The following is a 72,089-nucleotide window of genomic DNA, read 5'->3' on the forward strand; positions in this document are numbered from 1 at the left end:
TGAAATCATGCAGATACAGGCCAAATGCTTCTAGTATTGTTCATAATCTCCCATCAGTATGCAGAAATATGTGATCTCAGTAATTTTGACTCTAGCATGATTCACAATGTTGACAGACTCAGCTTAATTGAGAACGCCTATTTCTACATCTTTACATTTTTTTATCTAAGTGGATAAAGATATAACTGGTCAGCAAGCCTCCAATCAGGGTAGAGCATGCTCTGTTTTAAACTTGTTTTGATTGCTGCTTGGCAGTGGCGGATCTAGTCAGAGGTAACATGGGCAGCGACCCAGGGCAGAATCTTGCCAGGGGGGCGGTACGGGGCTTCCAGGCAAAAATAAACAATCGTGTCAATTATTATATCATGTCACGGTGAATGAAGCTGGTAGGACTCCCTCACTCATACACTCAGAAAGGAGAGACGGGGTTTGGGTGGCGTCACCTAGACCTTCAGGGTTTCCAGTGGGAGAACTGATGAGACCTGGAGTGACGTTACGTCAGTAAGAAGAGCTGAATCCAAATTCAAATTAAGTAAGACAAAAATTCTGATAAAAGAGTAAAAAAAAAGGGGGGAAACATTCAATAGATAAAAGTATGTATGCAGCTCTATTACTCATCTCATTATGAGAATAGTAAATAGGTTTCTTCTTCTTCTTTTGGCTGCTCCCATTAGGGGTCTCCACAGTGCATCATCTGTCTCCATACCCCCCCTTTACATCTGCATCTTTCAAACCAACTACCTGCATGTCTTCCCTCACCACATCTATTAACCTCCTCTTTGGCCTTCCTCTTTTCCTCCTTCCTGGTGGCTTTATCCTTAGCATTCCCCTACCAATATACCCCATGTCACTTCTCTGCACATGTCCAAACCATCTCAATCTGGCCTCCCTTACCTTATCTCCAAAATGTCCTACATGCGCAGTCCATCTAATAAACTCGTTTCTAATCCTGTCCATCCTCATCACTCCAAACGAAAATCTCAACATCTTCAGCTCTGCAACCTCCAGCTCCGCCTCCTGTCTTTTACTCAATGCCACTGTCTCTAAACCATACAACATCTCAGGTCTCACCACAGTCCTATAAACTTTCCCTTTCACTCTTGCAGATACCCTACCATCACAAATCACTCTTCTTCACTCACTCCACCCTGCCTGCACTCTTTTCTTCACTTCTCTAACACACTCTCCATTACTTTGCACTGTTGACCCCAGGTACCTGAACTCCTCCACCTTCTCCACCGCTTCTCCCTGCAACCACACCACTCCACTGTCCTCTCTCATTCACACACATGTACTATGTCTTACTCCTACTGACCAGGTACCCTTCTCTCCAGCGTGTACCTCCACCTCTCCAGGCTCTTCTCCTTCTCCATAACAGGCAAACAACTATATATCACTAACGCTGTGTTGTCTGCTATGTTTTTACGCATTTATTTGTTTTAGCTTGCATATCATTATAATTTATCGTATGTAGTTTACATAATGTGCAGGACCTAAACAATTACAACCTAACTAGTCTAAATGAATTGTAGTTAAAATAGCACTTATTGATTTGGTTATAAGGTGATAGATGTATGTATCTTATGGCTACATTTAGCCAAGGAATTGTATGGTTCTTGGTTCTGAGAGTTTGATAAATTGTGCCCAACTTCTTCTTCTTCTTCTTCTTCTTCTTCTTCTTCTTCTTCTTCTTCTTCTTCGTCTTCTCCTTCTTCTTCTTTCAGATTCTCCCATTAGGGGTTGCCACAACAGATCATCTGTCTCCATACCCCCCTGTTCTTTACTTTTTACTTTCTGCACACTTTGGACCTTTTAATACTAATAAATCAATATTTGACTGCCATAGCCAACATGAATACTGTTTATGATAATGATTACACACATCCCTTCATAGCCACAATTAACTATTGCAACATGTCACAAAGCAAAAGTCATCAACTCTTGTGAGCATGACTATAAAGTCAGGCTTCTTTAGTGGCCTTCCCAGTCACCAGATCCAAATTCAACGGAACAGCATAAAAGTGCAACATAAAAATCTACAGAAATTATTTGACACAACCAGGTAAACATGGACCAGAATTTCAAATGAATGTTCCCAACATTTTATGGAGTCCATGCCATTAAAAAAAGGTTTGATTGTTTTGAAAGCAGAGAGAGACCCTAACCAGTCTTAGTATAGTGTTCCCAATAAGGTGCTTATCAAATCTTCTCTCAACTTGATGGAGCTTGAGAGGTTCTGCAAAGAAGAATGGGAGAAACAATTGAGCAAAGGCTGTGAATACTTATTTACATATGACTTTTTAAGAATACAATATTACAGCAAAAACAATATATTATGATAGACATATTAGAGGTTTTAAAGCTTTTTAAGAAATTAATATCATAAATTAAAAAGCACAATTTTGGATTAATTAATGTCTGTTCAGTTTGCTGGCAGTGTTCCTGGAACTTGACCTGCTGTAGAACCTGTATGAGCATTTGGAAAGTAAAACAACCAAAAGAGCCTGCACCGACCTGTATATAAAAAACTACAATACACATCCAGTGCATGGGTTCAAACAATTAATTCATGGCATTTGGCCAAAGTAAATCTCGGATTTATTACAAAATACTGCTACAGACATGTAAACTCCCGAATCATTTACATTTATGGCATTTGGCAAACGCCCTTACTTACGCAGAGTAGCTACTTACAACTAAATAGGGGAGGGTTAAGGGACTTGCATAAAATGCCCAGCAGTGGCAGCTCAGTGGTGGCGGGATTTGAACCTGTGACCTTCCAAACTAAAAGTCCAATGCCTTAAACACTGAGCGACAACCTCCCAGCAGAATCTTCTCACCACAGTATATGAGAGATCATTTGTTCCAGAATGATCCATTACACCTACTTCGATCAAAATGTGCAGCTTTGTTGGTAGCTCAAATAAAGACTACAGCAAGGGGCAGATTTTTTTTTACAAAGCCCTACAGTTATGGAACAGCTTTCCAATTAGCGTTCAGAACTCAGACACAGTCCCAGTGTTCAAGTCTGGGCTGTAAACATATTTATGTATTCTAATATTTTGTCAGTAGGTTTTTTGTAAGGAATGGAGCAGATCTGGAGGTATCGTGGATATAGAGTGTTTTTTGTGAACTGGGATATTTGGACGATGTTCCTCCACTCACGGATTCACTCATGTTTGTTGTTGGTGGTGCAGGCCATCTCTTATCCCAGAGATTCCTCATGTCTGTGTTACCTTCTGGCTCTCCTATATATGACTTGTTATGCTGCCATAATGCACCCTAATCACACTGTATAGTGTCTTAAAACATCACAAAGCACTCAGAATGCTCAACAATTCTTATTTCTCTCTCACTGTCACCCCTCTTCTCTATCTCTTTTTCTCTCTCGTTCTCTCTGTTGCGTTAAACTTGCTCCTGAGTTACCAGTGGCCTGCATTTCTTTGGACATTCGGTGCAACCCAGATTTTGATGGGTTCCCTCTTGAGTCTGGTTTCTCTCAAGGTTTCTTCCTTATGCCATCTCGGGGAGCTTTTCCTTGCCATAGTCGGCACCGGCTTGCTCATCAGGGACAAACGTATGTAGGAACCTTTAAAGGTGTGCTTTGTTTCCAATGTTTTATGGCAATTTATTTATTTTATTTCTATTTTAAAATTTTATATTACATGACATTGTTTGTTTTTTTGTTCAGATATGGGTTTGTTTTATATCCAGAAAATTAATTTGTTAAATGTAAATGTTTTATTGTTGTCCAATGAATGTTGACCAAAAGGTTAAAGGTCATCAGAGTTACAACGCGGGAGAGAGGAGCAACGCACAGGGCGTGAAGATACTCCGTGCAGGCTGTGTGTGCTACAGTAGACAGAGGGTAAAATCTTTTGGAGACCGAGTATATTCCTGAAAATATTACGGCCCAAATTGAACCGGAACTGTATTCGGGTTTTCTTCTTTGATTTTCTCAAAGGTTGCGATTATTCTATGCCACCGCCTGTTTATAAGACACCATCTCCGCCATCACGTGTAATCAAGGCCTAGCGGCTATTGCATTGGCAACGTGTGTGAACAGTGACTGCAGAAGGGATCTAGCTGGACCTGGGACTTTGCGACTGGACGTGTTGCGTTGTTGCTGCTGTAAAGATCGCAGGGTTACACTGTGCTCGGATCACCCTGACTCTCCATGCTGAGGGACTTATTCACTACGCTAACAGTGAGTTGATGCTGTTCGCTGTTCATCTTGGTTTCCTTGGATGGATGTAAGTGATTGTTTTCCAAGTTTCAGCTTAAGAGTATTTCTTTAACTCTTCACACTGAATGTTCACCAACTGGGCCCCAACGAAACCACTGGTAGTGTATGTGACTGAGTTGATGGTTCATATATATTGCATACAGGACTGAGTTTTTTCTGATAGACTGTAATATTGTGCACTTGGGTTTTTATATTATTATTATTTTTTTTTTATATCTCTATGTTTTGAGGTCTTTAATTTTACTTTTGATACCAATATTTCATTTTCTAAATATTTCACACTTCTACAGTTGTTTACTGGTTTCATACATTTTTGTTTAAACTACAGCAAAACTAAAATAACAGTAAAACTTTAGAATAAGAAATAAATATGGTTTGTTAATTTACTAATTTGTATTTGTACTCTGATGTTTCATTCATTGGGGTTTCTGTATTTTAATAAGAGACTGGTGTAAGTAGAATACTACTACCGGCCAATTCACCATTCAACTGCCGGGATTCCAGGTTTTCTGACTTACTTTAAAAAAATAAAATTGTAACCTTTTGGGTTTTAAAAATAGGGTTACACTTACTTATAAAGAACATATTCAGTTTTAATCACCACAATATCTGTGTAAAGCTGCTTTGAGACAATGTTCATTGTTAAAAGCGCTATACAAATAAAAAGAATTGAATTGAATTGATTTTCTGTCTTTTTTTTTTTTCTTTGCATCTGCCTGATTCAGCCAGACGCCCTACCACTCAATGGAGTTCTCTTCAATTGGAGAAAACTCTGTGCAGCTGTGGTTCATAATGAACAGCAATAAGAGCCATTTAGTTAATTAACAACAAATAAAAAACTTTAAGGATGGATTTGGACTGTAATTACCATCAACAGTCTACTACAATGGCTTAGGACCACAGTTTCATAAACCGTTCTGCATTTAAGCACCTATCACTGAACAGTACACCTCAACAATGATAGAACTTTAATAAATGGATATTCCTTGCCACCCAAATTAGGATGGATTCCCTTTTCTGTCTTGTTCCTCTCATGGTTTCTTCCTCAGTCCATCTCAGGGAGTTTTTTTGCCACAATTCCTATTGTTGGCAAGACTGATAAGGGCCTTGCTCAAGGGCCCAACAGTGTTCACAGGGTTGCACTGTGATTTTAACGCACAAACTTTAGATCAGAAGCATGTTTTGCACATATCATTAAAATCACACCAATCATTGCTTATTAAAATTACAAAGGCATAACACATTAATTCATGAATCATTGAAAATCTTAGTTATTAACTGAGAACAGTAATAGTCTATAGGGCAAATTCTGAAGATTAAAATACAGAGACAATTGCTTCAGAAATCTACATCGATTAAAGTAAAAAGAAAAGACACCCAGGTTTATTACAATAGGAAACACAACCAAAACTTGACTATAAGCAACTAACAAATGACTGGCATAAATCTTGACACACTTGCTTCAAAGGTTTGTTCAGGTAATAGCAGGTTTTACAAAACAATTCTTAAAAAAAATAATACTAATAAAATAAAAAAGAACGGATTCTACACAATTTGCAAGGAACACAATGTGAAGTAAGTATGTAATAATTTACACATGTAATTTGAACAGTTCTAAAGAATCTCTCACTTCTAAGCTACATTGGCCCCAGTGCAAAAAAAAAATAAAACAGGCTTTAGATACCAAATAAAGATGTGCTGAGAAACAACATACCAAAGGAGCAAATAAAACAATTCAATCAGATGTTGTAAAAAAAAAAAAAAAAACAGAATAAAGTATTGCAAATACATTCTTTAATTCTAATCTGTTTGCATAATGTTTCCCTCTGTTTGGAGGAAATCTCTGAGGAAATACAAGCTATTGGTACTTCCTTTATATCTGCTAGTCATTTTAAACTAAAGTATATTTATCTAGTTTCTGACATTGCATTTCCAAAGGTCAAAGTTTATCAATCACACTCCATGTGTTTTTAGCATGTGCTTCAGGGTGTACATCCACATCAGCTTTAAACTACAGGTTTATTCATGACAATTAAAAATGACTCATTACATTATAACTTTATAACATTTGATTGCAAGGTGAGAAAATGGCACAAAGCAATTAAAATACTGCAATACCAGAAAAAGGTTTTCTAAATTAAATAAAATTAAATTAAATGTTACTTATAAAATTTCGACTGTGAGCATAGTAGATTTGCATTTTAATGTACAATCATTTTCATAAGTTAAAGACAGTGACACAATTTGGGTAAGTTTGCCCCTATTTACCACCAGAACAAATTTAAAATAAAGGAAACTGGATGCGATTAAATTGTAGACTCTCAGCTTTAATTCAATGGTGTCATGTTAAAGGAATAAAGAGGGCTGGGATAGATGCAAAAGCAGAACAAGGCATTTTATTGTATATACATATGGTATACATGTACAGGTATACAACGAGTTAAACAAACATGATATCAAAGGTTAAATCAGGAATTGAGAAATGAGAGCAAAACAGGTCAAACACATTGAAGCATAAACAGGAAGAAAGATTTTCAGCAACATGTTTAGGTCCTTTAGGAAAAACATCAGAAACACAAGGGTATAACTACACAGAATAATCAAGGACAAACAAAATTTAGTTGCAGTTAATATGGACATGAGTCAATGCAAGGCCATCATCAGGCTAAAAAAAAAGCACAGAAAAAACTCAACAGTGAATTACATTTTTAAGTGGCCAAATCAACAGTTTGGTGCATTAATAAAAACAAAGAATGCAGTGACAAGTAACCAAGGACTATAAGATCACAAACAACTCTAAAGTAGATAATTACATGGTTCAATTCTTGGTGAAGAAAAACACCTTTCCAAACATCTAACCAATTCAAGAACACTGTTGCATGAAAGCCAGCTCAACTCTGCAACAATATCTTTTAACAAGTTGAAACTAGATTATTTCTGTTTACCAAAGTTAAGGAAATATTATAGAGAAGGGAAAAAAAGGCTCAAAATCCAAATTATTTACATTTCCAGGATTTAGCAGATGCCATTATACAGAGCAACATACAAAAGTGCATTACTGTATACAGAACCGTCTGTCAAACATGGATGCAGTGTTATGGCACTTTTGTACGTCGCTCTGGATAAGGGCGTCTGCTAAATCCTGGAAATGTAAATGCAAATGTAAATGTATGGCATAGGTATACATGGCTGCCAGTGGAACTGGGTCTTTGGATTTGTTCATGATGGGGCTGCTGACAGACATAGCAGAATACATTCTAAAGTTTACAGAGCTCTACTTTATTCTCAGATTCAACTTATAGGATGGTGCTTCACAGTGCACCTGGCTACCAACCCAAACCATATAAAAAAAAGCAACCCAAGAGCTTCTTAAGGAAAATAAATAAAATATTCATGAATGAAGTCAGTCACTGGACTTCAACTAAAATAAGCATTCTACTAAATTATTTTGCATCGTAATTAATTACTACATGTTCATTACTTACTGCATGCTTATTACTTACTGAAGACAAAACTGGAGGCAGAAAGACATACAATCAAGCAACAACTAAAGGCAGCTGCGTGTGTAACTGTAATAATTGTGTAGCTGTCCTAATACTTATGGACAGATTCAACTTTAGAGACAGAACCAATGTACGTACAGTATTATCTCACACTACTTTCTTAAATGACTATGAGGCATATAAAATGACACAGTATGTATCATCAGTGGATTTTTTTATTTATTTATAGTACTGATAAAAGAGTAGAAAAATAGTATGATGCCCTTTCTTTTAGCAGTCATTAAAAAAGGCTACAGAGCACCTTTTATTTTCAGCCAACAACCATGAAATTCTTTTTAAGAATGCCATGCACATGCACAGCACATTATGCTGGAGGATAATGGGATATTGAATCTTCACTCTGTCATTTCTGGAGTAGCACAACTGCATCACTTAGAGAGACACCATTAAAAGCAAAGTTATTTTTTATCATCAAAAGACAAGCCTTGCTTGCTAATAATCTGTCACATTTTACCTCATTGAAGCATGATAGTTGTAACCCCTCAAGAGAGTCCATGTAATATGCCAAACAGATAAACGAAGAAAAGGAATTATCAAAATCCCATGCAAGACTTCTCATTAAGTGTCAATTCATTCAATCTCATTCAAGATCAGTTGTTCTACCAATCTTGTTCATGCACAGAAAGTGGCCTATTCGATCAGAACGTACATCCAATCAAAATCAATCAAACAGCCTGCACTCCATTTTTTGCTGTATATCATTCTGAAGAGAAATGCACAATAGAGTAACTTGCTTTCAAATTTGAACTGTTTTTCATGGCAAGATCACATTGATTTATTAATGTTAAATTACAAATGTTATGAAAGCTGTAAAAATATATATTTTATTATTTCATGTTTCATACAATTAGAAACGTTTGAAGTGGGTTTCCCAGTAAGCAACATTTGACCACCTTGTGTCTGCAAAACAGCATCAATTCTTCTAGGTCTAGATCCTACAAGATTCCTGTCTTTGTGTAAGTGTACAAAGTGTGCAAAAGAAATGGAAGCCAAAGACTGGTCATATTTCTTTCCTGTTTATTTACTTAACATTTTGTTAATTGCAAAACAATTTATAATTAATCCTTTCATTTTTGAAAGCATACTTATTTTGGAGCATTTTGTCACAACTGCCCAATAATGCTACAGTTCTTTACACACACACTCACTCACAGACTAATTAGCGAATTTGTAGATCGGCAGAGAAGTGGACTATGATGCCGTTATTAAAACTATTTCAATCTTGGTAAGAGGCATATGTGAAGGACATGGTAGTATGGAGGCAGATGATCCACTGTGGTAACCCCTAATGAAAAGAAGACGAAGATAACTATTTCAGTCTTAGGAGGATCTATTAGTAAAGGAGTTGCAGGAAGTGGTGGAGAAAGTAGAAAAAGAAATAGAGGGATTTAAGAGGAAGGTGGAAGTGCTGGAATAAGGCACACATACTGTACAGAAAATCAACAAGCTTCAGTATTCCTTGACATGCCAAAAGCCTCTTCTCTTCACTTGGATATCAAGCCTACTTTGAAATGATTTGAGAAAGAACAAAAGATTGCAGCTGAGGCTAAAAAAAGGATGATGACAACTGCATGGCATATGCTGACTAGACTTCAGCACTGAAAATACATTACCTGGAAAAAAGAGTAGATAAAGCAGAAAATGGGGAAGAGGCATAGCATACAGCTCCAGAACATCATAAAGCTCCAGAATACCACAAAACATCAGAATAAAGAGAGGAATAATTAATTTAAGATAATTTGATAAGAAACCAAGAGCAAACTGGAGATGCTAATATAATAATATAATGATAATTATATTTTAAAAGGCAGATATTTTTTTGTATGTTGTTACAACAACAAATAATTATTGTATATATGTTGAAATTTTTCCAACCATTTAGCATTTATGTTTGTTTCAAAATTAAAATGTAAACAACTAATATTATTCAACCAATTTTCAATCGAATGTCAGTCATGTGCCAGCAGAGTTAAAACCAGTTATGCTCAATGTAAAATTTACATTCCTGCATAAGATAAGATAAGATAAGATAAGATAAGATAAGATAAGCTTATTCATTCCAGAGTGGGGAAATTTGTGTTACAGCATCAAAAAAAAAAGAAATGTGCAAATATATATTTCGGACCATTCTCTGTAAACCCTAGAGATGGTTGTGCGTGAAAATCCCAGTAGATCAGCAGTTTCTGAAATACTCAGACCAGCCCGTCTGGCACTAACAAACATGTCACGTTCAAAGTTACCTAAATCACCTTTCTTCCCCATTCTAACGCTCGGTTTAAACTGCAGCAGATCGTCTTGACCATGTCTACATGCCTAAATGCATTGAGTTGCTGCCATGTGATTGGCTGATTAGAAATTTGCGTTAACGAGCAGTTGGACAGGTGTACCTAATAAAGTGGCCGGTGAGTGTACATTACAGTGTATAAATACAAAAGAAAAATACCTCCAATAAGTAGTTACGCTTTTAGACATATTGCAAATAGGTAATATTGGACATACATAGGTGAAATTGCATGGCACAATAACAGTGTATATTTAATGTATATTTAATTATAAAAGTCTGTGTTTGAATTTTAAACTATGAGTTCTGCTTTATCTACTTTTTTCAGCAGTGGAGGTGATTAAAAAAAAAATATATTCTAAGAAGAAGCTATCCTGACACAGGTTTGTTACTGAAATAATGTAAAAATCTTGATTTATAGCACTGGTATAAGAACATTATTTTACCATCATGATAATGAAGTCATCATCTAAATAGAGTAAAAAGACACTGACAGGTTATGTGTTGCATTGTGGAGTTCATAGAAATAAACAAATATCAAATTTATTGGCACTGTTTGCAGATATATATTTTGTACTAATGCAGCTTTTTAAATATATAATTTTAGGTTCACAGTGTGCCTGCACTCACTGTTTCTGCTATAACCTTTGTTACAGATCTTAAATGTGCCATTTCGCTGTGTGACTGCCAATTTCACAGAGGTAAAGAGTCTTAAAAAAGTATATAGTGAAAGGGCAACCTACGGCATGTCCAGTAAAAGGTTGTAGAAATACATTTACTGTAATCATTTGCTCATATGTCAGAAATCATAGAGAATATTTGGTGGATAGTATAAGTGACATTTACATTACACTTTTTTTTATAGTCTTTTACTGTTATTGTGAAGATGCTTCCCAGAGCTTAAATGATGCAACAACAAATACCTAAAATTCCAAGGGCAGCTATATCTTCCAGCTTCAACAATACAGTTGACTGTTGAAGAGATGCAACATGTACACTGGCGATCAAAATTAAATAACAATTAATAAACAATTGAACAATTCTGAAATAATATAATCTTCACTGCTCAACAGTTAAAGGAGTTTTTGTCCTGTCTATACCATGCTACCAGAACAACCTTTTCCACAAAATAACTAAGGCATTTAAAAAAAAAAAAATACATTATTTTGCTGAAAACACACTGATCAAAATTAGAGAACAACCATGACTGTAGCATGGAAAAAGATTATAACAAAATTTTCTGAAGGTTACAACAGTCAGCAATTATTTGGAAGTGTACAGGCCTCTGCTCTGAATGACTTCAGCACATCTGCGGCCACAGGACAGCACTAGTCCCTCACACTGCTCTGGTGTGATTTTGGTCCACTCTTCTTCCAGTCTCCTCCACAGTTCGGTGACTGTAGTAGGTTTCTTGGCCATAACTTTGACGCCAAGGATTTTCCAGAGGTTCTTTATTGGGTTGAGATCAGGACTCTGGGCAGGCCATGTCATTATTTCAATGTTTTCAGTTTTAAGGATATGCTTTACCCGTTTTGCTGTGTGGCATGGAGCGTTGTCCTGCATGAACACTGCGGGCTGATTGGGTGATGAACGCAGGGAAGGAACCATATGCTGTTAAAGAAGGTTCTGATAAACATTTGCATTCACTCTGCCATGTAGCTGTATACGAGGCCCAACTCCTGCTGTAGAAAACATGCCCCAAACCATGACACTTCCTCCTCCACTTTTCACTGACTTCTTTACACACTTTGGGTTCAGTCTTTCTCCAGTTTGTCGCCAAACATAATGTTTCCCATCAGACCCAAATAAATTAAGCTTTCATCACTGAAGTGAACTTTGGACCAGTTCTCCTCGTCCACACAACATGCTCCTCAGCAAAGCTTATTCTAGCCTTTTGATTCTTTCTGCTAATGAGAGGTTTGGTCACTGGCAGTGGGCTTTCAGTCCAAATGCTCTTAAACGTCGAGACACTGTATGACGAGACAGATCCTTACCCTGTTCAGCGATGAACTGGTGAGCAATTCCAGCTGCAGTGTGGAAACGATTGCCCATTGAGATCCTTCACAGTATCCTGTCCTCTCTTGTATTTGTCTTCGTGGACGACCAGCCTTCTTGGCCGACTGGAATGAGTTTGTGATGTTGTAAAGATTCAATATTCTTGAAATCACAGATTTGGAACGACCAACTTGTCTTGCTATGGCAGATAGGGTCATCCTTTGGCCTTCATCTGGACAACCTGCTGCCAGAGGCTTTCAGTCACTTTAGAACGGCCCACCATCTTGCAGAGTCAGTGAAACTGAAAGTTAGGCTGCCAGTTAAATAGGGGTTGACAGATAATCAAGGAAATTAGCACCAGGTACCAGATTAACACCAATAACTGGGAGGTATCTGAAAGTGTTCTCTAATTTTAATCAGTTTGTTTTCTGGAAAATAATGTTTTTTTAAAAAAGCCTTAGTTATTTTGTGGAAAAGGGGTTCTGGTAGCATGGTATAGACAGGACAAAAACTCCTTCAACTGTTAAGTATTGAGGATGACTATTTCAGAATTGTTTAATTGTTTATAAATTTTTCTCTAATTTTGATCACCAGTGTATATGAGCTGGGACAGTATTATAGTTTTAAAAAACTGCATTAACTTTTAGAAAGTGACATGTGTATAACAGATGATGTAAGTAAAGTCTGTGATTGTGTCAAGAATTAATATCTGCTATCTATCTGTTTAAACAAATGTTTCAATACATAGAGATTAAGAAAATAACATTAGAAATGTATGAAAATATGAGACATTAGATTGTTAACTACATATCTAAAACAATTGTTAAGTAGCTTATTAGAAGCAGAATTATGGAGGGATTCATTTTCACAGCCATCTTGTTATGATTTTGATGGCATAAGTTTTCGAATAAAACATGGTGTTAATTTCGGTTTGGAAAGCATGGCCAAACAAGTGAAATTTTAATTGTTCTCAGTACTATTGCAAATATTGTGAAATCATGCAAGTGAGTTACAGCATCTTGTTCTTTCGTCTTTTCCCATTAGGGGTCACCACAGTGGATCATCCGTCTCCATACCACCCTGTCCTCTACATCTGCCTCTTAACAACCCAACTACCTGCATTTCTTCCCTCACCACATCCATAAACTTCCTCCTTGGCCTTCCTCTATTCCTCCTTCCTGGAGGCTCCATCCTCAGAATTCTCCTACCGATATACTCCATGTCCGTCCTCTGCACATGTCCAAACCATCTCAATCTCGCCTCCCTCACCTTGTCCCCAAAACGTCCTACATGCGCAGCCCCTCTAATAAACTCGTTTCTAATCCTGTCCATCCTCGTCACTCCCACTGAAAATCTAAACATCTCCAGCTCTGCTTCCTTCATCTCCGCCTCCTGTCTTTTACTTAATGCCACTGTCTCTAAACCTTACAACATCGCAGGTCTCACCACAGTCCTATAAACTTTCCCTTTCACTCTTGCAGATACCCTTCTATCACAAATTACTCCTGCCATTCTTCTCTACCCACTTCACCCTGCCTGCACTCTTTTCCTCAATTCTTCTCCCTCTGCCTGGCCAATATTTTTGTCATCCTTAGTGTCACTTTTCATACAGCTCCTCATATGCCTTTTCCTTGGCTTTCGCCACATCCCTCTTTACCTGCTGGCTTATCTCCTTGTACTCCTGCCTACTTTTCTTATCTCTTTGTCGATCCCAATTCTGTTTCGCCAACCTCTTTTTCCTTATGCTTTTCCGTACTTCCTAATACCACCATGTCTCTTTGTCTTTCTTTCTATTTCTAGATATAACACCAAGTACCTTTCTGGCTGCTCCCTAATCACTTCTGCAGTAGTTGCCCAATAATCCAGCACCTCTTCACCACCGTAGAGCCCCTGTCTGACCTCTTCCCTGAATCTCACACTACAGTCTTCCTCCTTCAGTTTCCATCATCTTTTTCTTCTTTCAGTCCTCATTCTCCTTCTTCTTCTTTACCTCCAAAGCCATCCTACAGACCACCATCTGATGCTGTCTAGCTACACTGTCCACTGCCAACACCTTACAGTCTCCAATCTCCTTCAGGTTGCATCTACTACATAGAACATAGTCCACCTGTGTGGACCTTCCTCCACTCTTATATGTCACCCAATGCGCCTCCTTTTTCTTAAAATAAGTATTGTTGCAAAAGTGAGTTACAGCATGATAACCCATATAATTATAATCCACAGAATACCCATGACAAAGTTTTTGTGCCCTAAAAAATTATATGGAATTCAATACACAATGAGTTTCACTTATATTGATCATCTTAGTAAAATAATTAGTTTTATTGGATAAAAAAAGAAAATGGATGTTGTGTTTATTTTTTTTTATTGTGCTTTTTTGAAAATTACAGCAGCTTTTTGCAAAGATGTACAGTTTTAAACTGTATAGTTGGTTATGTTTTATTGTATTTTTTTTTAGATAATTATTTTGCAACTACAGCTAAAACCTCACTGTTTTTAGAGTAAATCATGGTAAATTTTATTGGATTTCTTTACAGTGACTGTATTTTTTTGCACAATTATTCTAGCAAACACAGTTGGCAGATTTTCATTTTATCTGCTATGTAAAACCAATACTTGTAAACACATAAATGTTTTTTTTTATAGCCTGAGAGCATAAATATCACTATGAACTCATACATGCTGGCTTTGTATTGATTTTAAGGCAAAGCTATAATAATTTAGTGTCTAGATATTAAGATCTTGAGTGAGATATCAATGTAGTGAGATACAAGATGTTGTCTGCATCTAAAGCTCACCTCATATACAGTACAGAACATTTTCCACCATATGGTAGCACAAATAATGTAAACTTTTGTATGAGTAGTACCCCCTGTTTTTCTCCTAAACTTGCTGCCTTGTGATGTTTAGTTTCAGATCAAAAGGTTAAATGTAGTGTAGTAAAATGCTAATGTAGTAAAATGGCTTGCTAGGTTTCAAAATCTAATGTGCAGTTCTAAGCTTTCATTTTTCTGTTTCAGGCAGAAATAGTTCTGTCTTCTCCAACAAGCAGATGAACACCAGCCCCTCAGGGAGCAAAGAGTAGCTGTTACAGAATTTGTTGTCTCATGAGAGAGAGAGCCACCTTTCTCTGACTGACTGTTGCCTTTGTTCTCAGGAAAGGAAGATCACTAATGTTTCTGAGCACTGAGAAAAACTACATTAGATTTTGGGCTGTGTGCCTAGCCTCTGATGAACTGTTTTTCTCTCTATTAATATCTCTCTCTCTCTCTCTCTCTCTCTCTCTCTCTCTCTCTCTCTCTCTCTCTCTCTCTTTCTCTCTCTCTCTCTCTCTCTCTCTCTCTCTCTCTCTCACACACACACACACACACACACACACACACACACACACACACACACACACACACACACACAGGTCCATGTGTTTAATATTCATGACTTCAACTGAAGACAGTTACAGTAAATCACTGTTTCACTTAAATAGAGCTTTAAGTCTATGAAACTCACCATTCAGCTGACACCAATCTTTTTGGCAATCAAGTTATGCATGAAAATTAAAAAGGAAACATTTTTATATTATCAAGAGATAATGTTTCTAAAATAATATAATACACAAATGTAGTGCCCATTTGTCAGTATTTGTCTACAGATTTCCTGCACATTCATTTTTTACCCATACCTCTATGAGTTGGTAACTGGTTTATATAAGGAGAAAATTAATTAATATAATATTATAGCCAGTATGAATGACTCTATTTCTGATATTAGAACCTGAACACAAAGAGCTTTGTCTCCTGACAAATAACTATAATCAGAATTATCTAGAGGCTGGTGTATCCTGCTAACATTATCTTATTACCTATAAAATAATTTCTTGCAGAATATCTCCTCATCCATTTGGGAAAACTGCTACTTAACATAAATTATAGAGGAAGAAGAGAAGTAATAATCTCTCCCTTAAACTTAAATCCTCCAAAGTACATTTTGTAAAAAGTAATTGAATTTATGTGCCATTATCCTCTCATAATAAAATGAAACAAATTAAAAAATAATTAATTAAATAATATATATAACTTAATTTACAACATACAGTTCATAGCTGTAGCACTATTTATTCTTTTTAAAATTACATTTCAAAAACTTATCATGACTTTTTTGTGCCTATCCAAAAAGGTTAGAGGCTGAGAGGTCTGTGAATGTTATTTTAGATATTTTAGATATTTTTTCAACTTGTCTTTTAAAAATCATATCAACCATATTACAAAAACAGCCTTTTTCCACCTTAGAAATATTGCTAAACTAAAAAAACATGTTGTCTATATCTGATGCAGAGAAGCTCGTACAGTTTGTCCAGAATGCAGCAGCCAGAGTTCTCACAATTTCGAAACAATATGATCATATAATATCAGCCATATCAGCCAAGCTGTCATCTGTACTTATCTTCCTGGACCCTTCAGCAGCATCTGACACAATCAATCACAAGACTCTCTTGTCTACCCTCAAGAGCCTCGGTATCCGTGGAACAGCACGGAAATGGTTTGCTTCCTACCTGGAAGGTCGATCATACCAGGTAACATGGAGGGGATCTACATCTGCCCCTTGCAGACTCACCACTGGTGTCCCACAAGGCTCGGTACTTGGTCCCCTCCTTTTCTCCCTCTATACCCACTCCATTGGTGAAGTCATATCCTCACATTTCTTACCACTGCTATGCAGATGACCCTCAACTCATCTTTTCTTTCCCACCATCAGATACCACAGCTTCCGCTTGGATTCCAGCATGCTTGACATACATATCTTCATGGATGAGTGCTTATCAACTAAAACTCAACCCCAGCAAAGCAGAACTGTTGGTCATCCCAGGTGATTCATCTCCAGGTCAAGATCTTAGAATAACTGTTCATGACTCTCTGCTCTCCCCTTCAGCCACTGTTTAAAACCTTAGGGTAACTATGGACAATCAACTGTCCTTTTTCTCACATGTCGCTAATGTTGCTCGTTCCTGTCAATTTCTTTTCCACAATATCCGAAAGGATTCGACCAATTCTGTCCACACAGGCTGCCCAGGTGCGTGTTCAGTCTTTTGTCATTTCAAGACTGGCACATCCTCCTCTGAACGTAATTCATCCACTGCAAATTATCCAAAATGCAGCTGCATGACTTGTGTTCAATCTGCCCAAGTTCTCCCACACCACCCCGCTGCTGCGCTCCCTTCACTGGCTTCCAATAGCTGCACATATCAGATTCAAAACACTGATGTTTGCCTACAAGGCCGAAAATGGACCAGCACCATCTTACCTCATAGACCTCATCACACCTTGAACTGCACAATGCTGCCTGAGATCCTCCAGCACTGCTCTACTGGTACCACCTCCTCTCAGAATGAGAGGTAAGTACACTTCAAGGCTCTTCTTGGTTCTGGCACCGAGGTGGTGGAATGAACTTCCCCTAGATGTCCGTACAGTCCCTGGCTATCTTTAAGCGACGGCTAAAGACCTAACTCTTCCTGAAACACTTAAATTAGCACTTTCCAAGTTTGCCTTCTAGAATTCAAGAGTTATATTTATGTTAAGTTTGTAATCTAGCATACCAGTGTAGATTTATTCATTGCTAGAGACTCGCCGACTAGCACTTTTGTACGTGGCTCTGGACAAGGGCGTCTGCTGAATGCCGCAAATGTAAATGTAAATGTAACTGTAACCCCAATCTTATCATCCCTACACTGGCTTCCTGTTAAGTTTTGAATCGACTACAAACTACTGCTACTTACTTACAAAGCCCTAAATGGTTTAGCTTCCATGTATCTTTACAACACGTTCTTCTAACACGTTCCAATCCATCACGCTCCCTTAGATCTAAACACTCGGGACTTCTAGTAGTTCCTAGAATAGCAAAGTCCACCAAAAGTGGTAGAGCATTCTCACGTTCAGCTCCTAAACTTTGAAATAGTCTTCCTGACAGTGTTCGTGGCTCAGACACACTCTCCCAGTTTAAGTGCAGATTAAAAACATATCTTTTTAGCAAGGCCTACACATAACACACATCACATATCATAACCTTGTGCTCCATCATATTGATCAAATGCACATTATCAACTTGTGCTTGTTAATATCATGAACAGCAGCTACACTAATTCCTTTCCACTGCTTCTCTTTCTCTGCCAATCCCGAGGCATCCTAAGGTTGCGCCAGCCCCAGTCACGTCCCACCTCATGAAGATTGTGGACCTTTAAAGAAGTAGATGTTGATTCCGCAAACATCCCGAACCATCTAGAGACGTACCAGTGCCAATTAGATCCCACTTCATGTGGAGTTGCTCATGGTTGCTCATCAGGGATAAATGCACACCTTTCACCTTAACGCTTACAATTCTGTAAAGCTGCTTTGAGACAATGTCTGTTGTGAAAAGCGCTATAGAAATAGACTTGACTTGACTTGACTTGCCTTGACTTGATTGTTTTGACAAATATATCTACCAAATTGTTAGGTTAAAGTTTGTACATAGTGAGATCAAAAAGATTCAATAATTTTTTTTTAACCCCATGTTATAGATAGCTGTGCTTTTAGAAATCGAATTAGATGCTCTTATATAAGCATTTCTCCTTGACAGGTGTGGATTTATTGCATTTGGCAATTTATGGCAATTGCATTCCACTTGTCATGTGTGACTTTTATTTTATCAAATTACACAAGCTACTTGTTACAGTGGTGGGCATCAGATTCTTTTGTCTCCTGTGTGCAAGCTGTATTGTAACATTTCAGGTGTTGTTTTTTTGCCCATTTGGCATAATTTAGCTGCTTGGAAGCTAAATTATAATTCTATAAATACATAATATTTTGGCTTTTAATGGATTATGACAGTGGTAAAAACAAGTGCCTTCTCTGTCCCATTACTGTATAAGCTCTAGGTATCTTTAGCCATGCCTTTTTATTTATTAACAGACTGAAATGGGGATGAAGAAAAAGGTTGTTGGGTGCGTGTACACAAAACAGGTGAAGATGATGGCTCAATTTAAATGTGTTGGACTTTCAATTTGGAGGTTGTGAGTTCAAATCCCTGCCATTGTTGGGCCTTTGAGCAAGGTCCTAAAATGCTCATTTGTACAAATTAGAGAATTGTAATTCACCCTGGCAAATACAATAATTGAAAAAAGAGGCTCAGGATTCCAAAAGGTTTTCTCAAGCATATACAGCAATAGTGTGTAAACTATGGCTTAAACAGTTGTTTTTATTATGTTCTCCACCAGGTATTAGTTTGTACTAGTTTACTAGTATTTATAATATTGTAAAAAAAACACAAAACAGAAGCAACTATTGTATATGCAAGTTTCACGCATTCTTTTCTGAACACACTGTACAACAGTGCACTGTGCAATGTAGCACAGCTGAGACTGCTCTGATGCTCCTCCTGTTCGCTTCCCTTTAATTCAAATGTGCACACTGTTGAATTGGCCAGGCTTTGATGACCTTGATCATTCAGTATGAAGTTAATTATCTATAATTATATTGCTGAGGAGCCAACAGTTGAGCTGAGCATCTAGCCACAGCAGGCAACATTGATGCTCTGGAAGTTGCAATTATTTTTAAAAAAATTGTGAGAGAATAAGATACAGATACAGAGGCACAGAAGATATACATTAGAGAAAACACAGAAAACAGAAAGAGATTGCAAAGTAATTATTTTAGCTTACTTTCCCTGTTAGGAAGATTGAGCTCCATCATAGCAGATTTAGTGCTTGCTGCAAAAGCCTTGAATCTTGATAAAACACCGCTCAAAACAGAGATTATAATGATCATATTTAAATGAGACCCTAAAGCCTAAAAGAATATGTCATAATAACTGAGGACTCATTCTGCATTTAAATCAACTTATCTGCACAGTCTATGTTAATGATATGTAATAGCTTTACAACTTATAAAAAACATGCTGATAACTGATCCAGTTTAACAGATGTCATTTTAATACAAAGTCATATAAAAAGTCAAGTAGGTTTAAGATATATTGACTATACATTGCAGGGTAAGCTTACACATGGCCCAATAAACAGTAGCACAGCATCTTTATATGAAAGTGACCCAAAACAATTGCTAGGGCCAGGGAGAAATATAGGTGGTTTAATCTAGATTAATCAGACATTACACATGGCCTAATTTAGTCAAAAACAATGAGTACATAGGTCTAGTTTTGATACAGTTAGCTGTCCCAGATGTTGGTATTCTTTATTCTGGTCTAAAGAGACATATTGAGGCTCCAGAATTCTGCAGCCAGCTTCATCCTGTGCTGCTTTAGACTTTACTTACAAACCTACACCCTTTCTTTTGTCTGACAGTGGATTTTCCAAAGCAGCTGCTTTAGCATTCACAGCTCCTCCTTAATAAACTCAAGCCCTAAGTAACCTGCAAGCATCAGAAAAGGGGATTTACTGCAAGGAGTCAGTCAGGACACAGACACTAATTGTTCTTGGTACCTTGCTGATACTTATTTAACATCATGGCTGACTATTGATTTGATCCATTTATAATTCTTTTTTCAACTATGGGGGACTTAATTGAAAGCAAAAAAATAAAAGCGATCCAGATTTTCCATTGTTCATTGCTCAAATCTGACTTTCCAATGGTAAGCATCTGTTCAAAGTCACCTGTCTGATGATCAAAAGCTGGACAAGTTGCAGATGTGTGTCTTTAATGTGAGCTGTGGGAACAGGCTGTTTCATTGCACTTAACAGCTGGAATTGCACTAGTGACTGGGATATTCTTTTTGACTTCTTAAGTGAAATAAGGATAAATATGCATCTTTTGTGTGTATGCATGTGTGTCTTTCTCACACACCATTTCATTTGCAAAAAATATCATACAGACATAAATCTCTTATTTTGTTACATATACAATAATTAATGCATGCAAAGCGTTAAAGTAATGTTTTTAAAAATCATTTAAAACTAATGAAACACAAATGAATGCGTGCAATAAGCAAAGACCACATTGCACATGGAAATCAAGTCTTTAAGCTAGCACTGCAATCACTTAAGTTTGCAGCTCACTTTGCAGCTAACCCCTAATGTCATCATGACAAAGTAAAAAAAATTTAGAGTAGATATGTGCTCTTGATACATTAGTTTGATGAATTGGCAGCCACAATTATGCTGGTATTCATATCCTGGAAGCAGCTCCCAAATCATTATAAATTACCCAGTTGAAGAGTGTGTGCCAGAGCATAAACAGCATAAAACTTAGACATGCTGCAGAATATACAGATTAAAGGTGTAATGCAGGATAATGTGTGTAGCACAGACAAGGGGATGATTCAGTTTAGACAGTTGCTCAGCAGTATACTCACCAGCAAGGAGGCAAAAAAAGAGTGTGGAGGGTGTCATTATGTCTCATTTTTATGATCACCTCACACGTTTATACCTATATAGCAGTTTCTTGTCTATATATGTATGAGTATGGACTAATGCCACTGCAGTTCAAAAAAAGCTTTTGCCAAATCCTGGTATATAAAAACATCTATGCAGTAATTACACAGACATGAGGTCTATATAAAAGTAAACACATGCATAATGATGAGGCTAAGAAGATCTGCATACTGTCAAGAAGTCATGCAAACATCTTCTATCATGCGTGTGTACTCGAAGTATATCATAGCAGGCAAAGACAATTTGTATTGGAACACTATACAGTGTCCTCTGCCACTGATGTGTCTGGCAGCACTCAATGGCAAAAGTAGGTTAAATGTTTTTCCACAATGTTACAGCATTCCAGATACAAGAAATGACGGAAAGAGGGAAGGCAGATGGATTGTAAAGCAGTGAGAAGGGAGGATATGGCAAAGGTTCATATAGAAAATATATATAATATACAAGGAAAAAAGAAAAAAGTGCAGACCAAACAGCATGACTTCCTTTATAAAACAATGCAAGTGTCTTTAACTGGTTCATGCATCAAGGGCCCTTTCTTCACCAAGGGGGACACAGGACGAATCACAGTATGGGGAGAAGCCAAGAACTTCCTGCCACAGTCCTGGCACACAGAAAGACTCTCACGGGAACAGGGCATAGGAGCAGGAAGTGTGTGTGTGTGTGTGTGTGTGTGTGTGTGTGTGTGTGTGTGTGTGTGTGTGTGTGTGTGTGTGTGTGTGTGTGTGTGTGTGTGTGTGTGTGTGTGTGTTTGTGCCAGGCAGGCAGGCACAGTTGGAATCCTACTGCCCATGATCCTCAATGGAAATATGGCATCATGACAGTAACAGATGTAAAAACATGCAGGGACACATATATTTACATAGCCAACAAAATTCTAAAACACACACACACACACTCACACACTCACACACACAGAGTGGTCCATGGCAGGAGATCAAAGATCACATCATCAGATGACCTACTCAGCAGATGATTATACTTTAAAGAAGATGAGAAAAGACAGCATGAAGTAAGTGACACAGATAAGCACACACATACAACAAACAATCCTACCACAATCTCATAAAAACAGCTCATGATATAATCCACAATGAAGCTGCTATTATCTACCTATCTACACTGGGTGTCTGCTTAACCTCGCTTTTACAGTGCCTTGTATTTTGTGTTAAACCCTAAAACTAAACATGCCTTTTTTGGAAAAAGAAGCTAGAAAGAAATGCAAGTCGTGATTGCAAGCAACTATTTGCAAGTGTAAATTCATTCTTAAGATGTCAGAAGTCACATAATTAGCTGAATCACCCTCACTAACAACTGACCATAATTATATTCCCTGCTCATATCTATAAGTACTGCACAGAACTGTCAGTCATCACATTATCTGTATATGTTGCACACACTATGGCTGCTATTTACTGTACAAAGTTTTATAGTAAACTCTATCATACCTGACACACAATACTGTCATTTGCACTACCCTGCACTCTCACACTTTATGTACATTACTGATCTGTATCCCTATTTAATAACCACACTGTCTATACTGTCTCACATTGTCTGTATTGTCTTGTATAGTCTGTTCTTGTCTTGTCTTGTCTGTTTTGTCTTGTATAGGTTTAATTTATGTCTGTACTTTTAAGAGTCACTAACAGCTGGAACCAAATTCCTTGTGTGTGTCAACACACTTGGCCAATAAACCTGATTCTGATTCTGATTCTGATTCTGGAATTGTGCTTTTCCATGTTCAATAAAAATGTCAATTGAGCCTCATATAAAGTAAATACATCTGTTCCTAAAAGGCCATAATGTGTGAGAAATCATACCCAAGCGAACATCATCATAAAAACCAAGGTATCAAACGAGTCCAATACAAATGTCTTTTAAAAGTGTGAATCAGGTCTTTGGTTTTAGGAAAAAATGCTTTAGATTTGAACATGCTGTGGAGCACTATTTACTCCATTATTTAAAAATGGAAAAAATATGGCACTATTGTGACTGAATCAAGAAAAACTTTGGGATTCAACAAAGAAGCAACCAAGAATAAACATCTTTTTAGTTCTACTTCTATTTATGAAGTATTATAATAACTTTTCCAGGTTGTGGAAAAAGATACTGTGCTCCTGCTTGAGGCACTTGAGGCAAAGTAGACAATCCTCTTTCCATTTTCTTTAAAGGGTAATTCTATTCCTGTTTCCAGCACATCTCTTAAACTAGCAGCTGATGAGTTACAATTGGTGTCTCTAATCCATAAGGCCACATAGAAAGCTGCAAAAAGGAATAAAGGTGAACAAACAGATCATAGAAGTTAAATGAACTGAGAAGATTATCTCAGATCTCTGACATGGCATGAAAGCCACACACAAGGACCAAATTGCTCTTCAACTTTATAAACATTTTTTAATGTCTGCATTTTTTTGAGAAATTGTGATAAGGTGTTTGCAAGACTTCAAACAATGAGACTAACTGTCTTTAACCCAACTGGTTAATCAGGATCTCTATGGGTTAACACATCTCTGAGGTGATGCTTTGTTAGAAAATTTGTTTTTAAATTAATCCTGAAATTCACAGTTGATTTACAATTTGTTGGATACATGGTTTAGGTTTTGGTACAGGTGATTTGTGCTTGTCTGAATATATTAAAAAACTGTTACTATAAAAATCATGGAAATTTGAAAGTAACCCAAATGCCCTGTACAATGTGGCTTGGGTTTCTTCCATTTCTGTAACAAAAAGCCAAGCATCAAGCTGAGCAAGGAGCATAAAAAAAAGAATTATAATTGTTTTCACTGTAAGATTCTTGGGGTAGAATTGAATACACATCATAGTAGAAGTCACTATGTACTGTAAATATCAATAAATGCCCTGGGCACTTGTTCAGTTCTGTTAGGATTGTGTTAAGCATCTTTCAATCCAAATCCAGCAATATCATGTAAGCAGAACAGTTTCTTAAAATATTTGGGGTTTTTTATATAAAATGTTTTATTTTATTTATTTATTTATTTATTTATTTTTTTTTTTTTATTTTTTTTTTAGAAAACTGTTATCTTCCTATAGCAGTGCTACAACATTTGTATTGTAGGAAAGTTGATAAAAATGTTTTTATAACTTTTATGTTGGTATAACAGCACCAGGGTCGTCAGTTCGATTTACCTCTTTGATTTCTGTGCATGTTCTATCATGTAGATTTCCTCTGTGACATATCAAGACTAAATTACCCCTCAGTGTGAACAAGTACATGAATGTGTGTATGACCAACTTGTGCAATCAACCTATTACATAGTGCATTCAGTAAAAGGCAATTAAGTCTCTTGCTGCTTGACATAATACACATGGCATGGTGTTTCGCCAGCTCGGAGCTTTATTACAATAAGTCAGTGTGACAATACTTTGAAGACAGATGTAAAGGCTTTATTCAGATCGGTCACAAGACATATCTGTCTGAGAAAAACTGAGAAAAACGAATAAAGCCGTAAGACTGGAATATTGTGTATATTAATATATAGATTATATAAATAAATAAAAACAATGCTTTTGGCTTAAATAATAGTTCAAACAGAGATTACACAAGATAAAAACAGCTAGCTCTCTCTCTCTCTCTCTCTCTCTCTCTCTCTCTTTCGAACAGTGATGAAAAGAGCTAGCAGTAAAATAAACCTCGTTATCAAAATATATCAGGATAACACTTGTGATATACTTATGACTTATGATTATGAAACAGTTTGGCAAAGGATAACCTCCCACTGATTTTCGTCCAGAAATACTGTACCAAGATAGTGGCAGTCCGTATATTTATTTTTCTACATGTGTAGGGGTGTTGTGTTTTTTGGCCCCACTGGGAATGTTGGATGATGTGCATAGTTCAGGGTACTGTATAAGTGTATCATTTATTTTAGACCACCCAAAAAACCGAAGAAACTGTACAATATAGATTACACAGAAGCAAGTTGGAAACCAAAATTAGTGTTAGACTGCCCTCAACTGGATAACTTTCCCACTACATCCTTTATCTTTGTTTATATATATAGAGATATATAAATATATAGATATATAAATATCACATTGTCCTAAGTATTCAGACCCTTTGCTCAATATTTAGTAGAAGCACCATTTTGAACTAATACAGCCATGAGTCTTTTTGGGAAAGATGAAAGATCCAGAAGTTTTTCACACCAGGATTTGGGGATTCTCTGCCATTCCTCCTTGCAGATCCTCTCCAGTTCTGTCAGGTTGGATGGTAAACATTGGTGGACAGCCATTTTTAGGTCTTTCCAGAGATGCTCTTATGGGTTTAAGTCAGGGCTCTGGCTGGTCCATTTAAGAACAGTCACAGAGTAGTTGTGAAGCCACTCCTTTGTTATTTTAGCTGTGTGCTTAGGGTCATTGTCTTGTTGGAAGGTAAACCTCTGGCCCAGTCTGAGGTCCAGAGCACTCTGGAGAAGGTTTGCATCCAGGATATCCCTTTACTTGTCCACATTCATCTTTCCCTCGATTGCAACCAGTTGTCCTGTTCCTGCAGCTGAAAAACACCCCCACAGCATGATGCTGCCACCACCACGCTTCACTTTTGGGACTGTATTGGACAGGTGATGAGCAGTGCCTGGTTTTCTCCACACATACCGCTTAGAATTAAGGCCAAAAAGTTCTATCTTGGTCTCATCAGACCAGAGAATCTTATTTCTCACCATCTTGGAGTCCTTCAGGTGTTTTAAGCAATGGAGGCTTTCATGTGTCTTGCACTGAGGAGAGGCTTCCGTCGGGCCACTCTGCCATAAAGCACCGACTGGTGGAGGGCTGCAGTGATGTTTGACTTTCTACAACTTTTTCCCATTTCCCGACTGCATCTCTGGAGCTCAGCCACAGTGATCTTTGGGTTCTTCTTTAACTCTTTCACCAAGGCTCTTCTCCCCCGATAGCTCAGTTTGGCCGGACGGCCAGCTGTAGGAAGGGTTCTGGTCATCCCAAACGTCTTCCATTTAAAGATTATGGAGGCCACTGTGCTCTTAGGAACCTTAAGTGCAGCAAAAAAAAATTTGTAACCTTGGCTAGATCTGCACTTTGCCACAAATCTATCTCTGAGCTCTTCAGGCAGTTCCTATGACCTCATGATTCTCATTTGCTCTGACATGCATTGTGATCTGTAAGGTCTTATATAGACAGGTGTGTGGCTTTCCTAATCAAGTCCAATCAGTATAATCAAACACAGCTGGACTCAAATAAAGGTGTAGAACCATCTCAAGGGTGATCAGAAAAAATGGATAGAACCTGAGTTAAATATCTGAGTGTCACAGCAAAGTGTCTGAATACTTAGGACCATGTTATATTTAAGTTTTACTTTTTTAATAAATCTGCAAAAATGTTAACAATTCTGTATTTTTCTGTCAATATGGGGTGCTCTCTCTCTCTCTCTCTCTCTCTCTCTCTATATATATATATATATATATATATATATATATATATATATATATATATATATATATATATATATATATATATATATATATATACAGTGAGGAAAATAAGTATTTGAACACCCTGCTATTTTGCAAGTTTTCCCACTTAGAAAGCATGGAGGGGTCTGAAATTGTCATCATAGGTGCATGTCCACTGTGAGAGACATAATCTAAAAAAAAGATTTTTTTAAAGGCAGACATTTTAAAGGCAGACTAACAGGTCTTTGAGAGTCAGAATTCTAGCTGTTAGACAGGTGTTCAAATACTTATTTGCAGCTGTATCATACAAATAGTAGTTTAAAAATCATATATTGTGATTTCTGGATTTTTTTTTTTTAGATTATGTCTCTTACAGTGGACATGCACCTACGATGACAATTTCAGACCCCTCCATGATTTCTAAGTGGGAAAACTTGCAAAATAGCAGGGTGTTCAAATACTTATTTTCCTCACTGTATATATATATATATATATATATATATATATATATATATATATATATATATATATATATATATATATATATATATATATATGTCTGTGTGCGTGTGTGTGTGTGTGTGTGTGTGTGTGTGTGTGTGTGTGTGAGCAAGAGAGAGAGAGAGAGAGAGAGAGAGTGTGTGAGCAAGAGGGAGAGATAGAAAGAGAGAGAGAGAGAGAGAGAGAGAGAGAGAGAGAGAGAGAGAGAGAGAGAGAGGTGTGGGTTTAAATTGAACAGTCTCTTACATATTATCCAGGAAAAAAAGTTTTATGTTATATTGTGTTAAATGGATCTCAAATTACCTTCACTGGAGATTCTGACATAGTTTTATTTGTAATCATTGTTGTGGTTGCCATTTAAACCAGCTTAAAAACAAAATGCCCAAGCACCAACAGAGAGCGGATATATGTTCAAGCCAATTAAAGGCATGACTCATGGCAATTTGCACAAAAAAAAATCATTTTGACAAGCCGGCCAGCCTGTTCCTCTACTGTAAACATTACTCAGTCTGTATGACTAGTGCTTTATGGAGCAGCTCTAAATGACAGACAGCAGCACTCTTTGCATCACAACACTCCAGAAGAACAGAGAACAAAGTTATTCAGCCTTCACCTTCTGCCTAAAGTATCCTGTTTGTAATTTTCTTCCATTTTTATTGATCAAACCTTGGATTAGCATCCCATCTGTGCTTAATTTTTTCACCATATACACCGCCAGTGTATCACAATAAAGAAAATGTAATTCAATTTAAAAGTTTAAACCATGTCTAAATGTACTATTGATTATAGTCTCCTTATAAAATTAGCTGTAATTAGTGCTAACAAAATCCTTTTATGTAATATTTTTGAGTTGTGTGCCAACCATCTGGGTGTTTAATAACCTGTTTCATAACTTATTTAAACATAACATATTGAAAATAAACCAAAAAGGCTACGGAGAACTATGCAATTTACCAAACAAGAAACGCATGCATATAGCCTTAGTTGACATTGTAGGAGGAGTAAGTATGAGTGAGGATTAGAGGTCTAAAAGCACTAATCAGGCTCTTGTGTAAGGAGGACTGTAGCTTTATTCAGCAGCTAAAGGATAAGTGTTTAAAGGACCTTCAGACAGCAACAGAAGCAGTTGGTTACTGATATGTTTCGCAAACTCAAAAAGCTAATTAGGGGCCCTGTGCTAGCTCCTTCATCAGACACAACACCAGCACCTACCCCAGCTCCTGGACCACCAGCACCCACCCCAGCTTCTGCACCACCAGCACCTACCCCGGTTCCTGTAACACCAGCACCTAACCCAACTCCTAAACCACCTTTACAAACTCAGCCAGTTAAGGTAGGACGCACCAACCTCACGACTACTGATAAATGTAATTTGGTATGCAAGAATGTTATAGTTATGTGCATTAACTAATTAGTTGCTGAGAATAAATATGCCTTAATCATGGCATTTTGTTTTTGTTTCAAGTGTCTGTCCTGTATTGATGTCTTGAATGTGTGAGTTTATCATTATCTGTCCTTTATAATGACCCTAATGAATACTATAAAAATCATAAAACAAGAATTAATTTTAAAATGGTCAATATGTTGGTGTTTGCAACTTTTAGGATGAAAAGCCTGCAGTCAAAGAAATTGAAGCCAAGAAAGAAGAAGAAACCCGTGGTGAGTCAACTGCTATTAAACTCGGAATACTGCTCCATAAACCCAACAGAACATCTAAAGGATTTTTCCCACTAGCTATCTTAAAAAAATGATGTTGAACTTAAACCAATGTGTTTCTTTTGTTCTTCATATTGTTCTGTGGTAGTGTTGATAACGTGGTCAGATTCAGGTATAGGCATTCCTGTTAAACGTTTTTCCATCTGTGTTCCATCTGTGGAGGTGAAAACACTGCCTGACGGAGCACTGCCAGTAATCACACAGTGGAGGAAAACCCCTCTTTGGCTCATGTGTCCTATTTCTGTGTTTAACCAGCTCCAGCCCTGACACCTGCACCTGCTGCTTCGCCAAAACCAGAAGAGAAACTCTCCAAGACTGAAAAAGAGCAGCCACAAGCTGAAGAGTAAGATTGGAAAACTTGTAGCAATTATTTCCCTGCACATGCACCACACAGCCATGCACAATAATAGTAAGCCTTTTCCAGTGATCTTATAGTCTCTGTGGCATGCCCTCCACATATGTCAAGGTTTCCAAGTTCTAAGGTTTACTCTTGGCTTTCAAAAACATGCCAGCAGGTAGATGGGTGTGTGCGTGTGTGTGTGTGTGTGTGTGTGTGTGTGTGTGTGTGTGTGTGTGTGTGTGTGTGTGTGTGTGTGAAATGTGTACTGCAATAGACTGGTGTATTCCGGCCCTCTGATGATGATTTAATGAGTGAATATATTTGTTAAGTGATTTCAAATAGTCCAGCCATCTTGTATTCAGCAAACACAAACATTACCATCAGGGTCTCTATCTGTCTACCAGAAAGCAGAAGGATTACTAAGGTGAGGAGCAAAGAGGAGATTATGAGATTTGCAGCTTTAAGGGACTTAAGAAGCTGCTGGGGGAGCTACTTACATTTTAAGCAACAAGACAAGAGGATAAAAAAAATAAAAAGCAAAGCCTAAATTAAAGTGTTGGGAATGCTGCAGTGATTGTTACTGTAATGAAGAATCTATCCCCACATTTATCCTTCAGTGTCACCAACAGTGTCGTTCCGCTGGAGAAGGATAAATATACATTTAAATACTAAAAGCAAAAAAAAAATTAACAAGATTTTTTAGCTTAGCAGAATTGTTTTCCTTTCTTGTCTAATTTAGGCAAGAACCACAGCCATCTGCACCATGTCCAGTTGTAATAAATAGGTACTCCGATGCGCAACTTCGAAAAATAATCAACCAGATGCGACAACGTACACAACTGTACAAAGAAAAAGTCATAGACCCCTACACCTCATCACCTGAGCGCAGCCCTCCAGTCAGTGAGTACAAAAACATTTCACATGAATAAATGTTTTAAAGATCTATCTATCTATCTATCTATCTATCTATCTATCTATCTATCTATCTATCTATCTATCTATCTATCTATCTATCTATCTATCCATCCATCCATCCATCCATCCATCCATCCATCCATCCATCCATCCATCCATCCATCCATCCATCCATCCATCTATTTTTTATTTATTTTAATTTTTTTTTAAATCATCTTTTAAATATTTTATCACTACCATTATCTACTCTCACTTTTGCTGGCTATTTTGCTTAAACTAGCACCTGTTATGAGAAAAAAGGATTTCTTCGAAAAGCAAGAGGAAGAGAGAAAAAAAAAAGAAAAGGCCGAGAGAATCAAAAAGGAGGAGGAGGCAAAGAAAGCAGCCACAAATGCTGAGGAAAAGAAAGAGAAGAAAGAAGTGAAGATAATCAAATGCCCCTGTGTAGATACAGTCCTGAAACCTATTGAAGACAGAATGGATAAAGTATTGGGCACATCCATAGATTCATTCACAGGTTATACACATCATCAATAAACTAATGTAAATCCACTTTACATATAAATGCAATATATTTAATAGTTGCGATTTCTGATTCTCTCTAAATGTTCACTGATCTACCTGACCATCTCTAGATCGGCGCTACATCACTTGGCTTAGCCTGGTGACTATCGCCTTCAGCTACAATCTTTGGTTCATACCAGTTCGTATGACCTTCCCCTGTCACACTCCTACCTCTGTACCGCTGTGGTTTACTGTTGATGTTATAGCTGACCTGATCTACATCATCGATATGATCATTTTCCAACCAAGGCTGCAGTTCTGCAAAGCTGGAGATATCATTGTAAGCATAAATCAAAGTATCTTCCTACAATTATTTGTGTCTCAACACAAATTGCATTCACTTTGTATCATTTACTTGTTAAAACTGAATTTGTTTCATTTTGTCAGTATGACCAAGCTGTTATTAAGAAGAATTACAGAGCCTCCACAAAGTTTCAGGTATTAAAAAAACAACATTTAAAAAAAAATAAAAATTCAGTGAGAAACTTAATAATATTTTAAAATACTTTAATTGATCTTAATTTTCTCTGCTCAGAATGCTGTAATATCAGTCATACCCCTGGATTTGTTGTATTTTCCATTTGGATTTCAGTCCATTTTTAGAATCAATCGCATCATGAGGGTTTGTGATACCTAAAATCATTCTGTTTGGTTATTGTTATTGTTTTCTTTTTTGGAATAATCACTGATGCTATCTCTTTTAAGTTTGAGGCTTTTTTTGAGTTCAGTGATCGGCTTGAGGGCATCATGACAAAGGCATACATCTGGAGGTACGGAATCACAATCACATACATTTTAGTTTTTGATAACGCTTTTAACTTTATCTGGTTTCCCTTATTAGAGTAATTCGTACTATTGGGTATCTCCTGTTCGCCCTTCATATCAACTCTTGCCTTTACTATGTGGCATCTGCATACCAAGGCATTGGTACAACCAAGTGGGTCTACAGCGGCCAGGGCAATGCGTACGTCAGTTTCCTTTTACATTTTTTCATGTGCCTTACGTAAGATATGAGCACTTCATTGTACCTATAGTTCATGCAGGCTTTTGAATAATAAGCATGCATATCCAATACATTTTTTATCAAAGACTTTTTTTTAAGGGTGTATTTTTTCAACAATGCTACTTTTAACTGCTTTAAAACATCATGATGAATCCATATCTGGTGTTGAATAATTCTCATTCAAAATATCTTAATAAACCATTTAATAGCAATAGCCTTTTTGGATTTTTGTATTCTAATAGCTACCTGAGGTGTTTCTTCTACTCAGAGAAAACCCTGCTGATGATTGCAGAGCTACCTTTTCCCGACACCTTATTTGGTCAAATCTTTCAGATGACCAGCTATTTTTTTGGTGCATTTTTTTTGTCCATCATTCTTGGCCAGGTAGACATTTTGTCTCTCTGTTTTTTGTTCTTTTTTTTTTTACAGCTTTAGTGTTGATTTATCCAGTAACTTATGTACAGAAATGAAGACCAATTTATTATTTTTCAGCTATGAAAATGCTATAGCTTGTGAAATATGATTAAAAGTCATTTTATTTTCTGCAGGTACTTGCGCTGTTACTATTTTGCTGTACGGACCCTAATCAACATTGGTGGACTACCTGAACCTTATACTGTTTTTGAGATCACATTTCAATTGGCAAACTTTTTTGTTGGTGTCTTTGTCTTCTCAAGTTTAATTGGACAGGTAAAAGATAGATGATGTAGAATTCCCACAGGATCATCCAGTCATCAATATCCCCAATGTTCTCCAAAGCTGACTGATAAATCTTTCCTCAAGATTTATTCTGTGGACTTCACAGAATAAATTGTTCACCAGTAAACAAACCTATAGCTCATATTAGTACAGCTCTTAGGTTGGCATTCCAAAAATAAATGTAATGTTTTTGAATATGGAAGAATCACAGACAATGTTTTTGTGAATATGGCATATTACAGATGAGAGATGTCATCGGGGCTGCCACTGCTGGTGAGACATACTTCCGTGCCTCTATGGACACATGTGTAGCCTATATGGTGACAAATCGTATTCCAAAGCTGGTACAGCACAGAGTCCGTACATGGTACAATTATACCTGGGACTCACAGGGTATGCTAGGTAAGAACGTCTCTATGTTACGTCTGTAACCCTTGTTTCCTGAGGGAACGAGACGCTGCGTCGGAACACTTCGGTAACGTGACTGCGTTGTCCATGCTCTGAATAATGAGTCTAATCAGTCAAAATTGCAGGCAGGCTGTCATGACCAGGGAGTGACGTCAAGAGAGGGGGGGGATAAAGGGGCAGTCTAGGCCATGGTTGTGCCATGGCATCCAGTCACAGCGGGGATATAGGGTGAACCACATGGGAAAGGGTGACATCACCTTGTCCCTGTCAGGTATTTTGGACAGGGTAAACCACAGATGTCTCTCGGTGGCTATTAGGGTGGGTTAGGTTTAGCGGTCTCTTTTGCGGTCTCAAAACCGCCATACAGCAAACTGGGACCCCCTCCATGTAGGCAGAGAGGCAGAGCTGCATGCTTTCGTGACGGGAAAGACATTGCTGAGAGGCAAGCCTCTGAAGCCGAACGAGAGCTAGACCAAACAGAGGAGGAAGGAGAAAGTGACAAGCCCGTCTCCAAACCTTTTGCGAGATCCATGAGCGAACCACAGGAACCAGAGCGCCACACACAGGCTGCGTGTATCCCTTCCCGTAATAAAACAGGGGCAGGAAGAAGCACGCAGCCGAAAAAGTGTGCTTGGTTTTCTTCGATGCCTTCTTTAATGATTAGACTCATTATTCAGAGCATGGACAACGCAGTCGCATTCCCAAAGCACTCTGACGCAGCTTGAGTTCCTGAAAGGGAACTGCTTGTATAATTCTAACTATGCAAAGGTCCAGAATTTGTCTTGCAATTGAGGTTGTGCATGTACCATCCATCCATCCATCCATTCGTCCATCCTAACTGCTCTATCCTCTTCAGGGTTACTGTGGTTTGACTGACTTCGTATTTATTTATTGAAAAAAATAAATTACCTACATTTATTAGCAAATATTGTGGAGAATTGCAGATGAAAACAGTAACCTCTCTTTTGTGTACTTTCCCATTACCATTTACATTTATAAATCAGATACTTGTACCAAAAGTGACTTACAAATGAATGAGAATCTAATACAAGCATACAGCTGAGAAAGTGAAAGCTTTATGCTTTGCTCTAAAGTCAAGCAGTAGTTTTCTGGCAGTCATGGTATCTGGACTTACACCATTCTTTTCCCTAGCATAAAAATATAACTGCAACTATTTCTTTAATTATTGCAGCCCATTATTATCCAAATTATTATCCATAACTCAATATATGCTACAATGATCTATCATGTTTGGAGTGCAGCATACAGTATGACTGTAAGAAAATATATTTTTATCAGTTTGAGACCCCTTCTGCCAGAGAACAAAATTTAAAGTAGTTTTTGCTTTGGTATTTTGAATTACTGAACATTAGAAGAGCATTCGAATATGCATAGAACTACATCTAACTGTAAAGACATGTTACTTTTCTGTAAGAACCATAACACTGAAAGTATGTATCTGGAGGCCTATTTATGTGCCTTTTTGCTACTTTTACCTCAGATGAGTCAGAGTTGCTGGAACAAATGCCACTGGTAATGAGAACAGCCATTGCTGTGGACATTAATCTTGCCACCTTCCAGAAAATTGACCTGTTTAAGGTGAGGCTGGTTTATTCTAGCTGAGGTTCAAAAGATCAGGACAGAAACAAAAACAAAAAACTATATATATATATATATATATATATATATATATATATATATATATATATATATAAATACAATTGATGCTGATGTGCTGCAACAGGGATGTGATAACCAGATGCTTGTGGACATGTTGCTGAGGCTGAAGTCTATTGTGTATTTGCCAGGGGATTTTGTGTGCAAAAAGGTAAGTTCACTGTTACTGTCAGCTCATATTTAACAAAGAGGAACAGAATGAAAAGAGATTTTACCCATTTTTGTTTAACAGGGTGATATTGGTAAAGAGATGTATATCATCAAAGCTGGAGAGGTGCAAGTTGTTGGTGGGCCTGACAACAAGATTGTTTTTGTGACATTAAAGGCTGGCTGTGTGTTTGGTGAGATCAGGTGAGGTTATAATATTAAAGTTGCCTCTACCCTGTATGCAAATATACAGTTCAGCTAAAGTGTTAATGTAGGACTGTGATGCTACAATGAACCTGGTCTTCTAGTCTTCTGCAGTCTTCAGCGAATGGAGGCAACAGAAGAACAGCGAATGTGGCAGCTCATGGATTTGCTAACCTCTTTGTGCTCGATAAGAAAGAACTTAATGACATCCTGGTTCACTACCCAGAATCCCAGAAAGTTCTAGCCAGAAAAGGAAGGTGAGTTTTAAGCCATTTGAGCATTATGGGTTATATTACGGACATAACTCTATTTATATCTCTATTATTCAGAATAAATGTACAATGTGTTCTAAACAAATACAAATACATTTTAAATAGTAGGAATATTTACTACTTCATCACTGATACTTCATCAGTTGTTTTCTGGTGCTTGTTTTGTGCACAGGGGCATTGTAATGCTTGAACAGGTTTGGTCTCCCAGTTCAAGTGATGGGAAAATCTAATACAACTGCTACTTTGTAGTTGTATTGCAGTATTAAATAATGCATTACTAACATTGTTTTTCTCTCTTCTCATGTTGTATAGGAAACTGATGAAGGCCAAGGGTCCAGCTGTAGCCTTAAAAGAAGAAGAGAAAAAGAAAGGCATAGAGCTGTTTGCACCCAAACCTCCCACGCCTCAAATGCTTCGGGCATTTGGAAGGTTCAACAAAAAAGCATTTATGGAAAAACTTAAGGTATAAAAGCATTTTTTTTTTTTTATTTAAAGGAATGCTAAACATGATAAACAGGAATCGCCCTAAAACAGATTACAGATTCCTGGTTCACTTGACATTTTTAATACATCACATCCTAACTTTGTATTCCCTCTCTTATCTAGACCTCTACAAATGGCTGACAAGTGAGACAAACAACAAATTCACTACTCAATATAAGATTATTATGAATAGATGTTTTGTACCAAAACATAATAAAGCAGATATTTTTTAAACATTGTGTGCAGCCAAGTCATTAAATGGTTGTATTTTAAAATACATTGTATAAAATAGTAAAATGGAGTTGATCTGTTCTTCATTAATTTGTCAAATGTACTGATGGTCCTGAGACAAGCTAAGCATCAGTGAAATCCCTTATCTAATCACTTTAGCCTAGCCAAGAGGTTTCATTAAGTAAGTGGTGTCTTTATGTGTGGTCAGAAGCCTGCAGAAATAGCAACATTAAATCAACTATTCATGTTTCTGTTCTAGTTAAAAACATTTCTATAGCTTGCATAAGAAAATAAAGTAATTGTTGAAATAATTAGAGGAATTAAGAATAATTGGGCAAAATTAATAACATTCGCACAACATTGTCAACCAGTATGAAATGCAGTTGCATGTGACACAGTTAAAGAAAGCGCAGTCTACCCATGTCTAGTATAAAAAAGGACAAATAATGGTTATAAATAAGGTGTGATTACTCAAGAAAAATAGTCCATTAAAATTGAGAACTGTGAATACACTAAGATAATAATTTGAGGATAACTGAAAAGTCTGGTTGGAGATGCATGCTTAAAAAAAAAAAGCAAAGAACTGGAAGTCCAGAAATTTCAGCGCAGAAACCAACTTATGGTCCTGACTCATGCTGATCAATGTTTAATGCTTGACCCTACAGTTTGCCATTGTTCAGGAGATCGGATCTTCAAATGAAGCTACCAAAATAAATGTAAATCATATTACACAAAATAGTGATAAGACAGTGTTGACAAGCATCCTAAGCATCCAAATTATGAATTTTATTTAAAGTTTGCCAAAACAAATAAATGACTAATCTGGTCTAATGATGATTACAATTAAAAAAAATCATAAAAAAAAAAATCATAAATCCCCATCCATCCATCCATCCATCTTCTCCCGCTTATCCGATGCCGGGTCGCGGGGGCAGCAGTCTAAGCAAAGATGCCCAGACTTCCCTCTCCCTAGACACTTCTTCCAGCTCTTCCGGGGGGACACCAAGGTGTTCCCAGGCCAGCCGGGAGACATAGTCTCTCCAGCGTGTCCTAGGTCTTCCCCGGGGTCTCCTCCCAGTGGGACGCGCCCGGAACACCTTCCCAGGAAGGCGTCCAGGAGGCATCCGGAACAGATGCCCGAGCCACCTCAGCTGACCCCTCTCGATGTGGAGGAGCAGCGGATCTACTCTGAGCTCCTCCCGAGCGACTAAGCTTCTCACCCTATCTCTAAGGGATCGCCCAGCCACCCTGCGGAGGAAGCACATTTCGGCCGCCTGTATCCGGGATCTTGTCCTTTCGGTCATGACCCAGAGCTCATGACCATAGGTGAGAGTAGGAACGTAGATTGACCGGTAAATCGAAAGTTTCGCCTTGCGGCTCAGCTCCTTCTTCACCACGACAGACCGGTACATCGACCGCATTACTGCAGAAGCTGCACCGATCCGTCTGTCAATCTCCCGTTCCACCCTTCCCTCACTCGTGAACAAAACCCCAAGATACTTAAACTCCTCCACTTGCGGCAGGAACTCCCCACCAACCTGAAGTGGGCAAGCCACCCTTTTCCGACTGAGGACCATGGCCTCGGATTTAGAGGTGCTGATTCTCATCCCAGCCGCTTCACACTCGGCTGCAAACCGTCCCAGTGCATGCTGAAGGTCCTGGTCTGATGAAGCCAACACGACAACATCATCTGCAAAGAGCAAAGACGAAATCGTGTCGTCACCAAACCGGACACCCTCCGACCCCTGGCTGCGCCTAGAAATTCTGTCCATAAAAATTATGAACAGAACCGGTGACAAAGGGCAGCCCTGCTGGAGTCCAACATGCACCGGGAACAAGTCTGACTTACTGCCGGCAATGCGAACCAAGCTCCTGCTTCGGTCATACAGGGACCGGACAGCCCTTAGTAAAGGGCCCCCGACCCCATACTCCCGGAGCACCCTCCACAGGCCGCCGCGAGGGACACAGTCAAATGCCTTTTCCAAATCCACAAAGCACATGTGGACTGGTTGGGCAAACTCCCATGAACCCTCCAGCACCCTGTAGAGGGTATAGAGCTGGTCCAGTGTTCCACGGCCTGGACGAAAACCACATTGTTCCTCCTGAATCCGAGGTTCTACTATCGGCCGTATTCTCCTCTCCAGTACCCTGGCATAGACTTTCCCAGGTAGGCTGAGAAGTGTGATCCCCCTATAGTTGGAACACACCCTCCGGTCCCCCTTCTTAAAAAGAGGGACCACCACCCCGGTCTGCCATTCCAGAGGCACTGTCCCCGACCGCCACGCGATGCTGCAGAGGCGTGTCAGCCAAGACAGCCCCACAACATCCAGAGACTTGAGGTACTCAGGGCGGATCTCATCCACCCCCGGTGCCCTGCCACCGAGGAGTTTCTTTACTACCTCGGTGACTTCAGCTTGGGTGATGGACGAGTCCGCCTCTGAGCCCTCAGCCTCTGCTTCCTCAATGGAAGACGTGACGGCGGGATTAAGGAGATCCTCGAAGTATTCCTTCCACCGTCCAACGACATCCCCAGTTGAGGTCAACAGCTCCCCACCTCTACTGTAAACAGCATTGGTGGGGCACTGCTTTCCCCTCCTGAGGCGCCGGACGGTTTGCCAGAATCTCTTCGAGGCCAGCCGATAGTCCTTCTCCATGGCCTCACCGAACTCCTCCCAGGCCCGAGTTTTTGCCTCGATAACCACCCGGGCTGCAGTTCGCTTGGCCTGCCGGTACCCGTCAGCTGCCTCAGGAGTCCCACAAGCCAACCAGGCCAGGTAGGACTCCTTCTTCAGCTTGACGGCATCCCTTACTTCCGGTTTCCACCACCGGGTTCGGGGATTGCCGCCTCGACAGGCACCGGAGACCTTACTGCCACAGCTCCGAGCGGCCGCTTCGACAATGGAGGTGGAGAACATGGTCCACTCGGACTCAATATCTCCGGCCTCCCTCGGGATCTGGTCAAAGCTCCGCCGGAGGTGGGAGTTGAAGATCTCTCTGACAGGAGGCTCGGCCAAACGTTCCCAGCAGACCCTCACAGTACGCTTGGGTCTGCCGAGTCTGTCCAGCTTCCTCCCCCGCCATCGGATCCAACTCACCACCAGGTGGTGATCAGTTGACAGCTCCGCCCCTCTCTTTACCCGAGTGTCCAAGACATACGGCCGCAGGCCAGATGAAACGACCACAAAGTCGATCATCGACCTACGGCCTAGGGTGTCCTGGTGCCACGTGTACTGATGGACACCCTTATGCTTGAACATGGTGTTCGTTATGGACAAACTGTAACTAGCACAGAAGTCCAATAACTGAACACCGCTCGGGTTCAGATCAGGGGGGCCGTTCCTCCCAATCACGCCCCTCCAGGTGTCACTGTCGCTGCCCACGTGTGCATTGAAGTCTCCTAGTAGAACGACGGAGTCCCCAGTCGGAGCACTGTCCAGCACCCCTCCCAGAGACCCCAAGAAGGCCGGGTACTCTATACTGCCGTTTGGCCCGTAGGCACACACGACAGTGAGAGACCTATCCCCGACCCGTAGGCGCAGGGAAACGACCCTCTCGTTCACCGGGGTAAACTCCAACACATGGCGGCTGAGCTGGGGGGCTATAAGCAAACCCACACCAGCCCGACGCCTTTCACCATGGGCAGCTCCAGAGTTGTAAAGAGTCCATCCTCTCTCGAGGAGTGTGGTTCCAGAGCCCAGGCCGTGCGTAGAGGTGATCCCGACTATCTCTAGTCGGAACCTCTCAACCTCACGCACAATCTCAGGCTCCTTCCCCGCCAGCGAGGTGACATTCCACGTCCCTAGAGCTAGCTTCCGTGTCCAGGGATCGGGTTGTCGAGGCCTCCACCTTCGACTGCTGCCCGATCCTCTTAGCACCGGCCCCTTACGGTCCCTCCTGCAGGTGGTGAGCCCACTGGAAGGCGGCCCCACGTCGCTCCTTCGGGCTGAGCCCGGCCGGACCCTGTGGGGGAAGGCCAGGCCACCAGGCGCTCGCATACGAGCCCCAACCCCGGGCCTGGCTCCAGGGTGGGGCCCCGGCTGCGCCATACCGGGCGACGTCACGGTCCCTGATGTAGTATCTCTCATAAGGGGTTTTTTCTGTTTTTTTTTTCCATTCCCATATGCCTGTGTTTTGGAATTATGAGCAATACTGCATAATGAGGCAATAGGATATGTTTTATAAAATTTGCATGTCTACCAGAATTTGTCCATGGCAAAAAAAATCTGATTTAGCAGGTTTGGGGTTTTGTGTGCTTTTGTGAACTGCTGTAACCACCACATTATGGATGATTTATGTTTTTATTTTGGCACGTTCTGCTGTTTTGCTGTTCAATAAATCTCCTAAAACTGGAGTGAAATTCAGTCCATCAGTCTAGCTACCAAAAAATGTTCCCCTGAAAGATACACTAACCGAATGTGCTCAACAGTGAGAAAGTGATAAGCTGCAAGACCACAAGCCACATTCTCTCAAAAAAAAAAAAAAACCATTACTGTTACTGAGTTTATATCTGTTATTTTTGTGATATTGATGTCAGTAGGAAAAACAAGACTTTTTTTTTTTCATTTTTGGTATAAGTTAAAGTACTCACCAATAACACAGACCAACATACTTACTAACCTTAGTAACCATGAGAACTATTGTACACTTTATGGTAACTAGTATTCAAAATAATTCAATGATTTAAAAAGAAAAAAGGTAACATCTTTATTACTTCTGCATCCGGTACGTTTCTTCCTTATCGGTGAGTTTGAATGTCTTTGCTGTCTCAATGCTGCCACTTTTTATAAGCTCTTAACAGTCTGGTCTGCTCTGAAGCAAAATGCAGTTTTGTACATGTTAAGTTTTAAAGAGAAATTTATGTGTAATAATTATATGTACAACACAGACTGCAGCCATGCATTAACACAAATCTTCAATCAGAAGCAGCATGCACATGTTATGTTAGGAGTCTAATGTGCACTACAAGTGATTAATTTAGGATGGTAAATTTTTTTTCTGTGGCCCCAATAAATGATGATTCTATGATGATATGCGTGATATAATTCTATATTTTACTATGGGTATTATGAAGTAAATCTAAGGGGTGTGTTAAATGTATTCACAGTTAAAGTCATGTCTGGAAACAAGTCTGATAACCTCTATTATAGTGAATAGTCAACAATACAGTACTACAAAATGTGCTGGATTTGGAGCTCTATTCATTCAGTCTCTTATTGTTTCAACATTAGCAAACGACTGCAAAATCAGTGAAATGATTTGAGACGTTTAATGCAATAAGCAGATAATGTATTATTATAGGGGATTCTGTATAAGGAACATGGGTTTCATCTGAAGCGTAGTAAAATGAATATATTTTCACCTTTGCTTGATTGGCCGGAGCTTCCGACTTCCGAGTCATTTTCCACTTTTTGTTTAGTGGATAATATTTAATTAAATTCAGTTTTATTTGTATTGCACTTTTAACAATGGCTATTGTCTCAAATCAGCTTTGAAGAAATAAATAGGTTATATATTTTTATATGATAGTGCCTAAAAGTTTATCCCTCATAAGTTTATCCCTAATGAGCGAGCCAATAACGACAATAACGTGCTATTTCTATTTTATTTAGGATTTCTTTTTATGTGAAATTGAAAGCTTCTGTCAGCAAAAAATAATTCCTTGTAAGTGCAAACATACTTGGAAATAAAGCTTTTTTTCATTCTGATTATTATTATCATGCATCCAACAAAAAAACAACAGACAACATACATTTAACAGTTTATGCATTGATCACAACACATGCATAGAGTATTTCTGTTCAAACAGTCATGTACATTCTGGTTATGTCTGTGGTGGAATAACAGCATTGTGCAATAACAATATAGTTGGCACCATTCCAGTTCAATCACTCCTGAGATTGGAAATATCTTAATGGAATTTAGGACAGAACACAGATTTAGGCATTAACCAAATTACATGCAGCAAAACAAACTCAAAAATTAAGAGAAGCAATAAAATGTGTTGATATAAGCTTAATATTATGTTAATCTAATATGGATTCTTAATTTGACATTAAACTAAAACATACACAGTTTCCATACACAGTGAGACAGTCAGGTACAAAATGCAAGCAACATATAATGAAGCAACACAACAGATAAAGTCACACATCTGTGTAAATAAATTCTCTCAGTGTTGGCCATTTTTTTGCATCAATCAAAATCAACCAGAATTTGCATTATTGTTTTCTAACAATTGCTTTGACATTTTTTTAGACCAAACTCCATGTTTTAAAAAAATTAAACAACTCAAAAAACCCGACTTAAATATCTGAACAAAGTGATTGAAAAATGTTGAATCACAACTTAACATGGAGGTATGCATAGTTAAATTTAAATAGCGATTATTAAAACTGGTATCAGTTCATTAATACTGTAATATGGCTTAGAGTCACTATATGGCTTATTCAAAAAATCCTAAATCCTTTAAAATCGGTTAAAGATTGCCAGTCATTAAATTGGAATACAGGCATAATTGTCAAACCTTGTTTTACCAAGTGACCATCCAAAGACAAATACGACCCATTTGAAATCTAATAATTCCTTGCACTGTAAAGTCAAAATGAGAAAGTGCAAAAATTATTTTTTAAGAGTAATCAACAGTTACACTCATTTGTATCTAGAGGCAAATAAGCAAAGCCAATTGACATAGTGGTATATCTGTTGGTCGTTAAAAAGAAACTGGAACAAACCCAGCAGACAAACAAATATTAACCTAAACATAGAATCAAACCAGGAATCCTGTTGTGAGGGGGCAACACTGCCAATTATGCCACTCTATGCCCAATCACATGCTATAAACAATTACAGCAAACTGTGAGATTAACATTATGGCACTTGGTTAGTCTAACTATTTAAAAGCAACATTTAACAATTAAAGTATTTTTTCATTAAAGCAATTTTGTAAACTTTTACAAAATAAAGAAAATCTTCTAAATTAATTTATAAAATATAAAAAATATACCCAGTTTGAATAATAATTGTTGTAGCATTGCTGCAACCTGATGTATAAGGCAGAAAACAGTATTCAAGGTAACCAAAAATAGATTTAAAAAATATATACACATTTAAACCAGTATGTGTAAACATGTGCTTAGGCTTTGTTCACATTAGGAATTTTAGTCCTCAAATCAGATTTTTCTTTTTCCTTTCAGTTCACATTTGCATTTGTATGCAAGGGTGTAAACTAGGAATAGCAAACTGCAGCACATACCTGAAAACAAAATGTAACCAAATCAGAGTAAAAACATCTGTCTTTTGGGTTACACAAATTTCTGTGTCACATTTACGCAAAAGTAGCACTTGGGACACTTCAATTCTGTAATGTGAACATTACCTTGGTTACAGGATACTACTGATTCTGTGTCTGGTTCATTAAAGAGCAACTCAGAGCATTTGATTGCTGCCAAAACATATTCTGTTTTAAACAAACTTCCATTGTGTTCATTAACCTGACTGAAAGCACACTTAACTATTGTTTTCATGTGCTTGTAGTGGTAGAAAGTTATCATCTGGTATAATTGAGAAATTGAGGAGAGAGAAAAAAAAATAATAATTTCCAAATCTTTTTTCTGCAGCAGGGACGAATCTTTCCACAGTTTTTATTTGCTTTCCTAAAATAAAATGCTTCAAAAAGTAGGAAAGTCATTCAGATCCATTTTGGAGTGGTAATTTGTATGTATTGTGCAGTCTGTTCTTTTCAAATTGCACTGCTTGCAACTACCATTGATTTCCATTAAGCATGGAGTATACTTTTAGTTTTTTAGTAAATCTAGGACTTGGACTATCCAATTAATATAAACACCTGTTACCAATAGATATTAAAATGCATTACACCAGATAATGTGTAAGGAGCTGCTCTTTTAAATGCTAAGTTAGCATAGACTGTAGATCTAATAATATACATTCTTAGAGTAACTCATTTAGCAAGAGTCCAGCATGCTGTACAGGACTGAAGCATGGACTGTAGCTGATGAGGTCTCTTACTGGTTGATGCAAAAGCAGCATGAAGCATTTAGCTTAATTTTTGCTCAGCAGAATTAGCTACAGGGGTACTTGAATTAAGAGGGCTGAGCTTTAGCATGTTGAAGAAATTAACAACCTGACCAGGAACCTCTGCCAGAACACTTTGTGCCAATGCCTCTTTAGGACCCTGCAAACACACAGAGACAGAGAGAAAATGAGAAAGTGGTGTTAAATGTGTAAATAGCATGATTAGAAAGCTAGTGCTCATAAGGAGAGAAAGTCATTGTAGGCACCAAGATATGTGAGGCCTTAAATCATTATTTAATGGTACATTTTGCATTTCTCCACTTATAGTGCATAGAAAAGCAAGGTTTAGTCAGCAGAGAGTTCAATGAAGAAGCCTACAATGGCCCTACATGTCTATGAAGGGGTTGGATCAAGGGGAGGATGTAGTTTTTTAAATGTGAAGTAGGACACAAGTTGTTGAGGCAACTCTGCCAATACACACTGGGCAAGTGCTTCCCGGGGAGCCTGAAATGAGATGGAAAAAAGGAAAAAGCTGGCAAAGCAAACCACACAGTGAAGAGAGCATTATGTAAATAGATTTACATAATACTAAGTTACTAAAATTCATATGCAATGTCAGGTTTATTTTCTATGTACTATCTCCAATTGAAGGTACACTGAAAATCAGAGGGAAAATGGTTCAAGAGATTGGTTTTGTTTTGAAAGCAATGCACTAATGCATAACATGCTAATGCAGGACAGGCATACGGCCAGACCAATCCAGCTGTCAGAACTCCAAGTTAACTTACATTCTGGAACTTTCTGTAAGGCACAAACTGCACAATGTCCCGTATGGCTGGCTCTCCAGATGGAGATTTCAAAAGTCCATCGTCACCATCCAGGATCTCCATATCAGTGAAGTCAGCCCCGCCCACGCCCACAATTATGATGGACATGGGTAAATGGGAAGCAGCTACGATGGCAGCTCGGGTCTGATCCATGTCTGTGATCACGCCGTCCGTGATAATGAGCAGAACAAAGTATTGCTGTCTCACAAAGAAATCACAGAGAGAATAAATGCAAAACTCTGTAAAATTCAAGGATTTATATTATGTTCATGGAATACAATGATGAAATGTTCAATTCAGTTCCAATATCTAATTTTTTAATATGACTGTATTTGGTTTCATTATTAAAATTTTATTTGCATAACTGCACAGTAGAAAATTCAAATACAATCGCATTATTAACAGCACAGCAACTTTCGGCTTTAACATTAACATGAATATTTTAAATGTTAGTTTTAATACCTTCCTATTTCTATAGTAACAGCTGGTGGTGAGGAATGACTTACCAAAGCATGAAATTAAGAAAAAAATTCTGTCTTAAACATTCCATAACATGCATGTAGCTACAGTTGAAACCAGATATTTACATACACTTCAGAAAAAAAAAAACTTATTTCTTTACTGTCATACATTAAATTAGAGTAAACTTTTTCTGTTTTAAATCAATAAATATTAACATATTTTTTTGCATTTGTTAAATGTCAGAATCAAGCAAGGGAGAATTTTTATGTATTTTTATCATCACCTTCATCAAGTCAGAAGTATAAATACACTAAGTTTATCGTGCCTTTAAACAAAAAACTCCAGATGATTCCATTCTGAGCTTAAGAAGCCTCTGATAGGTTAATTGATTCCATTGGAGTTAATTGGTGACACACCTGTGGATGCATATAAAGGCACAGCTCAAACACCGAGCCTCTTTCTTTGACATCATGGGAAAATCAAGAGAAATCCACCAAGACATCAGAAAAAGAATCGTTGACCTCCACAAGTATGGCTCATCCTTAGGTGCAATTTAGAGATGCCTGAAGGTCCCACATTCATCCGTTCAGACAATAATACGCAAGTATAAAAAACATGGGAATGTACAACCATCATACCGCTCAGGAAGGAGATGGATTCTGAGTCCCAGAGAGGAAAGTTTTTTGTTGCAAAATGTGCAAATCAATCCCAGGACAACAGCAAAAGATCTTGTGAAGATGCTGGCTGATAAGACAGTGTCATTATCCACAGTAAAACGAATACTGTACCGCCATGAGCTGAAAGGTAACTCTGAGTGGAGAAAGTCATTACGTCAAAACCACCATAAAAAATCCAGACTACAGTTTGCAACTTCACATGAGGGAAAAAATCTTAATTTCTGGAGACATGTCCTGTGGTCTGACGAAACAAATATTTAACTGTTCGGCCGTAATGATAAACAGTATATTTGGAGGAAAAAGGGCGAAGCTTTGAAGCCTCAGAACACCGTGGTGGTGGTATAATGTTGTGGGACTGCTTTGCTGCAGAAGGGACTGGTGCACTTCACAAAATAGATGGCATCATGAGAAAAGAAAATTATGTGGATATATTAAAGCAACATCTGAAGACATCAGCCAGAAAGTTAAAGCTTGGGTGCAAATGGGTCTTCCAAATGGACAATGACACAAGCATACCTCCAAATTAGTTACAAAGTGGCTTAAGGACAACAAAGGCCCAAGTGAAACAGTTTCGGGGCAATTCCACCAAATACTAATGAAGTGTATGTATACTTCTGACTTTGATGAAAGTGATAATAAAAATACATAAAAATTCTCCCTCGCTTGATTGACATTTAACAAATGCAAAACATTTTAATATTCATTGATTTAAAACAGAAAAAGTTTACTCTGATTTAATGTATGACAGTAAAGAACTGTATAATAAGATTTCTATCACAGACATGCCACATACTCTTAGGCTAATAACAGAAATTAGATTTCTATTGCAGACACTACACATAATCTAAAGCTAACAAAAAAAACTTTCCGTGCTGAAATAGTAGTGTTCTGTAATTTAATCATTAATATTTTCTTGGAATGAATTTTCATAGCAGTCAAAGTAAAAGCTTTCCACAACAGAAAAGCATGGAATATGTAACACTTTACAGCTCACAGTGCAACAAGACGCATTTTTATGTTATTCATTGAATATTTTTCTTATTATTATAATTTTAATTATTATAAAGTTCAAGATCAAGTAATAGAGCGTTTGCTGTGACTAATTTATTCCTTAAAAACTCACCTACTACTCTCATACACTACCCACACAAATCACACACTACTCTCATAGTCACACACTAATCTCATACTACTCTCATACACTACCCACACAATCACACACTACTCTCAGTCACACACTAATCTCATACTACTCTCATACACTACCCACACAATCACACACTACTCTCATAGTCACACACTACTCTCATACACTACTCTCCCACTACCCACACAATCACATACTATTCTCATACACTACTCTCATAATCACACACTACTCTCATACACTACTCTCCCACTACCCACACAATCACATACTATTCTCATACACTACTCTCATAATCACACACTACTCTCATAATCACACACTAATCTCATACACTACTCTCCCACTACCCACACAATCACATACTACTCTCATACACTACCCACACAATCACACACTACTCTCATAGTCACACACTAATCTCATACACTACTCTCCCACTACCCACACAATCACATACTATTCTCATACACTACTCTCATAATCACACACTACTCTCATACACTACTCTCCCACTACCCACACAATCACATACTATTCTCATACACTACTCTCATAATCACACACTACTCTCATACACTACTCTCCCACTACCCACACAATCACATACTATTCTCATACACTACTCTCATAATCACACACTACTCTCATACACTACTCTCCCACTACCCACACAATCACATACTATTCTCATACACTACTCTCATAATCACACACTACTCTCATACACTACTCTCCCACTACCCACACAATCACATACTATTCTCATACACTACTCTCATAGTCACACACTAATCTCATACACTACTCTCCCACTACCCACACAAATTACACACTACTCTCATAAATCATACACTACTCTCCCACTACCCACACAATTACATACTACTCTCATACACTACCCACACAAATCACACACTACTCTCATAGTCACACACTAATCTCATACACTACTCTCCCACTACCCACACAATCACATACTATTCTCATACACTACTCTCATAAATCACACACTACTCTCACAAATCATACACTACTTTCCCACTACCCACACAATCACATACTATTCGCATACACCACTCTCATAATCACTCTACTCTCATAATCACACACTACTCTCCCACTACCCACACAAACATGCACTACTCTCATACACTACCCACACAATCACACACTACTATCCCACTACTCTCACAATCACACATTACTCCCTTACTACTCTCACACTCTGCTGAAATAGTAGTGTTCTGTAATTAAATCAGTAATATTTATTTGGAATTAATTTTCATAGCAGTCAAAGGTAAAGTTTTCCACAAAAGAAAAGCATGGAATATGTAACGTTTTACAGCTCCTCTGCAACAAGACTAATGTAATTCATTAAATATTTTTCTTCTTTTTATTATTATTATAATTATTATAAAGTTCAAGATAAAGCGAGAGAGCGGTTGACCAATTTCTTCCTTAAACACTCACATACACTACTCAGACACTCATATCCTACCCTACCCACACACTCACCTCATACCCTACCCTACCCACACACTCACCTCATACCCTACCCTACCCACACACTCACCTTATACCCTACCCTACCCACACACTCACCTTATACCCTACCCTACCCACACACTCACCTCATACCCTACCCTACCCACACACTCACCTCATACCCTACCCTACCCACACACTCACCTCATACCCTACCCTACCCACACACTCACCTCATACCCTACCCTACCCACACACTCACCAGATACCCTACCCTACCCACACACTCACCAGATACCCTACCCTACCCACACACTCACCTCATACCCTACCCTACCCACACACTCACCTCATACCCTACCCTACCCACACACTCACCTTATACCCTACCCTACCCACTCACCTCATACCCTACCCTACCCACACACTCACCTCATACCCTACCCTACCCACACACTCACCTCATACCCTACCCTACCCACACACTCACCTCATACCCTACCCTACCCACACACTCACCTTATACCCTACCCACACACTCACCTTATACCCTACCCACACACTCACCTTATACCCTACCCACACACTCACCTTATACCCTACCCACACACTCACCTCATACCCTTCCCACACACTCACCTTATACCCTACCCACACACTCACCTCATACCTTACCCACACACTCACCTCATACCCTACCCACACACTCACCTCATACCCTACCCACACGCTCATACCCTGCCCTACCCACACACTCATACCCTGCCCTACCCACACGCTAGGGCTGGGCGATATGGCCTAAAAAAAAATATAATTTTCACAAAAAATCCGATTTGCGATTAATATCGATTTTTTTCCCCCCTGCTTAAAATCAATCTGCAAATGACAAAACATTTTTTTTTAAGTTTTAACTTTATTAAATAAAGTTTATTTACCCTTCTGGGATTATAACCCACTTTGGGTTAAAGTGCAATCAGAAACAAGAAGCCAAAAATACGAGATGGCGGCCCTGCCATAGTAAATTGTGAAAATAGAATGTAACATAACATAAAATGAGCAAACCTACAAAGAAAAATGTTTTATTTGTGTTTAAATGTGGAACGTGATTAAAAATGCACCTGAGGTTTTAAGTGATTTTGCCTTTACTTTTCTCCAAAACTCCACATTAAAATGAGATCAAATTTAAGAGAGTAATAGACAGGGACACTGTAAATAAGAAGTATTTGAAAGATTGAGCAAACTTATAAAGAAAAATGTTTTATGAGTGTTTGAATGTGGAACGTGGTTAAAAATGCAGTGATGCTTGGACTAATTTTGCTTTTACTTTTCTTAAAGACTCCACAGTAAAATTTATGAGTGTTTGAATATGGTGATTTAAATAATCAGATTTTTTTGTTTCTTAGCGGAAACGCCGTTTTGAAGCGTCTTTACATGTATTTTGGTCGCTTCCACCACCCATACCGTAAGTGTACGATTAGACGCGCAACACTAAACAAAGTGCGGCTGCTTAACATTATTTGGGAACAAGTTCTTCTCTGCTCGCTGCCATGTTGTTTGTGTATCTCTATGGCAAACGCGCGGGGGGGGGGGGGGGGGGGGGGGGGGGCTGAGTTCATTCGAAAGTATGGGAGCCCAGAGGGAAGCGTCGGCGGACATTAAAGAGAAAACCGATTTTTATTAAAACTGATCGATGTAAACTACACATTTGAGTTAATCGATAAAATCGATTTATCGCACAGCCCTACCACACGCTCATACCCTACCCTACCCACACGCTCACACCCTACCCTACCCACACGCTCACACCCTACCCTACCCACACGCTCACACCCTACCCTACCCACACGCTCATACCCTACCCTACCCACACGCTTATACCCTACCCTACCCACACGCTTACACCCTACCCTACCCACACGTTCACACCCTACCCTACCCACACGCTCCTCACACCCTACCCTACCCACACGCTCACACCCTACCCTACCCAGTATCAATTCATACAGTGAAGAATCTTGTATGTAATGAAGTCACCAAGTTACGCATGATGGTGCATGATGAGTTTGTTTTACTGAATCTGAGTCTGACATAATAACTATTATGATATCATGACGTACTGGATTTGTGCACGAGATTTTCATTTAAATGTGAAAAGTGCTTTTAAAATGAATTAGGAGCTGTAGATGTTCTGAATTGATACTCACATTAGCTGTGTTCTGCTGTTTTGCCTGCTGGGCAAAGTTGCTCACATGTCTGATAATGGGAGCAAAATTTGTTGGCCCATACAGTTTGACCTGGGGTAGACACAACCTGTAAGCCTCCACCATGCCCTCTACTCCTACAGTAGTAACATCACACACATACACCAAACATCATCATCATTATCTACCATTTTCCCTTCTGCTTTATTTCTCTATATCTACAGTTTATTTTCCTGATATCTATGTAAGAATTATTTCTATTACGTACCAACACAGAATGGATTAGCTGGGTTGAAGTTAAGTGGAAACTCATGAGACACCTGTAAAACAAATTATTCATAATGTGTTAATATTTGATTACCTTTATTAAGATGGCTAAAATGAGAATATTTTCATATTGACCTGCCAATTTGGGGGGACCTGTGCTCCAAACCCAAAAGCTGGGAACAATTTGTCACTGAAAAAAAAAAAGACAGCATTCTTTAAATAAAATACAAAACATCAATACTCAACAATAATTTTTAATGAAATTTGCACTTGATTTTGGGGATGGAAAATGATATTATATTATATTAGTACTATGTTTTCTATCAAAAAAAGTTGCTTTAATTGTGCTTTTTGTTTTAGCTCTGTACCAGTGTTATTGTGAAAATGTGTGAATTGTTCACCCAGCAAGACTCACAACCTACTGAACTATATAAGTCAGTATCTTTTGTATGCATTGGTGATAAACAAGATCCCAGATGTGTTGTTGTGAGAACTAAAATTGTTTCAATGTATTAGATTTCATTCTTGCAATTTACCTGTCATAATCCTGAATTACCAAGCCAACAGACCAGATAGCAGAAAGGTACTCATTGACCCCATTGGGACTGATGTAATGCAAAGAGTCAGGAGACTTTGGATCACCATTTGACCCTGTGAAGTCCACTCCAACCTGCAGCAGAGAACGCATGAGAGGCGCTAGCCTGATAGTTAAGATCCAAACTTGCTATATTCCAATAAAAGTCTTTATTTATGACTGAAACAGACTTACAATGAAATTAATCTGGCAGCCACCCATGATATAATCCAAAAATGTGTACTCCTTCACAACCTAAGCCATAAATGTGGAAACTATTTTAATACAATAGTGAAAATACATTTAAAACACAGCAACAGCAGTGCATAAATACTGTGAATAAAAGCAGCTAGTTTAAGAAGAAGCAGAGACGACAGATACAATACCTGGCAGAGTTTTACACTCACAACACCAGAGTTCTTATAGTTCTTCTTCTTCTGTTGTTTCTTTATGTTCACACAGTCAAACTCTGCCTGTAGGGCAAGACACATCCGGTTTGACAATCAGAAAGGGAACATAATCATATTTAACATCTGCGAAGGTGAAAGCATTTTCAAGGATGCTTTTACCGGAGACATGCGTGTAGCTTCCTGTAGGCGTTTCATATTGGTCTCGAAAATCCCAATAAGGTCATGTGACCCGTCGTTGTCATAGTCATAACATTCCACCTATAGAGAAATCAAAGTAACAGTGTGACCATCTAAATCTCACTCTCACTTCACACTGAAACAGTAAGCCAGACAATAAGAAGGCATGCATCAGCACCAAACTAAGAACCATAGATAGACAAATATCTATGATTCTTTCTATGATGTATACAAGTAGTTATGGATTGAAAATTAATTATGATGCTTAATAAGCAACAGCAGGACAATTTTTACAGGAGTATAAACAGTAGCACAAGACAGGGTAATATTAGTTATGAAATCAGCAATGTAATGTATATATTTAATAACATATGATACATGATTTGAAATTATAATAAAAAAAGGCACCATATTAAGCACAGTATACAGATATCCAATATGAATACCCAATGAGAACTGGAAACGTGTTGGGTGTATAAACCAACTGAATTAATAAAATAAAGCACACCAATTCAGGACAGTGTTAAAATATCAATGCAAGAAAAATGAAATAACTGCACTACTCTAGTGGAAACATTTAAGAACATAAAATTTATTGCATGTGATATATTTAAACTCAACTGAACAACCACTTTATCACAGGCGTCTTTCCTTTTTGAGACGTTTGGAAATAAACAAAGAAAAACAACAAAGTATTACCGGACAAATAATAAACATCTGAATTATTAACAACTGCATGCATACATTCATTAATTTAATGAGTTCAAAGTTTATAACCAACCAGAACAAACCAGAATAAGTGCATTAAATCCAATTAAAATGTCTGAACAAAATACATTATGGTCTTTGGCTAATGTAAGGATACACTACCTTGATGGGTTTCTCCATATCTCCTCCACAGAGAGACCGCAGAGGGATTTTAAATGGTCTCCAGCAAGGGTTAAGGTTATTCTTTACCACCTAGGATAACACAATGAAAGTTAGATTCGTCTTCTTTAGTCACCAGAAAATTTATTTAGCAAGTATCCAGATACTAATTATATTATATATATACAGTATATAAAATCATAATTAAACTATATGCGTACTGTCACTGAAATAAATGTGAATGTTTAGTTGACAATAAAGCTAAAGTAACTCAGACAATCATTCTGTACAACTGTGGTGAGCAGAAAAGCACCTCAGAATGCACATTTTGTTCTGATGATTATGGATTTCTGCTGAGGCACAGATAGTAGGTTGGGTCTTTGGATTCATACAGTGGGGACCGAATTCTGACCCTGTCTTGGATCAATAGTTCACTCTGAATGAATTAGTGTAATGGTGTAGGGAATGTTTTCTTTTCACCATTAATATTAATAAATTACTACTTGAATCCAGTATTCTATTTAAATTTTCGCTGGTTATGTGCATCTTTTCATGACCACAATGTACAGTTAACTGCATCATCTAATGGCTACTTTCAGTATGTTAATGCACCATGTCACAAATCAAATGTAATCTCAAATCGGTTTTGTGAACATCACAATCAGTTCAGGGTTCTCCAAAGGCCTTATCAGTCACAAGATCTGAATCGAATAGAACATGTTTGGAATGTAATAAAATGAGAGAATCATGGGATAAAAGCACACTTTAAATATTTGCCATTTTGTTTGATGAAATAATGTCAACATAGATCTGAATCTAAAATTAATGTTTCATTTAGAAACATTTAGCATTTAGAATCCACACCACAAATTAGGCTATTTTGAGAGCAAAAGGAGGCCCTACCCAGTATTAGTTTAGTGTTTCTAAAAAAGTGCTCAGTCAATGTAAAAGGCCGTTTTTTTCCATTTCCTGCAGCGAATTATACCTCGGTTCTGTGGGCAAGCTGCCACCCTGAGTCCGATTGCCTGAAGAATTCCAGGTAGGGGTCAGATTTTCCAAAGAAATCCTGCAAACATAAATTTTTTTTTTAATCATAAAACTTTTACAGCTTTGTTGATAAAAATGAAAATTAACTTCACTTTAATAGAAAATACATGCTGTGATACAATTTCACATAACATTTAAAAAGCCTCTATGCCAATAAAACATATATACATTAGGCCATCTTTCTGGATTCAAGAGTGAATTTATTATTCCTGAAACTTTAGAATTTAAATAATGAAATACATTTTAATAATTAGCCTTCACTCTAATGCAATTTTTTTTTTTTTATTAAAGATTAAAATGTTTAAAGTTAAAGCATTAAAGTTATATCTTACCTTTTTATCCAGTTTTCTGGCCTCAACTTCAAAATTCACCACCCTATTATCCTTGATTTCCTCTGCAATGATCTTGAACCAAAACATTTTCAACAGAAGAAAAACAAGATAAGCGCAAACCTTGAGATAAAACTGCCTGGTCTCTACAAATCCTGCAACATAACCTAGTATTCTAGTCTCTCGTTTTATTCCCAATTTGGTCATTTGCCAGTTCGTAGTTACTACTCAACTCTAGGAAGGGCTCTAAAGGCTTTTAAATGCTTGCTCGGAGACATGTTAAGCCAATTGCCACATTTTTAAATCTCTGACTGGAAGACACATTCCATCCCAAACTCCTGGTTATGGATGGCTGTAGGGTTTGTGGGATCTGAACTTTCCAACAATAGGGTAAAAACCCACATCAGTTTTCAGCAGTGCTGTCCTTCTGCCACATCAGATCAAGACTATATTTCTGCAAATTAACATTACATTAGATGAAATTTCAAACTAAAAATCTTTTCTTACAAATACATCTCATGTAACATGGTGTACAAAGATTATGTTTGTTAGACTTCATCCTTAAGGTAATGTATAAAACTGGTTTCTGGATGAAAAATAATGAAATATGAAGTTGAACAGATGCAATTAAGGAGGTGAAAAAGAACAACACAATTGATCAGATCAGACAAAGATACACACACACACACTGCTTTAATTTCTCAAATGAAACCGAATCAGATAATGAGCAAGAAAATATAGCAAAACAACCTGCAGCGTAAAGGTTCCTCCATTATTATTTACACCAGTGAGTAACTACACCATAATTAATTACACCATGAGTCATCAAACAAGTTCATCAATGGCATGTACATACAAATACCAACCAATAATAGATTTCTTTATGTCATATTAGTGCAGTATAATAAGCTAATATTTACCGTAATAGTTCCTTTTCCTGCTGGTCTTTTATTCTTCAAGATCAGTGGTCTGGTCAGCTTTCCACTGGACACAATCTGTGTTTAAACAACAAATACAAAAAAAAAAAGATAAAAAATAAATAAAAAAAATAAAAAACAGAAAAATGTTTTGATAAAGAAAATATATGTATTTATATAAACACACACACACACACACACACACACTCTTTTGAGACAAATATGTATTTGACGGGAGAAGCTCAACCGGTTAGTTAAATTATCTCTGGGGTGGGGATTGTGTTTGGAGGTTAGCACCTTAGTCATTTCTCTGAAAATAGAGTTAAACATAACAATACTTTACAAGTTTCCTATAAAAGTTTCCTTTATATATTACTTTTCATCTCTTCATTTTTATTAAACCTACTGAATAATGACAATTCAACAACTGAGGTGACCGCTCTGTGGTACTCCTCAATTTTCTTCCTGAACAAAATTAACCAGGGAAACATTTGTGCTAATAAGTTAACGGCACACGTAATTGAGCACAAGCACTAGCTCTTGTGGTGTCGGTTACACTCAGGCATGGGCACAAACATGTTATATTGCTTGAGTTTTAAGTTTCCTATAAGTCAAATCCAGTCTTTACAATTTTTAGACAGAGACTGTAGATCAGTACCCTAGTTCATGCATTCTTCAATTAATGTTTTTCCTGAGTGAAAGTGAAAGTAACTATACATAACTACACAAACGTCAATGAAACCGAGTTAAATGGATACGAATAGACAATGTAAAATCAAAAATTACAAAGCAGTGGAGTATTATTTAGGCATTTATGCTAAATCAACTGTAAACAGAGATTTTCTCACCTGACCCAAGGTACACTCCAACTCTCCAAGAAAGTCATCGTCGCTCAGATCAATGGTTTTGTTGTCAATATCATAAATACCAAATCTAAGTTTCTGTACAATTTCAAATTGATAATCGATGAGGAACCTCTTGGCAAATTTAGGATTCAGGCAATTTTGAATTTTCTCTGTGCGTCCCACCTAAGAAGCCAAAAGCATTTCATTTGTTATAAATTGGTTATAAACAGTGCTGTTTGCCTAATGTTTGGCCTTGAAGTATGCCAGGTCTTACACACCTACCTCAAACCAGTGATTTCCTGATGAATTCATTAGCAGGACACACAGGGGGTCAGACTTCGAGGTCACATCCTTGTCCAAAAGGTTTTCACAGGAGACTGTGAGTTCCACTTTGGTCACACACTGCGTCGCCATTGAAGGAAGCTTTGAAACAACATGCAGCAATTAATAGTTTAATGGAAAATGTTTAGTTCATAAGTATATTACATAGCTTCTGGTTTCAATAACCAAAGTCTACCTCCTATACCTCCCTAGGAGTTGTGTAGTAATTTGGGAAGTTGCACAACACTGAAACAGTTTATCATCTTCCTTAATCACACAACTTAGGTTTTATCTCCATGTACTGGTGCTTACACAGAGGTTGCACTAGCAATCCTTAGCTTTCAGTTATATTCCAGTGCCTTTGGATGCAAATCATTCAAAATTAAGATGCAATTGTTTATATGCATAACACACCCACCTGACAACCTGCCTATTGACTGTGTCATATTAAATATAAACAAAACACTGACTCTTCTATGTGCAAAATGCTGCCTGAAAGTTTACCTCAACTTCCTGAGCTGCTAAACTCAGGTTACCTTGTGGTATTTCACATGTTCTCCTAGTGTTTGCTTGAGGTTTAAAGAATTTCCTCTCAATTCTCAAAAACATGGTGCTATTAGTTGTTAATGATCAGCTACTTTACATTGTCACTAGGAATAAATCAATTTATGTGTGTTGTGTCCTGACTGTGCATGGTGTATATTTACAAGATCCACTTGTAAAACCTGACCATAATGAATAAATGACTTTGTAGGAGTGTCATTTCTTTTATTGTCCTTGTTTGTTTTTGTTTTTTTTTATTATTGCATTAAAAAACTAGTATGCTTGGCTCATATTTTACCCAGTTCTATAGTGCGCAACGACAGCTGGTTTATAACAACATATTGTTAATCATGTTAATATTCGTTATATTGACTCCTAAAATACTTGTTTCAAAGTAAAATAATTGATTAGTTTGATGTTTCAGCTCAGATAGTAGTTGGAGCTGAAGCAGCTGATTTGACACAGATGGGTAAATGTCAGTATACGAACATTAGCGACTGCTGCTGTGAGGATTAAATATGCGGAGTATTCTGGCCATTGTGAGTCTCGAAAATCTTTTACTTATCGATCTAAGTGAATAATTCAGCACAAATGATTGCAGAATCGTTTATTATCAGCTTGTAGTTAAAATAATCATGTTTTGCTAACGCCTCCCTTTAGCTTTCACTTCAAAACTTCTAAATGTACTGAATATGGGTTAAAGTGGCTAACCTCAAATTTGTGTTTAAACATTTACACTTACCTTTTTTCAGCTCAGATAGATTCAATCGAAGGCTAGGGACTGGCTGAATAAATATACTAAAAATGCAGCTAGTTGCCTAAACTTACCAGTGTTTCTGTTTTCTGAAGAGAAAGATTTCAGCTCCACTCCCTGTTCACAGAGCAGACGCCCCTATTGATAGTGCGCATGCGCAGGCCGCTTGCTTTATGGGCGTTTGGAAATAAGTCTCAGTGCAGAGGGGTAGTGACGTCGTGCTCTGCCCGCGGTCATTTTCCGCGACAAACTAAAGCAAAATAGTCCGTTTTTGAATGACTCTCTCATAACAGTGTGTGCCAAAGAATGCGTTTTTTTAATTAGCAATGACCTGCACGTCGCATGTTTATCGTTTATAGTTAATGTTGTCTTTTTTTTTCTTATCTATAATTTTTAATAGTTCACTGTATATTGCTCCCCACCCCCCCTTATTTCTGTCTAGAGTAAATATTGAGTGCAAAGTCCTCTGAAGAATCCTGTAAAAGAAAACAGTGGCAGTTAAATTATAAAAAATATTCACAGTATCACCCATGTATGTTTCTTTGTAAGCAGATGTTACTATAGAAACGATGACGTGATAACACCTAATACGTCATTGCTTACGAACATTTCTTTTAGATAAGAGCCAGAACTATTTTCAGAGCCATGCTCTTATAGAAATTATGAAATAATAACCGCTGTTCTTTAGATCCTAAATTTCTATTATATAAAAAGAAATACATTATTTTAATCATGTATATATTGGTGCAATTTCAGCTGTAGGTTTCATCAGGGGGATGTGACCAGCATGTTAGTAACAGTAGTCAGTGCTGTGAAAATAAATCCTTAGGGACGATAAGATAAATCACTATAAAAATGACAGCTTAATAAAATGATTTTCTGGCTTGCAGCTGTACTTTACAATGTCAAGTGTACTTTTGTCTTATTACATTTGTTATACAACAGCATTTAACAGAACATGATATACAATTACATCCCAGATTATTGTATATTTGGGATTTCTGAGGATGTTGTCTATTTGGGTTTCTTCCATGTTCTCCCGTTTCCAAAAACATACTAATAGGTAGAATGATAAATTGCCCCAGGACTGGTGTATTGTGACCTCAGTATTAGAATAGCATATTACTGACAAATGGTATTACACAGACCAGGCAGACCAGATTTTTTTATCTACAGTACATCATCTGTTACATCTGACCACACAGGCCAGCCTTCACTCCTCACATGGAGCTCTACCCGTCCCGAGGTATCATGAGGTTGTTCCGGCTCCAGTATCCCACTTAATGAAGATTATGGACCTTTAAAGAGTAGATGCTGAGCCCGCATACATCCCAAACCATCTACAAATGTACTAGCACCCTTTGTATCCCACATCATGTCGAGTTTTGACATTTAAAGGCTCTGGCATGGAGTAGTTGGTGTTGGATCTGTGATGATCTCAGATGTTAAGCTATTTTATGAGTTGCTCAACTCATACAGTCAACTGACTGTATAAGACTGTAGAAAGTACATTGCTCATAATCACACACTCCAGTGCTCATGATAGTTCTTTCTCTCTGGTGTTTTGTATCGTTTTTAAGATTTATAATCACACTCTTGATGTCATCCAAACAAGGATGGGTTCCCCTTTTGAGTCTGGTTCCTCTCAAGGTTTTTTCCTCATACGATCTAAGGGAGTTTGTCCTTGCCACAGTGCTGCAGTTTTGTAGATGCTATGTTAGATAGGTACAATCAAATATACACATAAAACAGCTTCTTTATTATATAGTCAAACTGAAACTTCGATAAATAAATAGATAATAAATATCTTTTGTTAAAACTCAGGTAAGCATTTATTTTCTTGTATATTTCTTTTATCACAAAGAGATAAAGCATAACATTAAAAAGAGATCAAATGAATAAAAAAAAAAGAAAAAGTATAGACGAGCAATGAGACAGTAAATGTTAAGACCCAAATTTATGTTTATTTTCATTTAAAATATACTTTAAGATATTTTAAATTTCTTTAAGTTCTTTGTTCTGCATCGTCAGCATGGAGACTTTGTTTTCTAGATATTTAACAGACTCCTCCTCACATTCACTGGTTCAGTGCAGCAAATCAGCTCTGTAAGAAAACAACCCTACACACACACACACAATGTTCTTAAGCGATCTTTACAATGTTCAAGATATAAAACTATAGAAGCAACACATCTGAGCCTGTTTTTCTGGAGGTGCGAGCAGTGACTAAACATTTATCAGTGACTCAGATCCATTCAGTAAAAGAGAAAAGTCTCCAATGTATGATTTCTAACTGTTCATTTTGCGACACTACAGGTCTTTCAAGGCCTTGAGCTCTTCGATGGGTGTCTTGTTTTGATTTTCTAGTTTACTATGTATCGCAAATATTTTCAAGATAGAGTAAAAACCACTTTACTAAGCAGGGAGTTTTACTTCAGATTTGACCCTTTTCTTTTCATTTTTTGTTTTTCTTTTCATTGACCTAGAGCAATTTCTAGAACTCGAGTCTTACCTGTTCTTCATCAGGCGGAGATCCTTCTTCCATGAGGCCTCCTCACAAAGTTTCTGAGAGTTGTGCAGTGGGGCTGGTGAGCTCGCCATCACTACACCCTGCTGCAGTCTGGTGTTGGTAGAACAGATCTGATATGCTGACACGTCTCCAGTAGCAGCTAAAGTAACCCACACAAATTAAACTACAGTCAGGAGCATGTTCTATATATAATTTTCAAATTAATTTAAACATGATTATTTATTTGTGGGAAAATGAAACTGTCAGACAGTTTATTGAGCTCTGCCTTGTTAATAAGCAGTGAGGGTTTTTTTATACTGATGGACCAAAACAACTGTACAAAACAGGAGTACAAAAGTACTCAATGATCATGGTAAGGAGTCTGTTTTACAGAATATTTAAATGGTTAATTATTGTTATCAGCTCAAACAAACCAAGAACATATTCATATTAAGAGAACAGTTAATATTAAATCACCACAATAACTTTCAGAGTAAATGCTCCATTCACATGTAAAATTATATGATAGAAAAGTAACTGAACCAGAAAGGGAGAGGAAAAGAGAGGGAGAGAGAGAGAGAGAGAGAGAGAGAGAGAGAGAGAGAGAGAGAGAGAGAGAGAGAGAGGTTGTACATAAACATAAAACAGCTAATGTGCTTTTCATTTAACTGAATAAAAGGTAAGTGTGTACCATGGTATTTTTTTTCCTTGTCTCTCTTTACAGTGTATAGTGAACACACTGCCCCTGCTATAGATGTGTCTCACTGTGTGTGGCACAGGACAAAAGCAGGGCCATGATGAAGGCATCTGGAGAGGACACAGTGAGATTCTGATAATGAGGCTCACTGCTGCCAATCTGGATGCCACCCACAGGATTTATGGTATCTAGAGGCAAAGAAATTAATTCCTACCATCAAATACATTGGATAGAAAATAACAGATTATTTTTATTTTTTAATAATTAAATACTTGGTATAACTCCTCTTTTATTTATTATTGGTGCTGCAGTAGGCAGGTGCATATACACTAGAGGGAGCAGTTTGCTTACCCAAACACTTTTCTGTGACTCTTCTGAGCGCAGGTGAAATGGAACCATGCTCATTCAGATTCCTACAACACAAAAACATTTCTGTTTTACATGGTTTTCTAAATTTACCTCAAAGAATTATAAAAAACAAAACAAAAAACAAGCTGTTACCTGTGGGAGCAGCCTGGAACAATAATATCCTCTTTGCCTCTCTCAATCGCTGCTGCCTAAAAAAAAAAAAAAACATTTAAAGCTTTATGAGTTTTTCTTTTGTAGAATCACAAAATACAAAATACTTTCACCTGATAAAATGTACACAAAATGTACAACATATTAGTAATGATTAAAATGTATAATTAATTGTTGGCCTATTAGAACATGAAAATGCATGACCAGAGCAAAACCAATTAAAATGAAATTTTAATTTTCTAAATTAAAATTACATTTCTAAATTTCTAAATCTAAAAGCTTCACAAATAATTACATCTGTATTCTTTATCAGTTTTATTCACCACTATTTAAAAATGTCTCTATTAATTATTTTTACATGCACATTTATTTATTTTTCATGTGGAGTAAATCTGGTGTTAAGTCGAAATTGGCACATAAAATGTTTTGCAGTCTCTCCATATTTCACTATGGGTTAGTTGAATAAATCAGTTGCTCAAAAATTTTGCAATTTCTTTTCAAATCAAAGCCTCATTTCACAATACAGCACAAGTTCCATAGGCTTTTCTCCTTCACCTAAACAATAGGGCTGTGTGGCAATTAATATTTAAGTTCTCTCTTATGTCATTATGTCAACAACAATGAAGACAAATAACAAATTCATGAGTGTGGGTTTAATTCCTGAAAAACACAATATGTTATGAATATATGGCTAAATTAGTGCATTTAATTTAATTATATATTGTTTTATTCGTTTTCTCATTTTGGGAGAATTTAAAGAAAACAACTATGAACAAAGCAACACTACATGGCCAAAAGTCTGTGGACACCTGACCATAACACATAACAAAACAACATGTATTATTGAACTGCAGATGTAGTCTCTTTTGCTGATATCATTTCCACGCATCTGTTAATGCTTTCCATTAGATTTTGGAGCGTAGTGGTGGGAAATTGTACTCATTTATCCACAAGAGCTTTAGTGATGTAGCCTCTGATGTCTTGGGTGCATTTAGTGGTCCGGTTAATTCATTTATGGATACAACATACAAAGACACTGTGTGCTTCAAACATTGTGGCAACAGTTGGGGAAGAAACACATTTGGATGTAATGATCAGGTGGGCACAAACTTTTGATGAAAGTGGAAATTTGTGCAACATATTACTAAACCCTCCATTAAACATCTATAATTGACCACATTGTACAAGTTAATATTGTTGCTCACTCTGGCAATAAAATGCCATACAATTTCAAAACTTGTTAATTCTAGGATTCTTCTGACATTAAAATATGGTATCTGATATCCCAAAATTACCTGAGTAGTTAAGATTAATGTGAAAGCAGGTTACCCTGGTAACCACAAATAATCTGAAGATATTCATAGGAAAATATAGCAGGAAATATACCTGATTGCCTAATGAACTTGTAAGTGTCAGGTAGAAGAAAAAGCTTCATGTTAAAGCAACCTATATATTTAGTTTGTATAGTGAAAATTTGCCAAGATTTGACTTCCTTGTCAAATTGCAATAAGTGTTTGGTTTAAATTACCTAATGAGTTTGAGCGATGGCGGACTGACTTCCTATATGAATTTGTTCACAATAAATATTTGTATCCATTGATGTATTCTTCTATAATAAAAGAGAAGACAAGGAACACATTATTGTGTGACAATTTTGTTTGCATGTAAATATAATGTAAATGAAATTGATTGATACATCTGTGTGTGTGTGTGTGTGTGTGTGTGTGTGTGTGTGTGTGTGTGTGTGTGTGTGTGTGTGTGTGTATGTGTGTGTGTGTGTGTGTGTGTGTGTGTCAGATTTGACATGTCAGTGGTAGAAAAGTAATGAGACATTATTCTTAAAAGTATAGACACTATGTAAAAAAAATCTATTAAAGGTAGAAGTATTAAGTTAAAATGTACAAAAGCATAAGTTAAAGAAAAAAAAGTTTGTAATGAGAATAAATTATTGTTATATTGTCTTTTGAAATATTATATAATATTATATATATATTATATATTATTATATATATATATATAACTTTTTTTTTTTAAGTTAAACAGTGAAACAGTGGATTGTTCAGCAAGAAATATAGGAATTATTTTTGTTGAACGCTATTATATAGACTGTATAAACTCCACCCACTTAAACTACTGTGACGTTTACATTTCTAGGATGTAGACATTAACAAAAGCGTTGCTATGATGTCTGGTCCTAAAGCATTTCTGGTGATGGCATTTTTAAAGCTCGGAGTTGTCAAAACAACCGATCAACAAATTCATTTTAAGTCTAGCTAAAACAAAACAGTTAAAATATTTCTAAAATTCTAAAAACTAAAATTAGATAATAACGTGAAATTAAAGGTGTACCGGAAGTACCGTATCCAGATGTGTATTATTATCTGGTTAGGACTGAGTGTGTAAAGACTTATCAGAGTCCGAATGCCTACAACTACTTCCTTAGTGGCAAAGTAGGAAACATTTATTTATACAATGTGGAGGATGTTTATCTTAACCCAGCCATTAGGGAGGCACAAGCCAGTGCACTCTTAGTGCCGGTCCCAAGCCCGGATAAATGGGGAGGGTTGCGTTAGGAAGGGCATCCAGCGTAAAACATGTGCCAAATCAAATATGCGGATCACAAATAATAATTTCCTACCGGACCGGTCGAGGCCTTGTTAACAACAACCGCCTCAGGTATCGTTGGCCAACAGGGTACTGGTGGAAATTGGGCTACTGTTGGCCGAAGGAGGAGAAGGAGAGGAGGAAGACGTCTACAGAGATAGCAGGGAAAGGAGAAGTGTAGGAGAGTAGAGGTTCGGGTTGGTACTTTAAATGTTGGTACTATGACGGGTAAAGGGATAGAGGTAGCTGATATGATGAAGAGGAGAAAGGTAGATATGTTGTGTGTTCAGGAGACCAAGTGGAAACGAAGTAAGGCCCGGAACATTGGAGGTGGGTTTAAACTGTTCTATCATGGTGCAGATGGAAAGAAAATGGTGTAGGGGTGATTCTGAAGGAGGAGTACAGTAAGAGTGTAGTGGAGGTGAAGAGAGTTTCTGATAGGGTGATGAACATGAAGCTGGAGGTTGAAGGGATGATGATAAATGTCATCAGTGCCTATGCTCCTCAAGTTGGCTGTGAGATGAAGGAGAAAGAAAGATTCTGGAGTGAATTAGTTGAAGTGGTAGATGGTGTACCTAGGAATGAACGATTGGTGATTGGGGCAGACTTTAATGGGCATGTAGGTGAAGGGAACAGAGATGATGAGGAGGTGATGGGTAGGTATGGTTTTAAGGAGAGGAATGTGGAAGCGCAGATGGTGGTAGATTTTGCTAAAAGGATGGAAATGGCAGTGGTGAATACATATTTTAAGAGGAAGGAGCTCTCATATTTTAAGAGCTCAAGGAAGACTGTAGTGTGAGGTTTAGGGAAGAGGTCAGACAGGGGCTCTGTGGTGGTGAAGAGGTGCTGGATGATTGGGTAACTACTGCAGGAGTGATGAGGGAGGCAGCTAGAAAAGTACTTGGTGTGACATCTGCAAATAGAAAGGAAGACAGAGAGACGTGGTGGAATGAGGAAGTGCAGGAGAGCATAAGGGGAAAGAGGTTGGCAAAACAGAAGTGGGATCGACAAAGTGATGAGAAAAGTAGGCAGGAGTACAAGGAGATGCGGCAGCAGGTAAAGAGGGATGTGGTGAAAGCCAAGGAAAAGGCATATGAGGAGCTGTATGAGAGGTTGAACACTAAGGAAGGAGAAAAGGATTTATACCGATTGGCCAGGCAGAGAGACCGAGCTGGGAAGGATGTGCTGCAAGTTAAAGCAATAAAGGATGGAGTTGGAAATGTGTTGACTAGTGAGGAGAGTGTGTTGAGAAGGTGGAGGGAGTATTTTGAGCAGCTGATGAATGAGGAAAATGAGAGAGAGAGAAGGTTGGGTGGTGTGGAGTTGGTGAGGCAGGAAGTGGATAGGATTAGTAAGGAGGAAGTGAAAGCAGCGATTAAGAGGATGAAGAGTGGAAAGTCGGTTGGACCAGATGACATACCGGTAGAAGCATGGAGATGTTTAGAAGAGATGGCAGTGGAGTTTTTAACCAGATTGTTTAACAAGATTTTGGAAGGTGAGAAGATGCCTGAGGAATGGAGAAGGAGTGTGCTGGTACCGATCTTTAAGAATAAGGGAGATGTGCAGACCTGCAGTAACTACAGGGGAATTAAGTTATAGAATATCTCATGAAGTTATGGGAAAGAGTAGTGGAAGCCAGGCTGAAAGAAGAGGTGACCATCTGTGAGCAGCAGTATGGTTTCATGCCGAGGAAGAGCACCACAGATGCCTTATTTGCTTTGAGGATGTTGATGGAGAAGTATAGAGAGGGACAGAAGGAATTGCATTGCGTATTTGTGGATTTAGAGAAAGCGTACGACAGGGTGCCAAGAGAGGATTTGTGGTATTGTATGAGGAAGTCAGGTGAGTCAGAGAAGTATGTGTGGGGGGTGCTGGACATGTATGAGGACAGTGTGACAGCAGTGAAGTGTGCAGTAGGAACGACAGACTGGTTCAAGGTGAAGGTCGGACTGCATCAAGGATCGGCCCTGAGCCCTTCCCTGTTTGCAGTGGTGATGGACAGGTTTACGGACGAGGTCAGACAGGAGTCTCCCTGGACTATGATGTTTGTGGAAGATATTGTGATTTGTGATGAGAGTAGTGAGCAGGTTGAGAAGAGCCTGGAGAGGTGGATGTATGTGCTGGAGAGAAAGGGAATGAAAGTCAGTAGGAGTAAGACAGAGTACATTTGTATGAATAGGAGGAAGGGCAGTTGAGTGGTGCGGTTGCAAGGAGAAGAGGTGGAGAAGGTGGAGGAGTTTAGGTACCTGGGGTCAACAGTGCAAAGTAATGGAGAGTGTGTTAGGGAAGTGAAGAAAAGGGTGCAGGCAGTGTGGAGTGGGTGGAGAAGAGTGACAGGAGTGATTTGTGATAGTAGGGTATCTGCAAAAATGAAAGGGAAAGTTTATAGGACTGTGGGGAGACCTGCGATGTGGTATGGACTAGAGACAGTGGCATTGAGTAAAAGACAGGAGGTGGAGCTGGAAGTAGCAGAGCTCAAGTGGTTTTCGTTGGGAGTGACGAGGATGGACAAGATTAGAAATGAGTTTATGAGAGGGACAGCCCATGTAGGATGTTTTGGTGACAAGGTATGGGAGGCGAGATTGAGATGGTTTGGACATGTGCAGAGCAGGGACATGAGTTATATTGGTAGAAGAATGCTAAGGATGGAGCCACCAGGAAGGAGGAAAAGAGGAAGGCCAAGGAGGAGGTTTATGTATGTGGTGAGGGAAGACATGCAGGTAGTTGGTGTGAAAGAGGCAGATGTAGAGGACTGGTATGGAGACGGATGATCCGCTGTGGCGACTCCTAATGGGAGCAGCCGAAAGAAGAAGAAGAAAGATGATGTTTATCTTGTGTTTGGTGATGGTTGGAGCGAGTCAAATGTAACCGGAGAGTTAATTAGTGCGCATTGCTCTTGCATGGCCAGGTAAGTGTGTATGTCTTGGCTAATAATAATCACATTGCTAACTGAATTCTATTAAATTGATATTAATATGAAACTCGAGTTCATCATGTGTTGTTGGTTTTAGATAACAGTAGATATCCCAGAGTTGCTAATCAGTATCCAGCCTTCACTTCTGTAATCCATGGGTCATGTTGTGTGCACCTGAACACACGTGGCATCAGCCGCAACTGTAGCTGTAAAATACTGGACTGTGCAAATGCATATCTATCATCATCTAAACTGTGAACAACACAGGGACAGTCAGAGGATAAAATGCTTTATATGTAACACATGTATAATAGTGGGAACTGAAATATGGGTTTATACTTACAGTGCTTTCTGTTCACCACTGAGGGGGCACATACTGATAGTGATACAGTTCTAAAATAAAAACACTTAAGAGAAAGCAACTAATATTTGGGAACAGTTCACATACACAGCAGCTTCCATACATGAGATGACTAGAACTTGTTTAAATGATTTTATGTGTTGACTTCTGGTTCTCCCTTTTATTGATGCTGCCATAGCGAGTCTTGCCGGAGTCCCCAACTACAACTTACTTTCATACAACAATAAGGACACATAATAATCCATATCCTTCTCTTCCTGTCACCCCTCTTCTCTCTCTCTCTCTCTCTCTCTCTCTCTCTCTCTCTCTCTCTCTCTCTCTCTCTCTCTCTCTCTCTCTCTCTCTCTCTCTCTCTCTCTCTCTCTCTCTCTCTCTCTCTCTCTCTCTCTCTCTCTCTCTCTCTCTCTCTCTTTCTCAGTTGAGTTAAACATGCTCCTGAGGTTCCAGTGACCACTTTTCCTGCCCCCTTCCCTCGACGGATCTTCCCACTTCGTCCAGGCCTGCTTCTGTATAGTGTCCTCTTCGATTGGAGGCTACTCTGTGCACCTGGGGACGGTTTCTCATCAACGCTTTGGGTGGTTCCATTATATTCCAGAGTAAGAACAGGAGCTTTGAGGATGTATTTTGAGTTCCCTCTTTTGGACAGTGTGGCATGTATACAACAGTAAATGTTATTTGAAGCTTTCTGATCTTTAAATAAATAATTTTTTTTACAAATCTTAAACATACAGTAAAAATCTTAAAAGAAAAATACTTGTGACATCGTACAATTTACAAAATGTTGATGTTGTATAACATTGCTGAGCATTACAGTATGTCACAATTTTGTTCGCTTACCCATAGTACATTGCCATAGTAGTTGCTGCTACCATTCCCATGGCAACACAATTCAGGACAGTGTTAAAATGTCAATGCAAGAAAAATGAAATAACTGCTCTAGTGGAAACACATTTAAGAACATTAAAGTTAATGCATGTAAAATATTAAAACTCAACTGAACAACGACTTTATCACAGGCATCTTTTCTTTTTAAAACTTTTGGAAATAAAACAAGAAAAATAACTGTTACCGGACAAATAAAAAACAGCTGCATCATTAACAACTACATGCATTCATTTGGTAACTTAAAAGAAATTCAAGGTTTATAACTCACTGCCAAATAATCCAGAAAAAAAACAGTATATTAGTAACAAGGCTACAGTGAACAAACCAGATAAAGTGCATTAAATGCAATTAAAATGTCTGAGCCAAATGTATTATGGCCTTTGCTTAATGTGTATACAGCAGTTTTATCAAAAGAGGAACTTTTCTTTTTTTATTTAGACAATAAATAAGTCAAGTATTGCAAGAATTGGCACATGATTTAAAAAATAGAAATGCACATGTGACTATATACAGTGGGTACGGAAAGTATTCAGACCCCCTTAAATTTTTCACTCTTTGTTATATTGCAGCCATTTGCTAAAATCATTTAGGTTCATTCTTCTTCCACATGAATGTACACATAGCACCCCATACTGACAGAAAAACACAGAATTGTTGACATTGTTGCAGATTTATTAAAAAAGAAAAACTGAAATATCACTTGGTCCTAAGTATTCAGACCCTTTGCTCAGTATTTAGTAGAAGCCCCCTTTTGATCTAATACAGCCAGGAGTCTTTTTGGGAAAGATGCAACAAGTCTTTCACACCTGGATTTGGGGATCCTCTGCCATTCCTCCTTGCAGGTCCTCTCCAGTTCTGTCAGGTTGGATGGTAAACGTTGGTGGACAGCCATTTTTAGGTCTCTCCAGAGATGCTCAATTGGGTTTAAGTCAGGGCTCTGGCTGGGCCATTCAAGAACAGTCACGGAGTTGTTGTGAAGCCACTCCTTCGTTATTTTAGCTGTGTGCTTAGGGTCATTGTCTTGTTGGAAGGTAAACCTTCGGCCCAGTCTGAGGTCCAGAGCACTCTGGAGAAGGTTTTTGTCCAGGATATCCCTGTACTTGGCCGCATTCATCTTTCCCTCGATTGCAACCAGTCGTCCTGTCTCTGCAGCTGAAAAACACCCCCACAGCATGATGCTGCCACCACCATGCTTCACTGTTGGGACTGTATTGGACAGGTGATGAGCAGTGCCTGGTTTTCTCCACACATACCGCTTAGAATTAAGGCCAAAAGGTTCTATTTTGGTCTCATCAGACCAGAGAATCTTATTTCTCACCATCTTGGAGTCCTTCAGGTGTTTTTCAGCAAACTCCATGAGCGCTTTCATGTGTCTTACACTGAGGAGAGGCTTCCGTCGGGCCACTCTGCCATAAAGCCCCGACTGGTGGAGGGCTGCAGTGATGGTTGACTTTCTACAACTTTCTCCCATCTCCTGACTGCATCTCTGGAGCTCAGCCACAGTGATCTTTGGGTTCTTCTTTACCTCTCTCACCAAGGCTCTTCTCCCCCGATAGCTCAGTTTGGCCGGACGGCCAGCTCTAGGAAGGGTTCTGGTCGTCCCAAACGTCTTCCATTTGAGGATTATGGAGGCCACTGTGCTCTTAGGAACCTTAAGTGCAGCAGAAATCTTTTTGTAACCTTGGCCAGATCTGTGCCTTGCCACAATTCTGTCTCTGAGCTCTTCAGGCAGTTCCTTTGACCTCATTATTCTCATTTGCTCTGACATGCATTGTGATCTGGAAGGTCTTATATAGACAGGTGTGTGGCTTTCCTAATCAAGTCCAATCAGTATAATCAAACACAGCTGGACTCAAATGAAGGTGTAGAACGATCTCAAGGATGATCAGAAGAAATGGAAAGCACCTGAGTTAAATATATGAGTGTCACAGCAAAGGGTCTGAATACTTAGGACCATGTGATATTTTAGTTTTTCTTTTTTAATAAATCTGCAACAATGTCAACAATTCTGTGTTTTTCTGATAATATGGGGAGCTGTGTGTACATTCATGAGGAAGAAGAATGAACTTAAATGATTTTAGCAAATGGCTGCAATATAACAAAGAGTGAAAAATTTAAGGGGGTCTGAATACTTTCCGTACCCACTGTATATCTCCAAAATATAAAAATCATTAATCATAATTTAACTATATTATATACGTACAGTCACTGAAATAAATGTGAATGTTGAGTTGGCATTAAAGCTAAAGTAACTCAGACAATAATTCTGTACAACTGTGGTGAGCAGAAAAGCAACTCAGAATGCACATTTTGTTCTGATGATTTTGGATTTCTGATGAGGCACAGATGGTAGGGTCAGAATTTGGCGTCTTCCAGTATGATAATGCAGCACCACATAAACATAACCCTTTGCTCCATACCATAGTCTCAGCCTTAATGACCTTGAATATTATAAAATTGTTAATGTTTATTTTCATCATATTGACTCAACACTTAACTAATAATCAGTGTAAATGTTTCTGTTTTCTGAAGAGAAAGATTTCAACTTCCTGTTCACAGAGCAGACTACTTTATTGATAGAACGCATGCGCAGACAACATGCTTTGTGGGCTTCAGTTTAGTTCTGTGTTGAGGAGCCTGATGACTTGCGGGGAAAAACTGTTGCACAGTCTGGATGTGACGGCCCAAATGCTTCGGAACCGCTTTCCTGATGGCAGGAGGGTGAAGAGTGTGTGTACTGGTGGACAGTAATGAAGTAAATGTAATTCGTTACTGTCCTTAAGTAGTTTTTTTCTCGTATCTGTACTTTACTCAACGGTTACCATTCCGGCAGACTTGTACTTTTACTTCACTACATTTCATAGTCAACTGTTTTACTTTTTACTCAAATACATTTTGCAAAATCAGTCGTTCCTTTTTATTTATGAGTGAATAAAAACGTAACTGGTCAAGCGTGCAGCGAGCCACCAATCAGAGTAGAGAGCGCGCTGTTTTAAACTTGTTTTGATTGCCACTTGGCAGTGGTGGATTTAGGCAACATGTGAACCTTTCTGGGGGGCTGCACAGGGCTTCCACGTAAAAAAAATAATCAATAATTGTTTTGTTTTGGTTTTGAGGCTTTTTTTATCACTCATGTTGCGTCAATGATTATATAATCTAATACAATTAATGAAACAGGCTAATAACTGTATATCACTTAGGTTATGCTGTGGTGACTGCTATGCTTTTATGCATATCGCAACAATATGTTTTGCTGCATAACTGATTTATAGCATTTATTTATTTGGTTACCCTTAACTGAGGTGATTTCAGAAAGGTTTTCTGTGGTTGTACTGAGAAGGTCCTGAACTGAGTTCAGTAAGGGTGGATCTCTAGTGCAGCTTAAAAGGCATATTTAAAAAAGATATATATTTTATGGATATAGATGTTGTATGTATCTTTTGGCTACAATTAGCCAAGGAACTGTATGTATTCTTGGGTCTAAGAGTTTGATCAATTTTGCACAATGACATGAAATGAATTGAGCAATAAAGGCATTTAGGGTGATATTTCTACATTTTACAAATTTTTCTACAAATTTGTGGACTGCTATGAAAATATTTCTTACTCATCCAGTGATGGTAGCTG

General features: G+C 38.1%; 2 protein-coding genes and 1 long non-coding RNA gene across 7 annotated transcripts; 1 reads left to right on the forward strand and 2 right to left on the reverse strand.

Annotated features, from left to right (window-relative positions):
- Positions 1–28,495: 28,495 nt before the first annotated feature.
- Positions 28,496–36,092, forward strand: cngb3.2 (cyclic nucleotide gated channel subunit beta 3, tandem duplicate 2). Of its 2 annotated transcripts, XM_083538222.1 has the most exons (18): positions 28,496–28,763; positions 29,035–29,089; positions 29,402–29,489; positions 30,226–30,386; positions 30,682–30,918; positions 31,037–31,245; positions 31,353–31,403; positions 31,501–31,587; positions 31,671–31,735; positions 31,807–31,929; positions 32,517–32,658; positions 32,910–33,069; positions 34,577–34,674; positions 34,820–34,903; positions 34,985–35,103; positions 35,208–35,360; positions 35,688–35,838; positions 35,982–36,092. In XM_083538222.1, the coding sequence occupies exons 1-18, from the start codon at positions 28,569–28,571 to the stop codon at positions 35,997–35,999; spliced, it is 2,196 nt and encodes a 731-aa protein (XP_083394348.1). In that variant the 5' UTR covers positions 28,496–28,568; the 3' UTR covers positions 36,000–36,092. The 2 variants fall into 2 exon arrangements, with proteins under 2 accessions (XP_083394348.1, XP_083394349.1); XM_083538223.1 differs by lacking the exon at positions 31,807–31,929 and having other exon boundaries at positions 28,497–28,763.
- A 5,743-nt stretch (positions 36,093–41,835) lies between these two features.
- Positions 41,836–58,200, reverse strand: cpne3 (copine III). Of its 4 annotated transcripts, none has more exons than XM_083551521.1 (17): positions 58,048–58,200; positions 56,638–56,778; positions 56,359–56,538; positions 55,514–55,588; positions 54,597–54,668; positions 54,203–54,283; positions 53,221–53,310; positions 52,333–52,431; positions 52,150–52,236; positions 51,959–52,018; positions 51,726–51,859; positions 51,325–51,379; positions 51,191–51,242; positions 50,926–51,059; positions 44,909–45,145; positions 44,510–44,624; positions 41,836–44,280 (listed from the first exon to the last, which is right to left on the reverse strand). In XM_083551521.1, exons 2-16 carry the CDS (start codon positions 56,767–56,769, stop codon positions 44,514–44,516), a joined length of 1,599 nt encoding a protein of 532 aa, XP_083407647.1. In that variant the 5' UTR covers positions 56,770–56,778; positions 58,048–58,200; the 3' UTR covers positions 41,836–44,280; positions 44,510–44,513. The 4 variants fall into 4 exon arrangements, with proteins under 4 accessions (XP_083407647.1, XP_083407646.1, XP_083407645.1 ...); XM_083551520.1 differs by having other exon boundaries at positions 57,962–58,125; XM_083551519.1 differs by lacking the exon at positions 44,510–44,624.
- LOC310732213 lies at positions 47,332–48,722 on the reverse strand. The gene is made up of 3 exons (XR_014535392.1): positions 48,326–48,722; positions 48,136–48,188; positions 47,332–47,965 (listed from the first exon to the last, which is right to left on the reverse strand). It is a non-coding gene; the product is annotated as an uncharacterized lncRNA (long non-coding RNA).
- Positions 58,201–72,089: the final 13,889 nt, after the last annotated feature.

This window comes from Silurus aristotelis (genome assembly GCF_946808225.1).
Source record: "Silurus aristotelis genome assembly, chromosome: 1".
Taxonomy (NCBI): domain Eukaryota; kingdom Metazoa; phylum Chordata; class Actinopteri; order Siluriformes; family Siluridae; genus Silurus; species Silurus aristotelis.

What these genes read in the sequence shown, in the direction of transcription:
- cngb3.2 (XM_083538222.1), top strand. Translation starts at nt 28,569, where the DNA reads ATGTTTCGCAAACTCAAAAAGCTAATTAGGGGCCCTGTGCTAGCTCCT. An exon ending in TCTCAAGTTTAATTGGACAG is followed by an intron (nt 32,659 to 32,909) that starts GTAAAAGATAGA and finishes GGCATATTACAG; the next exon opens with ATGAGAGATGTCATCGGGGC. An exon ending in GTTCTAGCCAGAAAAGGAAG is followed by an intron (nt 35,361 to 35,687) that starts GTGAGTTTTAAG and finishes CATGTTGTATAG; the next exon opens with GAAACTGATGAAGGCCAAGG.
- cpne3 (XM_083551519.1), bottom strand. Translation starts at nt 56,769, where the DNA reads ATGGCGACGCAGTGTGTGACCAAAGTGGAACTCACAGTCTCCTGTGAA. An exon ending in CAGGAAATCACTGGTTTGAG is followed by an intron (nt 56,539 to 56,637) that starts GTAGGTGTGTAA and finishes TTGGCTTCTTAG; the next exon opens with GTGGGACGCACAGAGAAAAT. An exon ending in AAGCTACACGCATGTCTCCG is followed by an intron (nt 52,237 to 52,332) that starts GTAAAAGCATCC and finishes CTTGCCCTACAG; the next exon opens with GCAGAGTTTGACTGTGTGAA.